We start from the raw sequence: 72,089 nt of genomic DNA, 5'->3' as shown, positions 1-72,089 counted from the left end.
AGAGTTGTTTCATGTTAGAGTGATTTCAAATCATAAGAATATTGATGCATTATTTGATAGTGGGTCACAATCAAACTTGATTTCAGAAGACTTGGTTAACAAACTAAACCTTGACACTATACCTAATCATAAGCCATATCCATTGGGTTGGATAGTAAACAATGCAAACTTACAGGTTATAAGGAAGTGTTTATTCAAGTTTGCCATTACTGAAAAGTTCATTGATGAAGTTGAGTTAGATGTAGTTCCCCTTGACATTTCAGGAATCATTTTGGGTAGTCCTTATTTGTATGATAGAATAGCAGTATTTTATCGCCATGAAAACAAATACAAATTGCTCGAGAATGGGGTGGAGTACATAGTGAGAGCCCATTGCAAAAAGCTGAACATTTCTTTGGTTAATGTAGGGCAAATGAAGAGACTAGTAAATGTAAGTAAAATTTTTGTGCTTCTCATGATCAAGAAAAAGAATGATATTGATTATGAATCTTTTGAAGGTTTTGATGATAAATTGAAATCAAATTTGTTTGATGTGGTAAGTAAGCATGGCGAGATGTTTCAGGAACCAAAGGGGTTATCTCCCAAGAGGAGAATTTAGCATGAGATTCAGTTGCAATAGGATGTTCCACTTTCGAACATTGGCATGTATCGCACGTCTATTATGGAGGGCTTGGAAATCAAAAAGAAAATTCAAGAATTTTTGAGCAAAGGTATCATATGCCCATTTACTTCGCCATGTGGTTCACCCATTGTCTTGGTGCCAAAGAAGGATGGAACTTGACACATGTGTGTATATTTTCGTGCATTGAACAAAATCACAATAAAGAATCGTTATCCACTCCCAAGAATTGATGATTTGCTTGATAAGTTGAGGTATGCAAAGCGTTTCACTAAGTCAGACTTACAAAGTGGTTATCATCAAGTTAGGATAGCTGAAGAAGACATTTGGAAAACTACATTTAAAACTAAACAAGGATTATTTGAGTGGTTTGTTATGCCTTTTAGTCTTACAAATGCTCTAGCTACTTTCATGAGGGTAATGAATGATGTATTTGAGACCATTTCTAGATGATTTTTTCATTGTCTACTTAGATGATATCCTCATATTCAGCAAGTCAAGAGATGAACATGTCATGCATGTAAACAAAGTACTTGATGTCTTGAGAAAAGAACAATTGTTTTTAAAGATGTCGAAGTGTGAATTTGGCAAGACTTGTTTAGTGTAATTGGGGCACATTGTTAGAGGAGGTGAACTGAAGATAGACCCCTCTAAGGTTGAGGTCATTCTGAATTGGCCCAAGCCCAATACAATTACAGAGGTAAGAAGCTTTTTATGGGTAGAACAATATTGGAGAAAGTTTATTGCTAACTTTTCTTCCATTGTAGTTCTGGTACATGCACTGACAAGTGTCAAGAAAGTCTTCCATTGGGGAGATGTACAACAGAAATCATTTGATGCTTTGAAGTAAAAGATAAGTTCAACACCGGTATTAGCACTTCTGAATATTAGACAACCATTAGAGATTCAAATGGATGCAAGCGGTTCTGCCATGGGAGAAGTTCTATTGCAGCATGGTAAGCCCATTTCATTTCATTCTGAAATATTTAATTAAGTTGTAACTAACTGTCCCACATATGATAAAGAACTTTATGAATTGGTACAAAGTGTTAAGAAATGGAAGCAATATTTGATGGGGAAGGAGACCATCATCCACACTAACCATCAACCATTACAGTATTTACAGTCACAGTCAAAGTTGCAACAATCACGACATTTCAGATGGATGGGTTTTCTGCAACAATTTCATTTGGTTATTAGGTATAAAAAGGTAATCTACAATATGGTAGTTGATATGCTTTCAAGGCCTATTGTAAATTCATCTGTTATACACAAGCATACTTATGTTTTGCATGAAAGTTACATAGAACAATATGCAAATCATAGTGACTTTCAGGAAGTATATGCAAACTTGAGTCAAGGAAATCAAATTGAAGAGTTGGATTATCATGTACATAACTGTTTGTTGTATCACATGGGCAAGTTGTGTATTCCACAAGGAGAAAGAAAAAGTATCATAAGGGAGGCACACATTTCATTGATTGTTGGACACTTTGGTGTAGGCAAGACAATAATGAATCTTCAAAGGTATTTTTATTGGCCACACATGTTGGATAATGTTTCTTGTTTCATAAGAGGATGTTATTTATGTGCTACAAGTAAGCCTAGCAATACGAAACTTGGTTTATACACTCCACTTCCGGTACCTTCACGTCCATGGGAGAGTATCTCAATGGATTTTGTAGGAGGTCTTCCATTGTCAAGGAAAGGTCATGATTACTTGTATCTAGTTGTAGATAGGTTCAGCAAGATGTGCATACTAACACCATGTAAAAGGAAAATTACAGCTGAACAAACAACTCATCTTTTCTTCCAAAACATTTGGGTTCATTTTGGTCTTCCTACTTCTGTTGTAAGTGATCGAGATTCTCGATTTTTGGGAATTGTTGGTCAAATTTGTGGGACATGATGGACACAAAGTTGAAGAAGAGTACAACCTTTCATCCACAAACATATAGACAAACCAAGGTGGTCAATAGAATAGTTATTCATCTTCTTTGAGGATATTGGAGTAAACATCCTAAGTTGTGGGATGAACAATTGCATTATATACAACATGCATACAATAGGGCAAAACATTCTTCCACAAACAAATCACCATTTGCGGTATGTTATGGATACTTTCCAAGATCACCATTGGACTTCATCTTTGAGAAATATGTTTCCATCGAAGGTCACAGTGACATCGATAAGGCAAGGAAGTTCATAGAGAAAATTCAGTTGATACATCATACGGTGCAAGAACAGCTTGAGAAAAGTCAAAGCAGCTACAAGGCAAGGCATGACAAACACTAGGTTGATCACAAATTTCAACTTGGCGATGAAGTTTGGTTATATATTAGCAAAGAGAGACTTCAAGGGGAAGGTAAAAAACTTAAACTAATTCGTTATGGTCCTTTTAAAATTTTGGAAAAGATTGGTAATAATGCATTTAAGCTTGATTTGCCTCCTTATATGCAAATATACTTTGTTGTTAATGTTGAAAATTTAAGATTATTTGAACCTCCTTTGATTGTGATTTATCGCCAGAATATCTAGATGAGCTACAATAGGATCTCATACTTGACAAAAGAAATAGGACTTCAAAGAGAGGGGATGTTGAATACCTTAGAGTGGGACTCAAGGGAAAAAATCCTTCCCAAGCCAATTGGTTGTAGACCGAGAAGGTGAGGGATTTGTACCCTCACTTGCTGAACAATTGATAGTATCTTTTGGGGTCCGAAAGGCTTCTAGTGGGGAGAAATGATCAGGTGCTAAGTATTTAGCTCAAAAGTCAAAGTTCTCAGAATGGATCGAAAACTGAACGATTGCGTCTGTCTCGTCAAGACGATCACAATGCAATTCAAGTAACTGAAAACTTAGTCCAGATGAGGGAGAAAGGCCTGTTTTTTGTTTTCCTAAAGAACTAAAAAAATTATAGAACATGACAAAATGATGACATGGTAGTACAGTCAGCATGATGGGAACCTTCTTCAGTTTTTGCCCAATGAGGCTGTGACAAGTGTCACTTCAGGATTTGCCAGTTTGGTTGTGTGAAGGTGAAATTGCCTAATGTCCTCCAAGGTGGAATTATGGGTTCATGATGAATAGTATGTGGAATTTTTTTTTGAAATATATATATATATATATAGATATATATATATATATAAACCTTAAATAATTCCGAACATATCCAAAGGCATTGAAATATTTAATGGCGCATAGATTATGGATGGAAAAATATATTAAGGGACGGGCGAAGGGTGGATCGAACCCGTGACCTCCCCCTCCCAAATCCACTGCATAACCGTTGAACCAAGCGGAAAACTTATTAAATAGTGGGAGCAAAAATTTATTTATATCTATAGTGAATGTCGGCGGTGGAGCGGAGGGGGCCAACCCCCTCACCATAAGACAACACAATATAAACGATGGGCTAGCGCTAAACGATAAGTGTTCTTAGAGTGATGCTAATCAAGTTTTAAATTACTTAATCCATCTTTTAAGTTGGTGGCAGTTTTGGAGGCACGCAAATTTCGGTGGAATTGCTAATTTTGGCAGTGCTAACTGGAGTCTTCTCGAGTTTTAGCGGGGTTTCCTAAGGAAACATTGAACAAGGCATATCTTGAGCAATTTTCGACCAAATTGAGCTCAAAAAGAGGTGTTCTTGGCTAACTTGGAAATTTTGAACATATTGGTACAGGTATCAGGAGCCATAGAGCTTTGTAAAGAACATTTTTTCCACATTGAGCTAATATAAAGGCCCAAGCCATGGAAGCTGGACCAAGGAGATGTAGCCCAGGAGGGGTGAACGCCTTCATCAAAACATTGTGTTAATATGTCTCTTTGGTGGCTTGTTGCACTGTACATGTTTGTTGTTGAGTATTTGTTTAAGAAGCTATTTTTTTCTTGAATGTCTTTTTAAACTTAAGGAAATTTACCTGATTGTATGCACAAATAGCTAATGAAACCACAGCACAAGAAGCAATAATCATGCACATATTTATAAATATATAATTTTTACTAGCACAACAAAACTAATCATATAAAAATAGATCAATGCACTTCTTCCAGTAGTGCCTCTGTCATTGGTCCTACAGTATTCTGCAACACTGCTCCTTCCTTTTGTCAAAGCTCCTGGAGCTTCCCATACAATTCCTGCGATAGGTGGAGAGGCTCAGCCTGCCATTGTTGAGTTCTCTCCATCAAAAATTTCTCTTCACTTTTGAGTTCTTCTATCTGTTTCTAAAGTGCCTTTCCTTCACTGATTTCAGCGAGCTTTCGCGAGACTGGAAATGTCTTCGCAGTTTCCTGAGCCTCCTCTAGTTGCTTCTACTTCTGTTGGATGTTGTCTTATATCTTTTGTATGTTTGGATCTTCTTGCAGCGAAGTCCAAATATGCAAGGTCTCATCCAATAATTTACCACACTCTGCCACTGTCTCGAAGATGCTTTTCACTGTAGTCTTTAGGTCGATCTCCCTCTGTTCACGCACTTATGGTGGCGTGGTTGGATGCAGATTCATTTGCAGCTCACTGATCTTTATTTCATATTCAAACAGAGCATCCACGATCTTCTTCTATGATTCCTTTACAACAAGGCCAAGCTTCGTGACCTTATCTTCCAATGGTTCTTCCTATGGAACTTCCCTCCAAGTGGCATCGACCACCTCTTTCAATCTTTACTCCTAAAGCTTTACCTGATCCTTATCCTTGATGGCCTCATTTAGTTGTTTCTTTAGCGCATCACGCTCTCGTTGTATGTGAATATTTAAATTTGAGGTGCACTCTTCAAACTCCTTTAGCTCATTTATAATGCCTTGGTGTAGGTAGTGTAATACCAGAATCGGTAGCACTGCCATGTTCATATTAACAAGATCCCAACCTTTTGCCTGCTGCTTGACTTTGGTGGAGTCGAACTGCAGAGCTCTAGCACGTATCTACATTATCCTCATCCCAAATGTCATCTATATTAGTTTTTTGTTGGAATGGGGTCCCTGGGGTCAATTTTTATTAGTAAAGTCATTTTCTGTAATATTTTTGTTAAAGAATGTAAATTCTCCATGAAATGTGGAAGTAGAGCAGAAAGCTAAGTAAGAGTCAAAGGGGAAATAGTCCCTTGTATGGGTAGGTGATAGGATGGTTTTGAGACCCGCACATGGTCCGCAGACCATGGTATTACAATAAAAGACTATATATAGTTTAATCATAACGAGTCTAAGGAGATAACATTTTGAAGAGAATCATTGTAAGGGCAAGGTGCTAAGGCAAGAAAGGTATGTTTCCTGTTCTTAGGCTAAAGGGGAAGGCTCCTATAGCTGAGTGCGTAGAGACCTTGGTAAGTCCGTAGCTAAGTGCGTGTGCCCCTGTAGCTGGTTGTGTAGGGATAATAAGTCTATATCTGAACATTTACATCTTAATAAAAACTATTTTGGGCTGAATCTGTGCATATGTGCCTTGTTTATTTACTTTTGTTTAAGTTTATGTATCTTCACTGTGTGATCTATTTATGTGAATTAATGTTTAATTTTTGCACGGAACGAATAGATCTGTGATAGTTATGCATAATAAGTATAAATAACCACCTTCGAGGAGCTCGGGAAGTTGTTAAATACATCTGTTGTAGTTAAATGTTTGGAAGTGGCTGACCTGAACGACGACATATCTAGGGCCTATGGGCTTCAGAATATACAGTTTATTGCACGAAAGTAGATAATCTGTATCTTTTATGGATGTTAAGTATAATCAAGTACCTTCATGAGATCTAAATGTCATTTCGATATAATTCCAGTAGTATAAAGTCAAAAGGGATAGATTTGCGCGAAGGCAGATCTAAGCTATAAGAACTTTGGGAAGACCATCACATAAGCCTCTTCATGTAGAAACCTAGTTCTAGAATCCCCTAATACTCCTTTGAGTGAGACAGTAGACATTGCTATGTAGGTTTTTTCCAAAAGGGCCAGCAGTTAGGGTTTTGTTGGTTTGCACAAATAACTCTAAACCTGGGTCAGGCCACCTTAAGCCAACAAATGGTTCTATTGCTGGGACTGGGATCAATCTAAGGAATGTGTGATGTCGAATAAGTGATTCCATACTAAGAAGGAAATTGAGAAGTGGCTCGATCGAAAGGAACATGCATTCACAGCTCAGGAGAACAAAAACCCACAGTTGTCCAAGGAGCAGTGGTTGAATAGATACTTATACTCAGACAAAACCGAGAATTTTTTTTGTTTCTTCCCTTAAAAACTGTATGAGTGGCTATCTAGATTGGCAAACAGTTAGGGTACGTGGAGACTTGATGGTCCTATTGTGTGGACTCCAGAGCTGGTGAGGTGATTGGAAGCTTTAGAAAATAACATCATGTGGGCTGTGGATCACTAGATTGATCGTATCATAAGAGGATTTTCCACTGAGCTTGCGATTGATATATCCATCAGTTATAGCAAAGCAGAGTGCAAGCTCTTCAGGGGATCACAATGTAAGTGTTTAAAATGTCTGAAAAGTTGGATTAAGATGTTGTCATGTGGAAAATGGGTTATGCATTACCTTGATGTTTGGGACTATGTGAAGCGGAAAACCCTTCAGAAGGAATGAAGAATCGAGCTTTGAATATTGGGATCCTCTTCAAGCGACGATGAAGGAAAGATTCTGAATACACCGTGAACTATGTTGTAGTTGGTAACTTAGGGTATCTCGTGGATACCTTATCCATCCACTTCGCCTCCACCTCCACCTCCACCGCATACACCTACACCTTCACCTCCGCCTTTGCCTCAACCTCCACTATTCAACATGGCGAACACAATGAAGATGTCGATCTTCAAAGGTGTAGGAAGTGAATACACCAAATAGTTCTGGTTCGTTGCAAATATTGTGTGGACAGCGCAGCAGATCACTGATGATAATCTAAAGAAAGCACAACTGGTCACAACATTGTAGGATAGAGCGCTGACCTTGTATGTCAAGTATTGTCAAGATCACCCTGTTGCAACATTGGCAGATACTTAGCAAGCATTGAACCATGTGTTTCATAAGCCTAAATCTCAGGTGCAATCTGTTACAGAGTTTAAGGAGATAAAGAAAGTGGTGAATGAATCCTCGTTGGATTTCGGTCAGAGGCTAAAATGCCTAATCTGGTAGGCTAATATGAACATCACAAATGAGCAACAAAAATATTGATACATTTCCTCATTGTTGCCCCACTTGAGATTACCATTATCACAACAGAAGATAGCAACATAAGAAAAATTCATGGAGATCATGATGAGGTTGGAAGCCTCGCCAATACAAGATACGAATATTGGAGTACAATAGTTTGACTTGCAGCTAGCGTGTCTACACCTGGAGTTGCAAAGATTGAAGAAGGGAAAGGAATCCTAGCCTGAAATTCGCGCAAAAGTTTGGTGCTTAAAATGTAAGGGCTATGGTCATGATAAGGACCATTTTCTAGTTTATCATAATTACCTTATTGGGGGGGGGGCGCGGGGCAGGTCCCCCTGAAGCCAGAAAAATACTGTTGGGCAAAGCACAAGAGCAACGCCATGGTGCGCTATTTGTCAGGTTACAGGACAACCCGCGACAAACAATTGTCATTTACTACAAAAGTTTATACAAACCCCTCTATAGTTGTTTTGCAATTTCTACAAATCTGTAGGACACGACAAGTTCCATTGTTGAATTTATGAATTAATGATGGATAGGACCCCTACCTATTGAATGCAGGTGGAAAATTGACCTCCAAATCAAGGCATGGGTGTAGCGCAAGGAGGATTCCAAGGTTGATCAGGAAGAGGAAGAGGAGGAGGGGCTGGTAGAGGTCATGGACAAATTATTTGTTATAACTGTGTTGAAGCTAGACATTTTACACGAGACTATCTGAACCCAACACATCCATCTTGTCAATATTGTAGACAATTTGACCACGTGATAGAAGATTTCCTGATACTTGTAACAAAGATGCAAGAAAAGAAGACGCATACCCAACATCCTACACAAAATATCCAAATGATGAGGGTGGAGCCTCGCGTAGAATATCACAATGTTAATATTGTAATGTGCAGTGGTATAGCCACAAATGAAGGCAAGGGAAAGCAGCCAGAGACCGAGGGATGGGTGTGAAAATCTGCTGAAAGTAAGTTGGGTTTGACCTAAACCGAGCTAAATAAAATTTTATTGAAGCTAAGAATAACTTTGTTGAGGCTTCTATGTTTGGGAGTTAGGAGAAATCTGTTGGGAACAGTCAAGTGAAAGATGTGGATCCTTTGTTGTTAGCTACTTTTCTAAAAACCTGTATGATGTTGTTGAGAGATCAGAAGGTAGTAGAAGGGTTGCACGAACTGATAGACAATTGTATAGGTAAGCTTAATATTCCTTTAGAACAACACATTGTGAGGAAGATAGGTAAGCACAAGAAGCGAATAGGGCATGAGATGAGGCTGACCGCATAGATAGGAAAGTGTGAAATGGACCAACTCATCCTAGATTTGGGTTCTAATGTGAATGTGTTGCCTAAGAATACATGGGAAAGGATGGGGAGACCTGCGCTGAAATGGTCTCCTATACAACTATGCATGGCCAATCAATAGAAGACTATTCCAATGGGGCTCCTATATGGGGTAACAGTGGACATTGAAGGAGCGAGTGCATTGGTTCACTTTGAGGTAATTGAAATAGTGGATGACAACAATCCTTACCCTGTGCTACTAGGAATTGATTGGGCCTTTGACATGGATGCGGTGATTAGTATAAAGAAGCGGAAGATGACATTTGAGAGGAAGATTCTTAGGGTTATTGTACCACTAGACCTTGCTGAAGGAGCGCGCTATACTGAGCCTATTTGCAACTATGAGAAGGACAATGATTTGGATCAAATCTACAAGATAACTGCATGAGACGAAGATTGGATCAACCCCACTATAGATGGGCAGATCACATGGGAAAGAGACAACTCATGTACCTCAGACTTAGATGAAGAGCTCAAAGACTGGCAAAACCTGTTGCATGAGGTCTCTACGCTACATTGCAATATGATGAAAAAATCATTGTGATGCATATCTACAGAGGTGAGGAAACTTCTACATTATGATGGCTTAAATGATGTTAATCTCTTTTTGGATGAATTTGAAAGGCAAGTGCCCGAGTAACATGTTGGCTTATATGGGCCTGGCACAAGTTCGGAAGAGTTATTTAGCCAAACAAATCCCACAGCTACCGGCCCTTTCGGCAACAGCTCGCGGAGCACGGATTGAGGTCTCACCCGAGTAGTAGGGGAAGGTGCTGGAACTAGGTTTCCACACCCTTGGAATGTCTTGATGTGGTCTAGAAGGTTCGCGCACTGTTATGTGGCCTTGCTCCACTCTACCTCCGCATAGATCTGGAACAAGGAAATTCCTTAAGATTTATGATTACAGGGTTTGTTACAGATCAGATCTACTATTTAGGGTCTTTAAGAAAAAAATTAATAGAGATAACCAGTTTGTGCATACAAAAACATTATAGGTTTGCATAAACTCACAACATAAGCATAAATGTGTAGGTCCAATAGTTAGATCAATCATGAATTAACCAGATCCACAATATTTCAAATTTAACACAATATTTCAGAAGCAACTTATCTTTATTCAATTCTGTGTTATTACAATCAGATCTGCCCTGCGCACTCAGCTACAGGGGTCCACGCAGACAGCTGCGAACTCTACCCGGCTTCTACGCACACAACTGTAGAGCCTCTACCTATCTACCAACACCCTAACTCAGACTTACAAACGCGGAAACCATTGTCTTTTTCCAACCATAACAACAAGATTCATCCAGAAGACTAACTAATTTTTTCTCTTAGAGCCATGCTCTATTTATACATTCCCATGGTCCGCGAACCAAGGGAAGGCCAACTTACTTCCTATTATTCTATACTATTTCTTGGGCGGACAATCCTTTGACTCGATCTGTTACATTCCGCGCTTCGCATATTTCAGAGATTTACAATATTATATCCTATTTTATAGGCTTTAAGCCCAAAAACTGTTACGTGAGACCTTCGTTACCCAACAGGCCCCCAACACAATCATCATGACTCATCCCGAGTCACTCGTTGGTGTGGTGATACGTGCTGCCTAGGCTCCATGGTTCACCTTCCTGTGAGTGATGTGGTACTCCCTCTTTGTTTGCTACAATGCTTCTTCCAGCTCCTGCTTCCGTGTCGCTACCACTTCACGCAACCGATAGTGCTCATTTTGCTCCACTTGGTTAACACAGAACATCCCCTCATAGGATTTTAGCTCTAGCTGGTGTACCGCATACGAGAATGCCTCGTACCAATGCAAGCATTTTCCAATTCTGTATCTTCTGTATGCACTTTCTGCTGCAGCTTGTGTTGGAATTTTGCAAGACCATGACTGCTGTTTGCGGGATCCCAATCTTCAAGGTGCATCAGAGATGACATATTAACTACAATTCCATCATTTTTCTCCATAGTTGCAGCCTTTCCCTTAACTTTCATGGTTCGTTGTCCAACCCATGGTTGAGGCAACGACATCTGGACCAGTTCTGCTTTGTGTCTACAAATTTCTAGGACATCCCCTATAGGCGATGCTGAACTCTGTGTGGTTCCCATACCTGTCACCATCATCCTTTACAAAACAACTGACAGCTCCAATGGCAAGATCACAACCCTCGGCCTCACTTATTGAGCGTCGATAATGAATAGTTCCATTGTGGCGGGAAGGCACAATAGCTCATAGTTTTCAGAAGCATAACTCATTCGGTGGATGGCCCCCTGTGATTTATAAGTGTCTCGACATTCAAATTCATTGTCTCCTGCCTTTTCTGCTGCCTTCATGCTCAGCCTGCAGTAGATTTTTCTGGATTTGGCTTGTACCCTATCTCTTAATTTCCTGTTGCCCACTCCCTTTTTCCATAACTCAGACATCTTGTCATGAATAGTGACAACAACGATCACCTCTCTGCTTGTTGCTGCAGCAGCGTAGCCCTTTCCGTGCATCTGCAACCCTTATGATAGATCAAATCTATGTGCACCCTGGTTGTCATGTAGCTGCTCCCTAGATTGCTTTACCATCCCGCGCTCTCTTTCAAATAGCTGGAGTGGCGAGACTGTCCTCTGGATGGTTAGTCAGGCGGTCGGCCCACCCATGTAGAGCTTCAAGCAACTGCCATTTACTCTTCCTGGGAAGGGGACTCCATTGAGCTTAGCAAGTTGGACCACGCCTCCATCTGTAACTTCTTTGACTACATAAGGTCCTAACCAGTGCACGCGAAGCTTACCAGGAAATTTTTCGAACTTACTGTCATATAGTAGTACTAGATAATTTTCTTTGAACATGCACATCTTGATATGGTGATTGTGTCAAGACTTCTCTCACTGCTTTTGTACTTGCTGATGAAATCACGCTAGAAATCGTCCTCCTCCAGTTCCTCCAGTTGCATGATCCTTTCTTCCAAAGCCGTGTGGTCTACCATACTTGTCACTGCTGCTATTCGCAAACTAGGTACAATGTACTCCATGGGCATGACGGCTTCCTTACGGTAGACTAACCGGAAAGGTGTTTGGCCTGTCAATTTTTTGCAAGTTGTTCAGTATGCCCATAATATAGCAGGTATGTGTAAATCCCAATCGTTGTGCTGTGCATTACACACCTTGGTCAACGTTGTCTCCAAAATTTTGTTAAACTCTTCAACTGTCCCATTTGCTTGCAGATGATATGGTGTACTCTGTTGATGATATATCTGAAATTCCTCAGTGAGCACGCTAATAGTTTCATTGAGAAAATGTGTTCCGCGGTTGCTCATTAGAATTCTTGGACATCCAAATCATGTTAACACATTCTCGAACAAGAATTTCACAGCTGTAGCGGCCATACAGTCTTTAACCAGTTGTGCTTCCACCCATCGGGTCAAGTAGTCTGTCATTGTGATAATATAGCATGCCCCCATCTTTCTTGGAGATGTGATTGGTCCCACAAAATCGATCATCCATTTCTCAAACGGTTGCAGTGTCATCTGTGGCTTCAGTGGCATTTCATCCTTTCGCGATGATTTCCCAGTTTGTTGACATACGTCGTAGGCCCGACAGTATGCTTTCGAATCTTGATGTGGAGTTGGCCACCATAGTCCAACATGAAGAATCGTCAGTGTTGTGGCGTGGCCCGCATAATGTCCTCTAGCAACCCCCCCATGTGCTTTGGCTAGAATCTGTCCTTGCTCAAATTTAGGTACATATCTGCATAATATTTCATCGTTGCCCATTTTCTAGAGGTGCCCTGCAATAATAATAAAATATGCTACGTGCATCGCCAATTCTTTCTTCTGCTAAACAGAATATCCCTGTGGCGTGGTTCTCGTGGTTAAGAAGTGGATTATATCCTCAAAATGGCCATCCGCGACCTGCACTGCATACAGTTGTGCATCCGATATCCCTTCCTCTAAGATTGTGGGCTCTTCAGCATTCTCAATCTGGGACAGGTGATCTAGGCCTACGTTGAGACATCTTGGCTTTACGATGACCTCAAAATCATATTCTTGAAATAATAACAACCATCTACAAATTTGCCCCCCTAACATAGGCTTGTTCGCTAGGTATTTGAGTGCAGAGTGATCAATGTACATTTTAAAGTGTCCTCCAAGTATATAGTGGCGGTATTTCTGGAGTGCGTACACCATCGCCAATCCCTCCCACTCTGTAGTGGAGTAGTTATTCTCGGCTTTGGATCATCGTCGACTTGTGAATACTATTGGGTGATTGATACCTTCTGCTTCTCCCTGTGTGAGTACTGTTCCCAACGCGATACATGACGCGTCAACATGTACATGAAACTCGATGTCCCATTTTGGAAAGACCAAGATCGGGGCTGATGCCATCTTTTCCTTGAGAATTTCCAAACTTTGGTGACATTACTCATTCCAGTAGTAAGTAGCATCCTTCTTCAACAATTGTTCCATAGGTGTTATGATCTGTGCATAACTCTTGATGAAATTCCGATAATAACCAGTGTGTCCAAGTGTGGTGCGTAGATGCTTGACACTTTGCGGTGCTTGTAGATTGAGTATAACATCAATATTTGCTGGATCCACCATGAGGCCTTGCCTACAGACCACATAGCTGAGCAAGTTCCTGAAGGGGATGAGGAAAGTACACTTCTTTAGGTTTAGTGCAATCTGGTGTCATCGACACGTATCCAGCATTAAGCGTAAGCTTGCGGTATGTTTCGTAACTAGCCCAAATACAATCCAATCATCAAGATATATCTCCAAGAACTTATGTATGAATTCCTTGAAGGTAGCTACCACAATGCGCGAGAATATCTCTATTGCGTTCTTTAATCCAAAGGGCATCACGTATACTAAAAACAGCCCCATTCAGTAGCGAACGTTATTTTACTCCTATCCTCCAGTGCAATCTTGATCTAGTGATACCCTGAGAAGCCGTCTATAAAGGAGTAGGCTTCCTGTCCTCCCATATTTTCTAGTACCTCACCTTTAAATGGCATTAGAAATGGATCATTAACACATGCATCATTGAGCTTCTAAAGGTCCACACAGATACAAATTTCACCTTTTTGTTTTTTCTCCTGCACAACCATAGGACTTACCTAGTCGAACTCCTCCACTGGTTCAATTATTCCTGCTGCAAGCATCTTGTCCAATTATTCGTGGACCTTTGCTTTGTATTTTGGATTCAACCGATAAGGTCGCTGCTTCACTAGCTTCGCGTTCGGCTTCAGGGTTCTTTTCATCATTCCTAGGTCACCGAGAATCCCTTTTAACTCTGAGATTTTAATCAGGAATAAATCTTGATATTCTCGAAGTAGTTCGACGAAGTTTTCCATCGTGGAATCATCCCAATAGTCCCCAAGCACTGCATAATTCGGCTCTTCCTTCGTTCCGATGTTTACTTGTTTCATTTTCAACAGCGCTGTGATGTCAGGATCCTCAATTTCCGGTCCACGAACCTCGTGACTCCCCTCTGTTTCCGGAATATTGATGTTCCTAGGGTTGTCCTCATCATCTTCTACCTGCACATTGTAACATTCCAGGGACTGGCTCAATTGTCGCGACCATTCTGGGTACACGACTTCTTCTGGTTCTAGTGGTATCTTGAAAATAGCGACCTTTACCAGTTGCAACGCGTCTTCCACCATATCCATCCATTGATCTTCAAAGAGGAACTTTAGAAAAAGGCCTTTGTGCAAGATATCCCACTCGTCTGTGCCATGTTAGAGCTCGATTGCAGTGTACCAGTTCCTTCGAATGATTTCCAAGGTATGATAGAATAAGTGTACCCACTCTAGTTGTGGCTCTTCCCCATAGGCTTGGACCCATCTAGTAAGGTGCTTGCGTGGGTCATCACGTACACTGTATTTCTCGGCTATTCATTGGTCCTACTTCCCAAATCTTATCTGGATCATACGCCTGAAACTATGCCAGTCATCAAAATTTCCTTCATGTGTTCCCACCAACGCGCAGGTGTCGCGCGCAATGCCCATCGCAATGCATCAAACCATGGGGACTCTGGAACCATGGTTTCAAATTTTGTCAGGAATTCCTCTATTGCTGTGAGCCCATCATACATTGGTATTTTGCAATGTTGAGCTTTGACGCAATACAATGACTTAGTCATCATATTGCAAGTGAATGTGGTTACCCTGTTCAATTGATTATGCCACCACTCGTCCTCCTCATCTAAATATTCAATGTAAGATTTTGGATGGCCCCACAATATTCTTCCTCCCACAGTTGGATTAAACCAATCTTGATTACGTGCAATAATTTTGTAGATACAGTCTAACTCATCATCACTTCCCTCATCGCGCACAGGCTCAATGTAACGCGGTCCTTTAGCCGGGTCTAGTGAAATGAATACGTGGAGCCACTTCTTCTCAAATATCATTTTCCGCTTCTTTAAATTGATCACCCCATTCATATCCGTGGCCCAGTCTATCCCTTAAAATGATATGGGCTAGTTTCATCCACGATTTCTATTACCTAAAAGTCCATTCGGGTGCTCGCGCCTTCTATATCTACTGTAATTCCTTGCAGTCTTCCCATGGGCAAAATCTTCTGTTGATTCGCCATCCGTAATTGAATAGGAGACCATTGTAGTGTAGGTTTTCCCATGCGTTCCCAAGTCTGTTTAGGTAGTACATTTGCATCCGAGCCCAAGTCCAGAATGATCTGATCCATCTCAAAGTCGCCAATCTATGCCATTAGCTGCATTTCCCGCCTAGTCTGTAACGCTTGTTTTCCCAATTTTCAGACCACGCAAGGTTCCCCCGACCCCGCGTACCTAGTTATCAATTCTTGTAACCCTTTAACTGCCCGATTGTTGCGAAGCAATTTCATACATGTCTCTAAAAAGGTAGTTACCATTGAGGGATCCCTCTCCAGCTCGGTTTGATCCTTACTACCTGGGGTAGAGACTTCCACGAAGCTCTCCCTAGCTTCCAGATATGTTTCCTTGCGAACCTCGGAATCGTCATCGGTCACTTTCCTCTTATCTTTCCTTGTAGCTATGCCACTTCTGAGCACCATGTTTATGTTGGGGTCTTCTTCGCATGGTTCAGCCCTCATCATCTGGATGTTCTACGTTGTTGTAGGTTGCGCCGCCCTCTTCTCACATATCTGTGTTATCAATATGGGGCAATCTATCATCTCATGATCGAATTGTTGGCAGTAAAGGCATGATATTCTGGTTAGGTTGGTACAGTCCCATGCGTAATGTCATGGTCCCCTGCAGTTGTACTAGATTAGCTGCCTGCGACCCCTTCCTGGCCCCATTCATCCCCGTCCTCATCCTTGTCCCTGAAATCCACAGTGCGCTATCGCCGTGGTTGGATCCTGACCTCGCGCTTCAGTCTACATTCTGTAGGCAGGTGACTGGTTCATCAATAATTGATAACTATGGTAGTGTCGCTCCTCGTGGCCCACCGATCGACAAAAGTTGTAAAACAGATGCTGGGGGGTCTTGTTAAAGGTTGGCAGCAGATGACAGTTGCCCGTGTTGTGCTTTGCTCCCACCTGGTAGATTGCGCACCAGAGCGAGGGTGTCGAGCTCGGCCCTGCTTGTGCCTCTGGTTGCAACAACGTTGGTCCCCCCGCTGCCACATAGTTCACAAAAACCAGATAGTGATCCTTATTGTTACCCTGGCCCTTCTACACTTTATACATCACACTTCCTCCCTAACCTCTGGCTGGGGCGCCTTTTCCGTTTTTAAGTTTTTCATTTCTAAACATAGGTTTTGTATTTGCGTGTGGATTTGTTGAACTCCCAACCCTGGATCCTATATTGGAGTTTCATTCAACCTCATCGCTGTCTCTAATGCTTCAACCTAGGGTGAGATATTTTGCTGTGATAGCGCCATCCTTAGATGTGGTGTTAATGACGCCACAAACCACGCGTAGTGCTGCGCATTTGACAACGTCATGTTGGCCTCGCGGATTGTACTTTTCAATCTCTCATCTAGATCCTACGGAGTTTCACTAGGAATCATCACGATCTCCTTGAGCCCTATGATCGACTGCATTTCTAATTTTGGCCAGCTAAATTCCTTTTTCATTTCAGCCCAGATATCCACTGTCCTCACATTCAGGTGATCACTTGAGTACTTTTTATACCACATTAGTGCGCAGTCTTGCAACACGCTAATGAGTGTAGACTTTCTGATGTTGTCATTCATAACTCTTTGCACTTCTCATATTGTTTTGGATCTTCGCTTCCTGCTCCTTTGAATACCGACAACTGAATCGCACTCGTCATCTTTAACTACTGGTTTGTGTGTCGGTGCACTAGGATCTTTTATGAACTCATATTTCTCCTGATTCACTCAATCCTCAGACTCTTTCTTCATAGGATTTTAGCATCTTGACATCAAATTCCCCTTAGGTAGATCCCAGTCCCGACAATGGAACCATTTTTTGGCTTATATGGGCCTGACCTAGGTTCGGAAGATTTGTTTAGCCAAACAAATCCCATAGCTACTGGCCCTTTCGGTAACAACCCACGGAGCACGGATTGAGGTCTCACCTGAGGTTGTAGGGGAGGGTGCTGGAACTAGGTTTCTACACCCTTGGGATGTCTTGATGTGGTCTGGAAGGTCTGCACGTTGTTTTGTGGGCTTGCACCACTCTGCTTCCATGTAGATCTGGAACAAGGCAATTCCTTAAGATTTATGATTACGGGGTTTGTTACAGATCAGATCTACTGTTTAGGGTCTTTAAGAAAACATTTAATAGAGATAACCAGTTTGCACATACAGAAACATTATAGGTTTGCATAAACTCACAACATAAGCATAAACGCATAGATCCAATAGTTAGATCAATCATGAATTAACCAGATCCGCAATATTTCAAATTTAACACAGTATTTTAGAAGCAACTTATATTTATTCAATTCTGTGCTATTACAACCAGATCTGCCCTGCACACTCAGCTACAGGGGTCCATGCACACAGCTGCAAACTCTACCAGGCCTCTATGCACATAGCTGCAGAGCCTATACCTATCTACGAACACCCTGACTCGCACTTACAGACGCACTAATCACTGTCTTTTTCCAACCATAACACCAAGATTCATCCAGAAGACTAACTACTTTTTTACCTTAGAGCAACACTCTATTTATACATTCCCATGGTTCGTGAACCAAGGGCAGGCCGACTTACTTCCTATCATTCTATACTATTTCTTGGGTGGAAAACCCTTTGACTCGATCTATTACATTCCGCTCTCCGCATATTTCAGATATTTACAATGTTAGTATCCTATTTTATAGGCTTTCAGCCCCAAAACTATTACGCGGGACCTCCACTACCCAACAGAACATCGATTCCAGGCACTTGAATTAGCACTACACACTACTCCTGCCCATTGGTGGGGTATGCATAAGGAAAGCTTCACTAACTGGAAGGAATATATGCAGATAATGAAGCTGAGGTTTGGATATGCTAATACAAGGAAGACTGAAAAATACAGTGGGAAGGATGATCTGCATCAACACTTAGCACGATGGGCTAAAGCATGGGGTGAAGAGCCACAACAAGAATGGGTGCACATTTTCTATCACACCTTAGTACTATTCCAATGAATTCGTATTTAGAAACAAAAGCTACACCATCATACAGCTGAATGGGATATCTTGAGGGAAAGCTTCTTATTAACGTTCAACTTTGAGGATGGGTTCGAATGCATTGATGAAGTGCTCAAGGAGATTAAGGACACAATTGTGCCATGCACTGGAATGCTACAATGTGACTGCTGAAGAAGAAGAAGATGATCCAAGAAAAATCAACATTCCCAAAACTAAAGGTCAGCGTGAGGTTGAAGGAACTTAGAGAACCCTGATGTAATAGAGCCATTGAAAACCCAACGAGTAAATATTGGATCTGATGTGGAGCCTAAGTTCGTGAAGATAGGAGACTATTGGGAGGAAGATACAGTCGATAAGGTGGCTAAAATATTGTGTGAATACCAGGATCTATTCCCAACAAAGTTCTCGGACCTAAAGGGTATTGTACGAGATTTGGCTGTAATGAAAATTACTTTTAATCCTGACGTGAATCCTATAAAGCAGAGGCCTTATCGGCTCAATCTGAAGTATAAAGAAAAGGTGCACAAAGAACTGGACAAAATGTTGGACACCAGAATTATTGAGCTAGTAGAATAATTTGATTGGGTAAGCCCAATGGTTGTCTAGGAAAAGAAACAACAAGAGAAAATTAGGATATGCATAGATTTGAGGAAGTTGAATGATGCAAGTGTGCATGACCCGTTTCCAACACCATTTACAGATGAAGTCTTGGAGAATGTTGGAGGCTAGGAAGCATATCCATTCACTGATGGGTTCTCAGGATACCATCAAAAAAAGATCACGCCATAGAATCGCAACAAGATAACCTTCATGACAGAGTGGAGATGCTTTTAGTATAGAGTAATGCCATTCAGGCTGAAGAATGTGACTGCGATCTTCTCGAGGTTAGTAATCGTGACGTTCAAGGAGTTTATTCATAAATTCTTGGAGGTGCATTTTGATGTCTGGATTTTGTTTGGATTGGTGAAGTGTCATGTTACAAGTTTGTGCCTTATGCTGGATGCATGTCGAAGATACCAGATCGCGCTGAACTTCAAGAAATGTATCTTCTATGTGCCTTTTTGAATTTTGCTAGGCCATGCAGTATGTAAGCATGGATTGATGGTGGACCCTACGAAGATAGCATTGATTGTGAATTTAGAAGCTTCCAAGAATATTAAGAAAATGAGCACAACATTGGGTCACATAGGCTACTATAGGAATTTTATCAAGTCTTATGCCCATATAACCGTGCCGATGAAGAAACTGTTAAATAAGTATGGGAATTTTTGTTGGGATGAGGAGTGTCAGCAGAGTATTGATGTGTTAAAGGACGAGATGGTGACTATGCCCATATTAATATTTCCAGATTGGAAGAAAGAGTTCCATGTGCATGTAGATGCCTCATGTATTGTGCTAGGTGCAGTATTGACCCAGCCCGATGAAGGTGATATTGATCATCCAATATCCTTTGCAAGTTGGAAGTTGTCAAAAGTCAAAAAGAACTATCTACTATAGAGCGCGAAGGGCTAATGATGGTTTACGCGTTGCAAAAGTTTTGACATTATTTGTTGGGCGCACATTTTAAGATGTATACAGATCACTCCGCTCTCAAATACTTGGTCAATAAGCCTATGTTGGGGAGGAATTTCTACAAGTAGTTATTACTATTTCAAGAGTATGACTTCGAGGTGATTGTGAAGCCTAGATTCTTGAATGCGGGACCAAATCATCTATCCAGAATTGAGACTGGAGAAGAGCCAACTAATTTAGATGAAGAATTTCCGGATGGTTCGTTGTGTGCATTGCATATGACCACTTTGCTGATATAATTCAGTTTCTAACTACTGGAATAACTACAGAAGGATATTCTACTCAACTGAAAAAGTTATTAGTGTTCCGCGTAGCTGATTTTTCTGTTATTGTAGGACATAATTTGTATAAGACGGGAACAAATGAAATATTGCGCCAATATGTCCCTGAGTTTGAGTGCATTAATATCCTCGTTGAAGCACATGGAGGAGTGGTGGGAGGACACTATGCAAGTAGAGTGACCATGCAAAATATTCGGTGCGCAAGGTTATGGTGGCCGACAATGCATAAATATTCTAAGGCATTTTGTAAAGCATGCGATGCTTGTCAAAGGATGGGAAAGCCTTTGCAAAGAGATGAATTTCCCTTAAACCCTCAGGTTTCATTACAAGTATTTGACAAGTGGGCTATTGACTTTATAGGTTTGATATAATCACTAGGGAAGAAGACAGGTGTGTGGTACATTATTACTACAATGGAGTATTTGACAAGATGGGCAGAAGCACGACCAATGAAGGTCTGTACCACTGCTACAGCTATGAAGTTCCTATTTGAATACATCTTAATGCGGCTTGGGTTCCATAATATATTGATGAGTGATAGAGGTATTCATTTCCTAAATGAAACAATTGGCGCGATGCTTGAATAATTCTAGGTTTACCATCAAAAGAGTATTCCCTATCATCCCCAAGCCAATGGTATAGTGGAAGCATTCAATAATATTTTGGAGAATGCGTTGACAAAGGTTTGTAATGTGAAGAGAAATTATTGGTATGTACACATACCAGCAGTCTTATGGGCCTATAGGAAGACATGTAAGAAGCCAACAGGACAAACCCCAGTTAGATTGGTCTATGGGATAGAAGCAGTCATGTTGATGGAGTATATTGTGCCAAGTCTGCGGATTGTAGCATTAACTGAGATGGCTAATCGCAAGACCATGGAGGCGCACCTCGCGCAGTTACTAGAGTTTGAAGAAGATCGATTTCTAGCTGGGTTTCACCAATAGGTGTAGAAGGAACATGAGAAGGCCTAGCATGATAGGCATATTAAGTCATGCACCTTCAAGGTGAATGATCTCGTGCTGCTATATGATAGGAATTTCACAAAGTTTCCGAGAAAATTTCAAATGCACTGGTTGGGACCCTATGTCGTTAAGGAAAACATGGATGGTTGATCCAAGAGGATATTGGTGGCCACCGTCCAAGTCCACTTGGATCCCCGCCATTGTTTCTTTCAGGGTTTTAGTTTCCTTAATTGTAGCACAGTTTACTATTTTTAGCATTTTTTTGGGTCCTGAACTTCCAAAGCTATTTTGAGGCCCTAAACAACGGTTTTTAGGAAAACTGGGAGCAACATGGGTCCATGGACCGATGTTGCTCTTCCCAAAGTTGTAGTTCTCAGGTAGATCTATCTATTGAGATATTGTGCATGTCAAATGGAGATCGTATGCCAAAGATATGACCCTGGGAAGTTGATGTACCAATTTACTCAAACGGGGCCCACAATTTGGCGTTTCATCTTCTATGGTTAGTTTTTTAGATGTTTAGGGTTTTTCATTATTTCTCAACAATAAATAGGACTTCGAGCCTCATTGTAACACAGTTCAGAGGCATGTAGCCACCACATCTCTTCTCAGAGATAAGCTACCATCGCCTTAGCTGGTTTATTTCCATTTCTGTTTTTAAGCATATTTTAGTATTTTACATTAATGAAATGAAGTATTATTTCCACTGCATCTCTATGTTTATGGTTATCTCTGTAATTTGTTGCATTCCTGTTTAAATCTGGATCAATGGTATCAGAGTGGTCTGCTTTTTCTCTGTTTTTCTTTGCATGTCCCCAACGAGGTCAGGATATAAGGAGTTAGGGCTTGAACTGGTCGAACCTTTGCAAGACCAGCCTCACAAATCCCGACGACCTCCCATGGTGGATGAAAAGAAAGACGAGGGGGCAGGATATCCTATCAAAATCTTGCTCGAAGAAGCCCTCGAGTGACAAAGGAACGTGATGATGGACAACTTTTCCCAGATCCTTTAACAGCTACCCAAGGGTGACGCAACGGCTTCCAATAGCTACTCTGGAAATGCCACATCGTTTAACATAAAAGTTAATTTTGAAATCCCCATATTCGAGGGTTATATAGACACAGATGTCGTCGATAAATGGTTAAATATTCTAGAGGGTTATTTTTCTATTCATGATTTTTTCAGTCGGGAAAATATTATTTTCACTTTTCTCAAAGCATACCCCACACGTCAAGGACTAGTGGGAAACCTATTGCAAGCAGAAGGATGAAAGTACAGGGTCACTATTTTTAGTCACACCCACTTGTAATTCATTCGGGATGCCATTAATGAGTAGTACTACATTGTCAAAAGCTATGAGGATCAATACATAAAGTGGACCACGCCATGGCAGGGAAGGGATGAAGATGTGTCGGAGTTTACTAATATTTTCCATACCCTTCACACAAAGTTGGGTATCAAGGATTTGGAGTAGCATTTGGTACTCAAATACCCCAGTTGCCTGCAAAATTACATCCAGGAAGAAATAGAATTCCTGAACATCTTCTTGCTTGGCACGACACACTGATATGCCGTCAAGGTCAAGTAAAAGTTTAAACAGAAGAAGCGAGACTTTGGATCTGCGAATCCAAAGCAAGGGAAAGGTGCCCCCAAACTGCAAAACAAAGGATAGAGCCAAGGTGGGGCGGCTCAAGACAACCCACCAAAGCTGCAATCAAAGAACATCGCCGCAAAGCCGAAAAAGGACATGGGAAAGTGGTGTGAGTTTCATAAGAGCTCCACTCACAACAGAAGTGAGTGTCGGGCCAAGTAGTCACTAGTGGCCAAGCTAAAGGTTTTAGAATCAGATGCATGCTCTGACTGAGAGTTAGAACCCGACAAGGGGAATGACAAAGGGAAGTAGATTATCGATGCGGAGCCCAACGCCACCATTGCCACCATGAATATCCAGAAGGAGAAACCCGAAGATCCATAGGAGGAGGAGAATCTCTTCCATTCCCATATGTGGGTAAAGGGATCCCCGATACAGTTCATTATGGACAGTGGGAGCCAAAAGAACCTCATTTCGGTAGAGGATGTGAAGCGGCTGGGCTTACCGACCACAACACATCCACAATCGTACACCATCGGGTGGCTTCACCAAGGACGGGATCTTCGCGTGAGCCAACAGTGTCACCTTCCATACAACATCAAGCCCTTCACGGATGAGGTATTGTGTGACATTACTTCCCTTGAAGTTTGTGATGTATTATTAGGAAAACCATACTTGTGGAAGTGACATGCTATGTATGAATCAAGGTCCTGTGCTGTTATTGTTACTTTGGGAAATAAGTTGTATAGGATACCAGAGGTAGCATCGCCTACTGCCATCTCATTGGTTACTACAAAACAATGCAGTAAGATCATTTCCAAAACTGGGAAATTTGTTTTCCTAATGATATGCCCTCAAGGAAAGAAGAAGACGGTGGCCACAACCTCCAGACAGGGCCCCTTCACATGACAACTACAGATGGACAAGGTCATGGAGGAGTACAAGGACTTCTTCACCTCCCCCGCAAGGGTTCCTCTACACTGTCAGGTCAAGCACTCCATCGATCTGACCCCAGGTGCGCCGCTGCCCAATGGACCAATATATTGGTGCTCTGTTCTGGAGAACGATGAAATCAAGAGGTAGATTCAGGAGCTACTACAGAAAGGTCACATCTGTCCAAGTTCATCGCCATGTGGGAGCCCAATCATGTTGGTACGGAAGAAGGATGGGACTTGGAGACTCTGTATTGACTATTGAGTGATGAACAAGATCACTGTCCATAATAGGTACCCAATCCTATAGATTAATGACCTCCTAGACCAATTGAAGGGGGAAAAATATTTCAACAATATCAATTTGAAGTCAGGATATCACCAGGTACCAATCAAACCCTCTGATGTGTGGAAGGCTTCCTTCAAAGCCAGGGAGGGCCTCTTCAAATGGTTGGTTATGCCTTTCAAATTGACAAATGCTCCTACAACCTTCATGAGGCTAATGGATGATTCACCAACTCATTTGTAGTGGTATACTTGGATGACATCCTAATCTTTAGCAAGAGTTGGGAAGAGCACCTCCACCACATCCGACAGGTTCTCCAAAAACTGCGGCAACACAAGTTATGTGCTAATTTGGAGAAATACACTTTTGGCATGACCTAGGTTCAGTATCTGGGATACATTATTAATGAACAGGGGGTGCATGTGGATCCAGCCACGATCGAAGTCATTTGGGATTGGCCATCTCCAACCACTCTGATAGAGCTCCGCAGCTTTCTAGGTCTTGCCAACTTCTACCGCAGGTTGTGTTGGGATTTTCTCATATCACTCAGCCCTTGAGTCAAGTCAACAAGGGAGGAGCGAAAGAAAAATTATTTTTGTCTGAATCTCAACAGAAGGCATTCACAGAGTTGAAAGATTGCCTCTTCTCAGCACCCATGCTCTCATTACCAGACTTGCAACAACCATTTGAGGTCGAGACAGATGCCTCTGACTATGTTATTGGGGTAGTCCTTACTCAACATAGGCATCTAGTGGCATATCATAGTGAGACACTTTTAGACACAGTCCAGAAGTATCCTACTTATGACAAAGAGATGTATTTCATTGTGCAGGCCTACTGACAATGGAAGCATTACATTTTGGGGAAGGAAACGGTCATCCACATAGACCACTGACCCCTGCAATTCATACAGACCCAAGGGAAATTGTAGAATGATCACCATCAGAAGTGGTCCACATACCTACAACAGTTCCATTTGAATATCAAGTATAAGAATGGTAGCACCAATAATGTTTCATATTGCCTCAGTCGACCACTGATGATGGCGTTAACCACTGTGCTCAACTCTTGTGGGCACAAGACTTCTAATTGAACACTTCTCTACAAAAGCGACCCAGAATTTAGCCACACATACCAGACACTCTTGGAGGGTCAACAAGTTCTAGATTTTCACCTCCAAGATGCCCTGTTATGCCACTTGGGTCACCTTTGTGTTCCTTCAAGCAAGCGTGCCAAGATTTGGGAAGCACACTATGGTCGGGTTGTTGGGTATTTCAGGATCAATAAAATGGTGGCAGTATTGCAAAAGTATTTCTATTGGTTGAATCTTTGACAATATGTCAGGAAGTACATCAGATCATGCACTGCCTATGCCATTGCCAAACCGACCATCAAGAAGCAAGGACTTTATGCCCCGCTTCTTACCCCTACTCGACCTTGGGAATCCATCTCCATGGATTACATGTTAGACCTTCCCTCCACTAAGCATGGAAATGACTGTGTTTTTGTGGTCATCAACAAGTTCTCAAAGATGGCCGTTATGGTGGCCTGCAAGAAGAATATCACAGCAGAAGCCACTGCTAAACTCTTCTTTGAACGAGCATGGGTACACTTTGGGATCCCACAGTCTATCACCTCAGATCGGGACAGCAGGCTCCTTAGTACATTTTGGTCCAGTCTCTAGTCAATGCTAGACACCAAACTCACTAAGTCCACAACCTTCCATTATCAAACTGATGGTTAGACAAAGGTTGTCAATAGGATGATCGTACACATTCTACGCATGTACAACTCAAAGAATCCATACACATGGGACACGAGCCTCCCCTGTGTTCAACACAGCTACAACTAGGCTCTCCACAGCTCGATTGGCCACAACCCTTTTCAAGTGGGCTTGGGATTCTAGCCACTATGGCACATTGATGTGGCCATGCCATTTGCAGCTACTCAAGTAGATTCAGCTCATGTCCAGTCTAAAACAGTAAGGCGAACAACTTCATTGTGCACATCCAACATATTTGCTAGCAAGTCCATGACATTCTGGAGAAATCAAATGCCAAGTACAAGTAGCGACATGATCAACATCGGGTGCCACACAAGTTTTAGGTGGGTGACAAAGTCTAGTTGCATTTGCAAAAAGAACACCTTGTCGGGGCGTATTGGAAACTCAGACCACTCCGATATGGTCCTTACACCATTACCAAGGTTGTGGGAGACAATAAATTTGAGCTCAACATTTCCCCATTCCTTGTCTTGCACCCAGTGTTCAATGTGAACCACTTTCAGTCATACTTTCCACCATTACTAGACACATCCGACATTACAGACCAGCTCACACCCACAGAGTTAAATCTAGATTGCATGGAACAAGTTGCAACTGATCAGATCATGGACACAAAAATCAAGCACACTCACCAGTAGAATATCCAACTATATCGGGTTGTCAAAGTAGGCCAACTCCTTCACCAAGGCAAGTGGCTCGCCAGGGACCAAGTTCAGCAGAAGTTTCCTCATCTCATGGAGGAACTCAACGCAATGGGGGCCACTGCTTCCTGGGGGGGGGAATGATCCAGTTGGATATTGGTGGTAACCCACCAAGTCCACTTGGACCTCCACCATTGTTTCTTTTAGCTTTTTAGTTTCCTTAATTGTAGCACAGTTTACTATTTTTAGCAGTTTTTTAGGGTCCTGAACTTCTAGAGCCGTTTTGAGGCCCTAAACGATGTTTTTTGGGAAACCTAGGAGCGACATGGGTCTATGGAATGGGTTTCTCTTCCCGAAGTTGTATTTCTCAGATAGATATATCTAACAAGATATTGTGTGTGTCAAATAGAGATCATATGCCAAAGTTATGACCCCGGGAAGTTGATGTACCAATTTACCCAAACTGGGCCCACAGTTTGGCGTTTCATCTTCTAGGGTTAGGTTTTTGGATGTTCAGGGTTTTCCATTATTTCTCAACAATAAATAGGCCTTTGAGCCTCATTGTAGCATAGTTCATAGGCAAGTAGCCACCACTTCTCTTCTCAAAGATAAGCTACCATTGCCCTAACTGGTTTATTTCCATTTCTGTTTGTAAGCATATTTCAGTATTTTACATTAATGAAATGAATTATTATTTCCACTACATATCTATGCTTATGGTTATCTCTATAATTTGTTGCATTCTTGTTTAAATCTAGATCAATGGTGGCACAGTTCAGCTCGCAAAGCTGAATGACGAATTATTCCCTGAACAGTGAATGGAAGTTGGTTGAAGTTATATACAGGGGATCATGCCCCTAAGTAATGACTACATGGTAGCATGATAGTCTTAGCACTCCATGCAGCTGCAAGGGAGAGCGGGATTATAAAATACACTGCATGAAGAAGAGGAAAACTTAGTAAAGAGGTTACACAATAGACACAAGAGGTACGATAGAAGAAGATGTGATAGAAGAAGTTGCGACAAAAGAAGCTGCGCTGTGGGGGTTAATGTCGCACAACTGGGTCCAAAACTAGCCATTGAAGTCACTGTTCATGAGTAGATAGAGAAAATCTCATTAGAAGGAGTGGGTATGCGACATTTATGGAAAAAATCTTTGGAGATCTACCACCAAAGATGCATTTATGATAAAAAAAATGGAGGGAACAATTAGATTTGAATTCGAAATTGCCTCTAAATTTGGCATGTTGGTCTACTATAGAACACTTTTCCTTCTGAAAATCATGTATGAGCCCTCTTGTTTTCACTCTATGAATCGATAGACTTGGGAGAATTTAGTTGCAAGCCCAGAATTTGCAAGACTACCTTAGTGGAACCAAAAGATTATCCTAGAACAGATGTCTGCAGAGCCTGTAAGTTTTGAAGCTGCTGCCTCTCAAGCAAAAGCCCTTGAAGTTGCATCAATGGAAGCTACACCATCTATGCCTACGGCACTATGGTTGCCTAGGCTGAAGTAATTTGTTGCTAAGGAGAAACAGAAGAAGCCACAACCTGTACTAGTGAGGCAGTCATCAAGGAAGAACCCCATGGAGGTTCTGCAGAAAGGGAGGATGGACAAGGCAAAGTAGCTATATGAACCCATGGATTTGGACGTAGAATAACTCCTCAATAGAGTTGAGGAATTGGATGCTAAGGAGGGAAAGCCTATTACTAGTCTCTTGGAATATATCCTTCCGTAAAAAGGGAAAGCAAAGGTACCCAAGGACTCGGATTTGGACAAGTTCACGATCTCTACGCTGTTATTACCAAAAGAAGTGGTATTTGAGGGAGCACTCTTAATGCGTATCCCTGTGTTAAAATTTGAATATTGGGATCTATTCAATCACGAGAAATTTCCACACTTGGCCACCAATAAATACATGACCAAAATTTACTATGAAGAGACTGGGGTTACAAAGCTGGAACCAATGAAATGGGTAAAAGGGGTCGAGCAAGCCAGATTGTTACATATGGTGTGCGTGCCACACTTTCCCAGGTCAATTATCAATAATGTCTATGTGCACCAATTTCTTACACTGGTGCAGGATGGGTGTTTTTGGTTAGGCAAACACATCACCATAACAGACATGTTGATCCACAAAATTACGAAATTTCCCTATAAAGGGGCGGATCCAGCCAAGGAGTTTGGAGGCAAAAGCAAGGAGAAGGAACTTGCAGATAAAATGAAAACTAAGTTTGGGTTGGTCAAGAAGTCTTGTAGATACTATACCTGCTCTATTCCAGACCAAGCGATGTAGTTTTCCACTCATATTTTGGCTAGGAAGGTCATGAGAAAATGTCGTGTGGATTAGGTTCTAGTGTTAGTAATTTCATTGGCTGCATAGTGCGCAAAGGGGGTGTAGTACAACTGGGCGCAGTATCTCTATAAGGAATTCTTAGCGAATTATCGTGAAGCACATGATGAAAGCAAGGCTTTTCACTATGCCTGGTGATCTAGGTGGATATTGGTGGCCACCCTCCAATTCCACTTGGACCCCCACCATTGTTTCTTTCAGTTTTTCAGTTTCCTTAATTGTAGCACAGTTTACTATTTTTAGAAATTTTTCGGGCCCTAAACTTCCGGAGCTATTTTGAGGCCCTAAACAACATTTTTTGGCAATCTACCACTTGCATTTTCCTACTTAATATTGTCCTTTAAGTTGTAGTCCTTGGAGAGATCTTTCCAACAGGTTATCATAACTGTCAAATAGAGATAATACTACCAAGTCGCGACCCCGAGAAGTTGGTTGCCCAACTCACCCGAACGGGGCTCATAAACTCTTGGTGTTACATCTCCTCGGGTTAGGGTTTTGGTTGTTTAGGGTTTGCTCTTATTTTTCAATAATAAAAAGGCCCTTTATCCTCATTGTAACATAGTTTAGAGGCAGGTAGTTGTCACATCTCTTCTCAGAGATAAGCTACCATCGCCCGAGATATTCTTATTTCCATTCTGTTTGTAAGCATATTTCATTGTTTGATATTAATAAAAATGAAGTGTTATTTCTATTGCATCTTTGTATTTATGGTTATATCTATAATTTGTTGCGTTCATGTTTAAATCCAATTCACTTGGCTCCTACTGTTGATTGTACTCATTGCATGCCGACTTCTGGAGGATAGTCAGTTCCCTTCGTAGGATGAGGATTTACCAGAGGCAACAAAGTTCGTTTCGATGTGGGTGACGAAGGATTCAGAGAGGATCACGGAGTCAAAAGTCTTCTGGACACTGGTCGAGATGGACCTCCACATGGTGATCAGTCAGAGGCCAAGGTTGTCTCCAACCTTGTTTGAGTAGTTGCAGGCCTATGCAGAATTTAAGGCCAACTTTCATAATGTATCCATTCACGCGAGGTGAGACCCCAAGAAGATATGGTACAAGTTGCCATACCTAGTTACGGAGGCCATTGTATAGGAGATTGTGGGTATTTGGTCAGTGGAGTGGCGACAATCCACAGATCTTGGCACACGTACCAGCAAAGGTGGAGAAATCTCTTTCGTGTAGACGATAGTTACACATAAATAGAAAGAAGTAGCATAAGTAGTAGCGTGGGAGTTGGTTGATTAGAAGAAGAAAGAAGCTACTGCTAAAGTAGCTATTGCTAAGGTAGCTACCGATAAAAAGTGCGTTGCAAAAGAGGCCACAGTAGAAGTCAAAGCATCAACTTCCCAACATAGTGAAGAGAAGGAATAATCTGAGATGGAAGGGGGCAGGGTGATGAGTAGAGAACTCCCTTCAAATGGTAGAAGCAGACCAACGAGATGACTTCTAGACCCCAGAAGAAGAAAAAATCAGATAAGCACGCACATGTGGATCCAATGGTCCTCACTGAGGGGGACTTGGATGAGATCGAGGATAAGCTCCACGACACAATGACAGAGATGTGAACTCAATGTGAGGAGCAATACATGCAGATGATGGGGAGCATCCAGAAGGATCTAGGTGAGTTGCATATTCAAGAGGGCGGAATTCAGGGGATCGTGGGATAAGTGAGCGAGGTTCAAGAAAGCCTATAGCAAGCGAGCTCAAGCATAATGGAACTAAAACAGACTCTGTGTTGAGCCTGATTATCTTCTTTATTCAGAGGCATCACCACATTGGACCCTAGTTCGTAATGTGGTGGCAATGTTGTCCATAAAATGTATGCCACCAGGGGGGCAATGACGATTATTTGGAGCCCCCCCTTAATGGGGGATTGGGGGTAGTGCCCTCGAAGCTAAAAATAGATGTAAATTTGCCCTGTAAAATGTTGTAATTTCGTAGTCAATCCGGGTCATTCATTAGGTTGAGATTTGATGGTAGAAGTTATGTTTAATTTAGGTTTTTTATCCCTAGGAGGAAACCACTCGCTATATATGAGGGAATTGTATTACGTCTAAGTAGATCGATATTCTGAGTGAGAAAGAGAGAGGATATTGTGTGAGAGTGAAGAGGAAATTACAGTGGATCTGTTGTAGGTTGTATCTCTTTAGTTGGTTGGATAATATAAAAGGAAGGACTAGCTATTTCTCCATGGATGTAGCACAAATTGGGTGAACCATGTATATCTGTGTCTCTCTTGTTTTATGTGTTTTCTGTGTTCCATTGCTCTGTAGTATATAATTTTCTAACAACTGGTATCTGGCTGATAAACTCGTAGGAGAGAAGGGTTCTTGGTTCAAGTGGGAGAAATGGCAGAAGATGGTAGGTTAAGGGTCGAAAAATTTAACAGCAAAAACTACCAGCTATGGAAGATGCCGATGGAAGATTATCTGTATCAGAAATATCTCTACCTACCATTGAGCGAAAAGCCAAAGAAGCCAATGAGTATGCCAGACATAGAATGGTATATTCTTGACAAAAAGTGTTATTGGGAAATCTAGTGTCTATGCAGAGCTGCTAGTCCCACTAAGGCTGGTAGCTACATTAGAAACAAACAAATTAAAACCACTTTCGTTTTCCTTTATAAAAACTAGATAAGAGGGGAACAAAGGAGACCAACCTCTGTCTTGCGCTTGGTTCCTTGCTTGATTCCTCTCCCTTCTGATAGATCTTTGCCACTCGCTTCCTCGTCTACCCAACTTCAAAGAGCACCTATAGAATCAAAGAATCATAACACTATCGAAGAACAGAGATCTACTATCATAAACAATATAGGACCGGATATATATTGACCACACAAATGCATATATCATCAATCGTACAAGAATGTGGAGGAAAAATTGAATAGCTTTATTAATAATCAAGAATAGCAAAGAGGAATACAACCAATTGTTCTGACCCAGCGTCATCCTCTCAGCAAGAAATCCCTTCTTCACCTCATGAAAAGCTTAGATCACACAACACTATGATGTTACACCAAGAAACCAGCAGCACTTCCTTACAAGATACAAAATTCCAGCCCCCTGGATCTCTAGGATGAGGGATCCATATATAGATGTTTGCAAGGGGGGTGAGTCAACCTTTGGGATTTGATTATTGTCCTCTCTCTGATAGTTCTTGATTCCAATTGGATATTGATGATCTCTTACTCATCCCCGGGCGAATGCAGAGAGGCAAGTGTCACAGGAGAAGTTTCTGGAAGATTCCATGATCTTCCACCTCGCAAATTGACTCTGCCATTTGTCCACTCTCGCCCATCGCACCCCATAGAAGGGATTTTCAGTATGCATCGCACCTCCTGTGTGCATTTAGGTGGGATGAAACACACTTTGACCATGGAGCAGGTGAGATGGTCCAGTTTTGACCAGTTCTGAGTAGTTTTTCATGGAGAACTTCTAGGAGATGATGTAATCAACTAAACTTGTTCTTTTAGGGGTTGGAAAAACACTTTTAGGGACTTAGGAGCCCTTGGTTTATGGAAATTTATGATTGGGGTTGAAGTGCCCAAAAATGTCTATAACAGTTGCCCCCTAAAGCATGAGGTCGTTAATTTTTTGATGTCGGGTGAAATGCTTTATCATGAGGATCTGAAGTTTTTTCAAGCTGGAAGGCGACCTGTAATAAGATACAATACAATACATTATCTTCATAATATTTTCATGATCTAGCTGAGGCGGGCATTCCCATGCTTAGCTTTATAAATTCATTTTCATGTACATAAGACAGACAATCGTCTGTGTGCAGACTAATGATTTTAGTAGAGCCATCATCCCTTTGATTGGATGATTATCTGTGCAGTAATGATGTACATTTGATGTCTTTATTTTCCTGAATATATATCACAGCTCGGGTGGATGAAACTAGATCCGGGGTCTTCAATCTCGTTCGATCTTCACTCAAAGTACAAGTCAATCCATGTGAGAGATGTTCTGGAGTCAAACATGGAAAGACATTGCCTGATTACCAGCCAATGATGTAAGCTGTTAACAGGCACGAGAGGAATCATTGATAATGATGATGACCCTCAAGGTACTACAGTACAATTCACATGGTGTGAATAAGGGACTTGGTGTCGAACACCATGCAAAATATTTCGGTCGAAGGCCATTGATGTAAACCTGTCGCTGGAAGTGAGAAACTTGCCATTGAGGCATGCAAGCTTCAAAGTACTGAAACAGTTGTTTCTAGATCGACTTCCTGGATAATGAACTGATGTCGACAAGAAGCGATCCATCATAGGAGGGCCTTAGTGAATCCCACATCAATGACACGGAACATAGAAAATGATTTTAATGGAGGTGAAAACGATCTGATGACATAAGGTTCAGGGTGGCGATCATGAAAGAATGGAGCGTAAATGTATTGCAGTGGATGAGACACAGGTGAATTCTCTGAGTGACTTCTTTTGAACATATCGGCAACACTGACATGATGGATTGGTAGCGTTAACCCAAAATATGGATGGTGCGACGAACCAATGGTGATATGACCAGTGAACGGAACAACCCAACCCGACTCGGATGCGGAGCGAAAGTGTCATGTTCAAGAGCGACTTGCTACTAATAAAGTTTCTTCAAGTTTTCTTCCCAATTTTTCCCCAGTCATTGCTGACCAGTACCTCTTTATTTTTTTCAAGCTTGAGGAGGATAACATATGCTTGTTCTATAATTTTCCCTTCAGGCAAACCCATTCCTATGTTTTAATGAGCCTAGCGATAGTGAAACTTGTTCTTGTCTGTACGGACAACTTTGTCACTATTCGGTTTTAACGAGTTTAACGACAAAGATAACTTGGTCCTTTTCAATTTTAGAGAGTCAGAAAAGGGACGTAAAGAAAACTTCAATAATCCTTTTTCGTCATATAATCCCTTGAGTCCGAAAAAGTATAAAATAATACAAAAGGGATGAATTTTCGGTAATTTTAATGAGCCGAACAAAACAAGCGCTCGATCTTTTTGTGTAATAATCCCTCAGGAGATTAAAATATAAAGGAGGGATAACACTTCCGGTCACTTTAACGAGCTTGAGAGGCCAATTGCTCGGCAATCTTTTCATATTTTACGAGTCAGATGAAAAGAGATTAAAGGAGACTCATTTTTCGAGGAACGAGTGATAAATTTGGGTAGCAACTAATTCCAGGTAAGGTTTGGAATTTTCCAATCACGGCAGTGTCACAAGGATGGCTAACAGGATCACTCTTCGCAGCTGTTCCTCAAAAAGGGTAAACAATCAAATGGAGGTGAATGATCAACCAATATAGAGTGGTGGTGATGATGAGAACACGACCAAGGCTTAAAAGGCTGATGATAATACATTCACGATGGTTATTTACCGGAAAATTGGTTCATTTTTTAATGAGCTTAAACTCTAGGGGAACGTTTGCTCATTGCTTATGTTTATTTTTTAACGAGCTTGAATTCCGCGTTAAAACTGCTCGATCCAGTCGTATAATAAGGATGTATCATTTAAAATGGAATTTTTCAAAGCTTTGCCCCGCATCCTTTCTTTATGCAAGCTAGGAAATGACCAATCCTACGAGTTTAAAGGGTTAGAGGACCTACAAATTTAAAAAATAAATGGTCGCTCTTCACTTGCACGCCAAAAGGTTTGCATGCCCCCGGGTATAGCGAAAAATTTCCAAGTTACCAAAGATTGTTCTATCCGCATTGTGGACAAAACACTTCCTCGGCGATGTCTACCGAAATAAACAAAGGTGAGTGGCGCAACTGGCTCCACTCACATAACTTTGATGAAGGAATCTTATTCCAGTCTAATCTCATAAACCAATCATATATCCTTCGCGGAAACCTACCCTATACCCAAGGTTTTCCTGTCGAAACAGACCAGGGTGCATGCCCCCTGGGTTTCAGTCATGTCCTCCGAATCACTCGCGCTCATCAGGTGGACAGACTGGGGATTGATGAGACATTCCTTGTGTGAAAAGACCATTTAGGGATGGTATTTGACTATTTGCTATGTGTGAACCAGGGAATGAAAGCTGGCCTACGAGCTTGACCGCTCTTCCTTCATGCGGAAAACACATTACTCTAAAGAGTGAGGAGACAATGGCTCCCATGCAATAAATATAGTCGCATCCAAGGAGTAGATTATAATCTAGGGGTCCTTGGACTACCATCACGTTCATGTGAACGGTTTTCCTTCTCAATGTTATCGGCACATTGGAAAGGATCCCTAAAGGTCGACTGGTTCCTTTGTCAAAGCCTGTTAGATTTCTCATTTCAGGCAAAAGCGATGGCGAACCAAGCACTTTCTAAGCAGTTGAGGAAAGGATACTCACAGAAGCCCCTTCATCTATGATGGTACCGGTCATGACCATTCTATATATTTGAGCAATGATTTGAAATGGTACACTAGCCAGTAAATGGGGTCTTCCTAGTAGATTCCAATCGAAGGAAACAACTAGGTTGCTTGGAGATGGGACCGAATAGATGGCCGGATATGACTCTCACAAACTTCCTTCCTGCGGTAAAGGAACGGGTAGACTGCCCCCATGTTCATCGGAGTCTGTGCTTACGAAGAGAATTTGAACAGTGTCATTCTTGTTCTCACCGGTGACTGTATCATCTAAAGATGGACCTTCTGAAGGAAAGACCGGGTCAACTGCCTCCTCGACCTTTTGACTTTCATCTGGTGTGGATTCAGAGGGTTCATCTTCAATGATAGACACTTTAGCCGACCATAATGGCATGTCAGCCGGATTTTCAACTAGTGACGAACTCGGCAAGAGTTTCTTATATCCAGGAGGAAGTCGTAACAGTGAAACCGGACGGTCGTCCAAAACTATTTTAGCCTCGTCTAAAAAGGGACAACGGTGGACGGCGTGATCGCCTTCACACAGTTTGCAAGGAAATTTACATTTTCCTTTTTGTCCAAGGGCTTCAATTTCACTAGTTGACGGTGTATTTTCAACATGATCGTTAGAGGTTGATGACACTGGATTGTCCAAATGAGGAGACCAGTCCCTTAAGATCTGAGGGATGCAAGGACAATCTCGATGATAGTGGTCTCCTTTGCAAATGACACATGGAGATTTAGGCCTGGATGGTGCAGTGTGTGGATTTTCGCTAGATGATGCCTGGTTGCCCCTTTTTGCTTTTGGCTCCTTCTTCTCTTTTTTCTTCTTCTCCTTCTTCTTCTTAGTTACTTGATTTTTGGCTTTACCAGCTTCATCAAGTGAAGAGGAAGGAGGAGAGGGAGAATTGGACGAAGTAGAAGGTTGGGGGGGTAACTCTGGTATCATTTAGTTGTTGACTTGATTGTTCAGGAATCACGGTGTTCTGAACGACAGAGGTCGAGAAGATCCATACGGGCAAGCTAATTGTCAACCCTGGAAGTGACAATGTGGCCATATGGGGTGCACCAACATCTCCCCAAGAGGAGAAGGGAATATGATTTCCTCCAAGAGGAAATCCTTGGTTGGTGGACTCCATTTTTCTCAACCTAAGACCAACGTAAGAAAGGTGATGTTTATTCTGATTAAAATAAATTTTAGATGCTTTGACACAACTTGTTTTTTCAATTTTTAAGAGTTGAGAAAAAACAAAAGATGACTCTAGTCGCCTTCTATTTTTAATGAGCTTGAAGTGACAAGTGCTCAGATGGACCTTTTCCTTTAAGGAGTCTGAAAAGGATTGAAAGAGATACTCTAGAAATCTAGACAGAGGGATTACCAAACCAATGGCAAAACTATAGAATACTTTTTACGGTATGGCAGTCAATCTTCCTGAATGTTGTGTTCAGTGCATTGCGATCGATAGGGCGGCAGACACGACTTCCTATGGATAAAGGATAAATCCTATTGTGGTCTCCCAATATATACTCGATGGTACGTGGGAGCACAAGTCCGTACTGGCACTTATCGTCTCAAAGTGGAGGAATCACCCAACCAGCAATGAAAACAACAGTTACCAGGCTTTACGACGCTAGAATACATCTCTAGCCTAGACTTCTAAATGTTGTGCGTTAGGTTCCAAAGCATTTTCAGATTCATTAAATTTATTTTACAGTTGATCTTGCTTAAGAAATTTGCCTTTCAGGTCCACCGTGTGATGTAGATATACAATTCCTAGAATGCAATCTAAGATGATAAACAATCGTTTAATCTTCTTTTTGCAACGAAAATCCTAGCTACTAAGGAAAGAGAGACGATATTCTTTCAACATAGAGCAAAGAGCACACTATATGCACTGTCCTAAATCAAACCAACAAACAGTCTAAATGCAAATGCACACGCATGTATTTGTTTACAGCCTTCTAATGTGTGAATGATAAAAATAAAGCTAAGCACAAATCTGAATTATTTTTCAAAGCGACATTACTAACAAGTTTCTTTTCAAGACAAAATGAAGACAATGATGACACTTTGCGATTTGGAATTGAAAACTTGCTTTCGACACTTGAAAAACTACTAATTCAAATCAAATACAAGAGTAACAGTGTAATCGACTATCAAGAACAATCAGATTCTCTTCTATGACTGAAAACGACACTTGCGACACTTCCAAATCAAGAAACGACAGTTCAATTACGCTACTTCTTTGTAAAAGAGAACTGAAAATGGCTCACAATACATAAAAAAATTTACAGTTCTTTGCACAATGGAGGCGGAATAATGGCAAGAAAGGGGGTTTCCAACAGAGGTATACTGACTACAGACAATAGAACTCCTGAATAGAGTTGAAAAGAGTGAAAAAACCAAAGTCTAGAGGAAAAATTAGCCCTTTCTGATCAGCGCACCTGTTACACAGGGATTCCAGTATGCATCCCACCTACAGCACACGGGAAGTGTGATGCATACTAATATCCCTGAAGAGAGGGTGCGATGGTACAGTGCGAGACTTTTGGTCCAGGTCTTGATCACAGTTTGCAGCACAGTTCAGGGATTTAGGCCGAGCAAGTGATAATCAGTAAATAAATCACAGGGGTAGATCTAAGGAGGTTACTAGAGCCACCAAAAGGGCAATTAGAGAGTTTGTAAATCGATTGTTCAGTTCATAAACAAAACCCAGAGATAAACTGAAGCAACATTGATCTACTTTTCACTTGCATAGCAAATGCAGTTTGAAGGCTAGCTAGCTTGACTTCAGGCCCCGTCTGTAAGTTTATAAAGAAAACAAATATAGAAAAACAAACAGTCTATTCGCTCCCCAGCGGAGTCGCCATTTTATTATCGGGAAATCTAGTGTCTATGCAGAGCTGCTAGTCCCACTAAGGCTGGTAGCTACCTTAGAAACAAACAAATTAAAACCACTTTCGTTTTCCTTTATAAAAAGTAGATAAGAGGGGAACAAAGGAGACCAACCTCTATCTTGCGCTTGGTTCCTTTCTTGGTTCCTCTCCCTTCTGATAGATCTTTGGCACTCGCTTCCTCGTCTACCCAGCTTCAAAGAGCACCTGTAGAATCAAAGCAGCATAACATTATCCAAGAACAGATATCTACTATCATAAACAATATAGGACCAGATATATATTGACCACACAAATGCATATATCATCAATCATACAAGAATGTGGAGGAAAACTTGAATAGCTTTATTAATAATCAAGAATAGCAAAGAGGATTACAACCAATTGTTCTGACCCAGCGTCATCCTCTCAGCAAGAAATCCCTTCTTCACCTCATGAAAAGCTTAGATCACCCAACACTATGATGTTACACCAAGAAACCAGCAGCACTTCCTTACAAGATACAAAATTCCAGCCCCCTGGATCTCTGGGATGAGGGATCCATATATAGATATTTGCAAGGAGGGTGAGTCAGCCTCTGAGATTTGATTAGTGTCCTCTCTCTGATAGTTCTTGATTCCACTTGGAGATTGATGATCTCTTACTCATCCCTGGGCGAATGCAGAGAGGCAAGTGTCACAGGAGAAGTTTCTGGAAGATTCCATGATCTTCCACCTCACAAATTGACTCTGCCATTTGTCCACTCTCGCCCACCGCACCCCATAGAAGGGCTTTTCAGTATGCATCGCACCTCCCATGTGCATTTAGGTGGGATGCAACGCACTTTGACCATGGAGCAGGTGAGATGGTCCAGTTTTGACCAGTTCTGAGTAGTTTTTCATGGCGAACTTCTGGGAGATGATGTAATCAGATGAACTTGTTCTTTTAGGGGTCAGAAAAAAACTTTTAGGGACTTAGGAGCCCTTGGTTTATGGACATTTATGATTGGGGTTGCAGTGCCCAAAAATGTCTATAACAAAAAGGCACTTGGAACAATACGGCTGTGCCTAGCGGTGTTGGTAGCCTTTAATATTTCAAAGGAAACGACAACAGAGGGTTTAATGTTTGCATTGGCCAAACTATATGAATAACCCTCAGCCTCATTTAAATGAATTTAATACAGTTACCAATCAGTTAAGTTCTATAGGGGTAGCTTTTGATGATGAAATTAGGGCTCTATTATTTCTATGCTCATTGCCAGAAAGCTAGAATGGTTTAGTTATGGCCATTAGTAACTTTGCCTCTAGATCTAGTACTTGAAAGTTTGATGATGTTGTTGGTGCAATCCTTAGCGAGGAAATGCGACGAAAAAGCTCCGGTGAGACATCAGGTAATGCTTTGACTGCAAAGACTAGGGGAAGAAAGATGGAAAGAGGAAAGAGCCCAGGATATCGCAGTAAGTCAAGGAAAGGTAGATCCAAATCCAGATCAGGAATAGTGTGATGGAAATGCGAGAAGAAAGGAAACCTAAAGAAAGACTGCAAGTCTCAGAAGGGAAAAGAAGGAGATGCACAACAAGAAAAAAATCATGAAGTGAATGTGACAGGTGATGTGTTACAAGATGCTTTGAATATTTCATTAGAAAATAGTATTGATTCCTGGGTGGTAGATTCAGGGGCCTCATTCCTTGCCACACCTGATAGGAAACATTTTCATGATTATGTTCAAGGAGATTTTGGATATGTTCGATTGGGTTATGATAAACCCTATAAAATCATTGGAATGCGTACAATTTTCATAAAAAAATAGAATTGAAATCCATGGCTATTGAAGGAGGTATGGCATGTTACAGATCTGAAGAAAAATCTAATTTCAACAGGGTAGTTGGGAGGTGAAGGTTGTTTAACTACTTTTACAGATAAAACCTGGAAGGTCACTAAAGGAGCCCTGGTAATAGCAAAAGGAGAAAAGGTTGGTACTTTGTATTTATGCAATGGTATTTATAATTCTGATAATTCTTTAACCTCTACAAGAGAAGATATGACATTGTGGCATTGTAGGATTGGGCACATGAGTGAAAAGGGGATGCAGATTCTTCACTCAAGAAATTTGTTGCCAGGTTTGAAGCATGTTGATTTAAAATTCTGTGAGAATTGTGTTTATGGAAAATAGAAGAGTCATATTCCTCAGAGTTTGGAAAGAAAATAAGAGCAAAAAATTAGAGCTTGTGCATACAGAAGTATGGGGACCTGCTCAGGTATCATCTCTCAGTGGCTGTCATTATTATGTTACTTTTATTGATGATGCAACCAAAAAAACTTGGATTTATTGTATTTGAAATAAATCTGATGTATTTGATACTTTCAAGAAATGGAAAGCTTTGGTTGAAAATGAGATAGGAAAAATATTGAAGTGTCTCAGATCAGACAATGGAGGTGAATATTGTAGCAAAGATCTTGATAGGTATTGTTCAGAGAATGGAATTTGTAGAGAGAAGACAGTCCCCAGAACACCACAAGAAAATGGTGTGTTAGAAAGTATGAACAGGAGAATCATGGAGAGTACAAGGTGCATGAGATTGCATGCAGGATTTCCTTTACAATTTTGGGAAGATGCTGTAGATACTACTGTTTATCTAATAAATAGAGGGCCTTCAAGTTCCTTGGATGGTGGTATTCCAGAGGAGGCATGGACAGGTAAAAAGGTAAACTACTCATTTTTAAAGACTTTTGGTTGTGAAGCCTTTGTCCACATTAATAAAGAAAGTAGAACAAATCTTGAGGCAAAATCAAAGAAATGTACCTTTATTGGATATGGTGTTAATGATTTTGGTTATCGCTTTTATGATTATGAAAAACACAAAATCATTAGGAGAAGAGATGTCATATTCAATGAAAAGGTTTTGTATAAGGATCAGATGTAGGAAAAGAAATAGGAAAAGGAAAATAGAGAATACACAGTGCTTGATGAGATCACAGAAAAAGTGAAGGTGCCTGAAAATCATAATGATCAATATCTAGAACATCAACAACAACCACAATAGAAGAAAGCACCTCAAACACCTAAAAGTGATGTTAGAAGACCTACCAGGATAAGTAGACCCCCTGAATGATACTCTCCTTCATTATATTATGTATTGTTGACTAATTCTAGTGAACCATAATGTTATGAAGAAGCAGTGTAGGTAGAAACAAGGAAGAAGTGGGAGGAATCCATGAAAGAAGAGATGGACTCCTTAGCACATAACCAGACTTGGGACTTAGTTAGGTTTTCTGCAGGTAAAACAACATTGCGGAATAAATGGGTTTACAGGTTGAAGGAAGAATATGGAGGTAGAAAAAGGTATAAAGATAGACTTTTCGTGAAGGGGTTTGCACAGAAAAAGGTTATAGACTCTGATGAGATATTTTCTCCTATTGTTAAAATGACTTCAATTAGAACTATTTTAAGTTTAGTAGCAACTGAAGATTTGCATCTTGAGCAGTTAGATGTAAAGAAATCCTTTCTCCATGGGGATTTAGATATATATGCAACAACCACAAGGATATGAGGTAAAAGGGAAGGAGAAACTAGTGTGTAGGTTGAAGAAGAGCTTGTACAACTTAAAACAAGCTCCAAAGCAGTGGCATCTAAAATTTGACAGGTTTACGTCTGAACAAGGTTATACTAGATGTCACTCTGATCATTGTGTTTATCTCAAAAGGAAAAATGATGCCATCTATATTATATTGTTATTGTATGTAGATGACATGCTTGTTGAAGGTTCTAACATGCAAGAAATAAATGTGCTCAAAAGAAAATTGGCAAACTCATTTGCAATGAAGGATTTGGGTGTTGCAAAACAAATCCTTGGTATGACAATAACTAGAAATAGGTAGAATAAAAAATTAACGTTGTCCCAGAGTGAGTACATAGAAAAGGTGTTGAAAATATTTAATATGCAGAATGCAAAACCAGTTAGTTTACCTTTTTCTAGCCATTTTAAACTAAGTAAGGAGGTGTGTCCCAAGGCTTAGGAAGAAATGGCTTATATGTCTAAAGTTCCATATGCATCAGCAGTTGAAAGCTTAACGTATGCAATGGTCTGCACAAGGCCTGATATTGCACATGCAGTGAAGTGGATTCTCAAGTATTTGAGAGGTACCACAAATCAAGCATTATGCTTTGGTGGTTCAAACATTTCTCTACAAGGATATGTTGATGTAGATATAGCGGGTGATAGAGATATCAGGAGGAGCACAATAGGGTATGTGTTTACTATAGGTGGAACAGTTGTCAGTTGGGTTTCAAAATAGTAAAGTGTTGTTGCACTCTCAAAAATGGAAGCTGAGTATGTTGTTGTTACAGAGGCTAGTAAAGAAATGATTTGGTTACAAAGGTTTCTAGATGAATTGGGTAAGAAGCAGGAGTTGGGCAGGTTATACAGTGACAGCCAAAGTTCCATACATCTTGCAAATAATTCTGCATTTCATTCCAAGACTAAACATATACCTCTTAAGTACCATTTCATATGATCAGTGTTGGAAGATGGACAGTTGAAGTTGGAAAAGATACACACTAGCTAGAATCCTACAAATATGTTAACAAAAGTTGTAATCAGGGAGAAAATGAGATTCTGCTCAGTTTTAGTTAGTCTTCAAGTATGACGATGAAGATGAGAGATAGCTCGGTCCAAAGTGAAGTCATTGTCCAGCAAATGAAGCAGTGGTGGAGTTGCTATAATCAGTCTCCCAGTGGGAGATTGTTGGGTGTGGAGCCTAATTATATTCTTTATTCAGAGGTATCACTGCATTGGACCCCAGTTTGTAATGTAGTAGCAACACTGCCCATAAAATGTACACTACCAGGGGGTGTGATGACGATTATTTGGAGCCCCCCCCTGATGGGGGATCAGGGGTAGCACCCCCAAAGATAAAAATATATGTAAAATTGCCTTGTAAAATGTTGTAATTTCATAGTCAATCTGGGCTATTCATTAGGCAAAGATCTGATGATAGAAGTAAAGTTTAATTTAGGATTTTTTGTCTTAGAAGGAAACCCCTCACTATACATGAGGGATTTTTATTGTGTCTATGTAGATTGGTATTCTGAGTGAGAAAGAGAGAGGATATTGTGTCAGAGCGAAGAGGGAATAACATTTGATCTGATGTGGCTTGTATCTCTTTATTTTGGTAGATAATATAAAAGGAAGGACTGGCTGTTTCTCCATGGACGTAGCCCAAATTGGGTGAACCATGTATATCTGTGTCTCTCTTGTTTTATGTGTTTTATGTGTTTATATTTATGCAATATATCTTATGTATTCTATTGCTTTGTAATATATAATTTTTTAACACTCTGGACCTCAGAGTCATTCCTTTTCCAGAAGGAACATTGTGCACAGAGTCAGAGGAAGATAATGCCTAGCTTGAAAGGATCAAAGGCATGGGTATGAATTTAGTCACGTTGCCACTTCATACCCTCCACGTGCTTCATCAAGGGGTGTCAGATGAGCTTCGGATCAGAGAGCAGCGAGCAGTATCAGTGATTAGTGAAGTAAAAATGAACAATGAGAAGATCTTCACTGAAAAGGCTCAGGATCTTAAGGAAAAATAAGAGCTAGTAGCGCGAACCTAGAGCCTCGACGTAGTAATTACACAAGCATGTAATTCAATACTAGAACTACAAATTCTAAAGGAGGCGGTAGCTTCAGCAAAGATTCGTAAATTGGTCACTGCAATGCGAGAGTCTAACGATGAGGTAGGAGGCATTACTTTTGATTTCCAAATGAAGATCTCAGAACTGCAATTGAAACTTCAGCAGACTACTCTGCTAGAGGTCAGGGAGAAATGCGACGCAACCATCAAAGAACACATGTATACTTTGGCAAATGCAGTATCAGGTTGCAATGGTCTTTTTGAAACCGCAATGGAACTATGGACTACGTTGCAGGAGGAATCAAACATGCAGCGATTGTGTACAGAGATTAGAGAGGCACAACAACGAGTTGATGAGATCAGGGCAACTATGCACCCTTTGGCGTTAGTCGAGTGCTTCACACACTTGCAAGAAATGAAGCTGCTACAAGCACACGTTGAGGAGATATAGCACAAAGAAATAGTTTTGAAGGCACAGATTCAACCATGGACAAAGGTGTTGAGTATGAAGCATGATTGTTTAGAGGTCTTTGTTTCATCCGGATTTATACCCCAGGAAGTTTGTACACCCCTCCATGCGGGGGGGAGGGGGGGGGGTGCGGGGGGGACTTGTCCCCCCCATGGGGATTTGGGGGGCCGATCCCCCCCGGCTGGGGGGTCCGGGGGCCAGGGGTCCCCCTGCGGGGGTTTTGGGGGCAACGCCCCTAAAGCTAAAAACAGATGTAAAATTGCCTTGTAAAAGTATAGTAATTTCTAGTCAATCTGGGCCGTTCATTAGGCAAATGATCTAATGGTAGAACTTATGTTTAGTTTATAGTTTTTGACCTAGAAGGCAACCCCTCTCTTTGTATGACGGCATTTTATTTGACGCTGTGTAATAGATGTGTATTCTCTGAGCGAGAAGCAGAGAGGTGAGACTGTGAGAGAAAACAAAGGATACTATAGTGGATCTGTTGTAGGTTGTGTCTCTTCATTTTGCTGGATAATAGAAAGGAAGGACTGGCTGTTCGTGGTGGACGTAGCCCAAACTGGGTGAAACACATATATGTGTGTCTCTCTTGTTTTATGCATTTTCTATGTTTATATTTCTGCAATATTTTATGTGTTCCATTGCTATGCAATATATAATTTTCTAACAACTAATATCAGAGCCGAAGGTCTATTTGGCTGATAAACTCGTAGGAAAGAAGGGTTCCTCGTTCGAGTGGGAGCAATGGAAAAATATGGTAAGTTTAGGGTCGAGAAATTTAACAGCCAAAACTTCTCGTTGTGGAAGATGCAGATGGAAGACTATTTGTATCAGAAAGATCTATACCTACCATTGGGTGGAAAAACAAAGATGCCGACAGGTATGACAGATGAAGAATGGAACCTTCTCGATAGAAAGGCACTCGGAATAGTATGGTTGTGCCTCGTAGTGTCAGTCACCTTCAACATTTCGAAGGAAACAAAAACAGAGGGTTTGATTAAGGTGTTGGAGAAACAATATGAAAAACCCTCGGCCTCAAACAAGGTATTTCTTATGAAACTGTTATTTAATATGAAGATGTCGAAAGGTGGATCTGTTGCAAACTGTTTAAATGATTTTAATACTGTTACAAGTCAGTTATGTTCTGTAGGGGTAAACTTTGATGATGAAGTTAGAGCTCTGTTATTCTTGTGCTCATTACTACAAAGTTGGAATGGTTTCGTAATGGCCATTAGTAACTCTATTTCTAGATCTAGTACTTTAAAGTTTGATGATGTTGTCAGTGCTATGCTTAGCAAGGAAATGTGACGAAAAAGCTCCAGTGAGACATCGGGTAATGCTTTGAGTGCAGAGTCTAGGGGAAGAAAAATGGAAAGAGGTAAGAGCTCAGGATATCGCAGTAAATCAAGGAAAGGCAGATCCAAGTCCATATCGGGGATAGTGTGCTAGAAATGCGGAAAAAAAGGACACCTAAAAAGGACTATAGATCTCGGAAGGGAAAAGAAGGAGATGCACAGTAAGAAAACAATCATGAAGCAAATGTGACAGGTGAGGTGTTACAAGATGATTTGATTCTTTCTTTGGAAAATATTACTGATTCCTGGGTGGTAGATTCCGGGGCCTCATTCCATGCCACACCTGATAAGAAATATTTTCATGACTATGTTCAAGGAGATTTTGGACAAGTTCGTTTGGGGTGATGATAAACCCTGTAAAATTGTTGGAATAGGTAAGCTTCTTGTAAAACAGCAGAATGGAAAGCAATGGCTACTAAAGGAGGTAAGGCATGTTCCAGATCTAAAGAAAAATCTGATTTCAACAGGGCAGTTAGGCGGTGAAAGTTGTGTGACAACTTTCACAGATAAAGCTTGCAAGGTCACCAAAGAAGCCCTGGTAATAGCAAAAGGCGAAAATGTTGGTACATTGTATTTATGCAATGGTATTTCTAACTCTGTTAATGCTTTAACTTCCAAAGGAGCAAATGCAACATTATGGCATCATATGCTCGGACACAAGTGAAAAGGAGATGAAGATTATTCACTCAAGGAATTTGTTGCCAGGTTTGAAGAATGTTGATTTGGACCTCTGTGAGAATTTCATTTATGGAAAACAGAAGAGAGTCAGATTTCTCAGAGTTGGGAAAGAAAATAAGAGTGAAAAATTAGAGCTTGTGCATACAGATGTATGGGGACCTGCTCAGGTATCATCTCTCGGTGGCTCTCATTATTATGTTACTTTTATTGATGATGCAACTAGAAAAACTTGGATTTATTGTATTAAGAATAAATCTGATGTATTTGATACTTTCAAGAAATGGAAAGCTTTGGTTGAGATTGAGACAGGAAAGAAATTGAAGTGTCTCAGATCAGAAATTGGAGGTGAATATTGTAGCAAAGATTTTGATAGGTACTGTTCAGAGCATGGAATTCGCAGAGAGAAGACAGTTCCAAGAACACCACAAGAAAATGGTGTGTCAGAAAGGATGAACAGAACAATCATGGAGCGTGCAAGGTGAATGAGATTGCATGCAGTATTGCCTTTACAATTTTGGGCAGATGCTATAGATACTGCTTTTTATATAATAAATAGAGGGCCTTCAAGTTCCTTGGATGGTGGTGTTCCAGAGGAAGCATGGACAGGTAAAAAGGCAAACTACTCTTTTTTAAAGCCTTTTGGTTGTGAGGCCTTTGTCCATATTGATAAAGAAAATAGAACAAAGCTTGAGGCAAAGTCAAAGAAATTTACCTTTATTAGATATGGTGTTAATGATTTTGGTTATCGCTTATATGATTACGAAAATCACAAAATCATTAGGAGCAGAGATGTAATATTCAATGAAAAGGTCTTGTATAAGAATCAGTTGCAGGAAAAGAAACAGGAAAAAGAAAACAAGGAATACACAGTTCTTGATGAAATCACTGAAAAAGTAAAGGTGCCTGAAAATATTAATAATCAACAACCACAACAAAAATAACCACCACAACAGCAACAGGCACCCCAAACACCTGAAAGTGGTGTTAGAAGATCTACCAGGATAAGTAGACCCCCTGAATGATACTCTCCTTCATAATATTATTTATTGTTGACTGATTCTGGTGAACCCAAATGTTATGAAGAAGCAATGTAGGTTGAAAGCCGGAAGAAGTGGGAGGTAGCCATGGAAGAAGAGATGGACTCCTTAGTGCATAACCAGACTTGGGACTTATTCAGGCTGCCTGCAGGAAAAGCTACATTGAAGACTAAATGGGTTTACAGGCTGAAGGAAGAAGATGGAGGAAAATAGAGGTACAAAGCTATACTTGTGGTGAAGGGGTTTGCATAGAAGAAAGGTATTGATTTTGATGAAATATTTTCTCCTCTTGTTAAAATGACTTCAATCATAACTATTTTAAGTCTAGTACCAGTTGAAGATTTGCATCTTGAGCAGTTAGATGTAAAGACAACTTTTCTCCATGGGGATTTGGAGGAAGAGATATATATGCAGTAGCCACAAGGATATGAAGTGAAAGGGAAGGAGAAACTAGTGTGCAAGTTGAAGAAGAGCTTGCATGGCTTAAAACAGGCTCCAAGGCAGTGGTATCTAAAATATGACAAGTTTATGTCTGAACAAGGTTATACTAGATGTCACTTTGATCATTGTGTTTATCTGAAAAAGCAAAATGATGGCAACTATATTTTATTGTTATTGTATGTAGATGACATGCTTGTTGAAGGGTCTAACATGTAGGAAATAAATGTGCTCAAAAGAAAACTGGCAAATTCAGTTGCAATGAAGGATTTGGGAGCTGCAAAACAAATTATTGGCATGAGAATAACTAGAGACAGAAAAAATCATAAATTAACATTGTCTCAGAATGAGTACATACAAAAGGTGTTAAAAATACTTAATATGCACAATGCAAAACTAGTTAGTACACCTTTTTCTAGCCATTTCAAACTTAGTAAGGAAATGTGCCCAAAGACCCAAGAAGACATGGATTATATGTCTAAAGTTCCATATGCATTAGCAGCTGGAAGCTTAATGTATGCAATGGTCTGCACAAGGCCTGATATTGCACATGCAGTGGGAGTTGTAAGTATGTACATGAACAATCTAGGAAAGGAACATTGGATGGCAGTGAAATGGATTCTCAGATATTTGAAAGGTACCACAAATAAAGCATTATGATTTGGTGGTTCAAACATTTCTCTACAGGGATATGTTGATGCAGATATGGCAGGTGACAGAGATAACAAGAGGAGCACTACATGATATGTATTTACTGTTGGTGGAATAGTTGTTATTTGGGTTTCAAAAATCCAAAGTGTTGTTTCACTTTCAACAATAGAAGCAGAGTATGTTGCTGCTACAGAGGCCGGTAAAGAAATGATTTGGTTACAAAGGTTTATGGGTGAATTGGGTAAGAAGCATGATATGGGCACATTATACAGTGATAGCCAAAGTGCCATTCATCTTGCAAAGAACTCAACATTTCATTCCAGGACTAAACACATACATCTCAAGTACCATTTCATATGATCAGTGTTGGAAGATGGAGAGTTGAAGCTGGAAAAGATACACACTAGCCAGAATCGTACAGATATGCTAACAAAATTTATAACCAGGGAGAAACTGAGATTATGCTCAGTTTCAATTGGTCTTCAAGGATGACGATGAATATGAGAAACAACCAGGTCCAAAGAGGAGTCATTGTCCAGAAGATGAAGCAGCGGTGGAGTTGCTACAATCATTCTCCAAGTGGGAGATTGTTGAGTATGGAGCATGATTGTTTAGAGGTCTTTGTTTCAGTTGGATGTATACCCAAGGAAGTTTGTACACCCCTCCACGCGGGGGGTACAGGGGGGACCTGTCCCCCCCCCGTGGGGGTTTGGGGGGGCCGACCCCGATCTAGGGGCCAGCGGTTCCCCGCCAGGGATTTCGGGGGCAACGTCCCTGAAGCTAAAAATAGATGTAAAATTGCCTGGTAAAAGTATAGTAATTTCTAGTCAATTTGGGCCGTTCATTAGGCGGGTGATCTGATGGGAGAACTTATGTTTAGTTTAGTGTTTTTTTCCCTAGAAGGAAACCCCTCTCTTTGTATGCGGGCATTGTATTTGAGGCTGTGTAATAGATGTGTATTCTCCGAGCGAGAAGCAGAAAGGTGAGATTGTGAGAGAAAACAGAGGATATTATAGCAGATCTGTTGTAGGTTGTGTCTCTTCATTTTGCTAGATAATAGAAAGGAAGGACTGGTTGTTTGGGGTGGATGTAGCCCAAAATGGGTGAACCACGTATATCTGTGTCTCTCTTGTTTTATGCGTTTTCTGTGTTTATATTTCTGCAATATTTTATGTGTTCCATTTCTCTGTAATATATAATTTTCTAACAAAAGGAAGCAAGCTAGATTACTTTGGCAATCTAGGAAAAGTTGAAGACTTTCTAACAGAAAAAAAGGACCATTCGCCTTGCGATGGATGGGCCAACTATAGAGAAGTTGGTCGAAGAAATGTAGTAGGCCGTAGTACAGATCACATCGGACCTTGAAGTATTGAAGCTAGAGTTCAGTGACCTCCATAATAAAGTAGATAAGCTAGCTGAGTGACTCGAGAGCGAGTCACCAAATTTGTGTTGGGGAACTTCTGGGATAGGGTCCTTGGGGTCAATTTTTGTCAGTAAAGTCATTTTCTGTAATATTTTTCTTTTAAAGAATCTAAAGTATCCTTGAAATGTGGAAGCAGAGCACGAAGATAAGTAAGAGCCAAAGGGGCATTAGTCCCTTGTATGGGTAGGTGATAGGATGGTTTTGAGACCTGCCCATTGTCTGCGGACCATGGTATTGTAATGAAAAGACTATATATAGTTGAGTCGTAGTGAGTCTAATGAGATAAATTTTTGAAGAGAATCACTCTAAGCGCAAGGTGCTAAGTCATGAAAGGTATGTTTCCTATACTTAGGTGAAAGGGGAAGGCTCCTGTGACTGAGTGTGCACAAACCTTGGTAAGTCTGCAGCTGAGTGCACAGGCCCCTGTAGTTAGGTGCACAAGGATAAGAAGTCTGTATCTGAACACTTACATCTTAATAAATACTGTTTTGGGCCAAATTGTGCATATTTTCCTTGTTTATTTACTTTTGTTTAAGTTTATGTATCTTCACTCTGTGATCTGTTTATATGAATTAATGTTTAATTTCTGCGCGGAATGGATAGATATGTAATAGTTATACATAATAAGTATAAATAACCACCTTCATGGAACTTGGGAAGTTGTTAAATAGATTTGTTGTAGTTAACTATTCGGAATGGGTATATCTGTGCAACGACAAATCTAGGGCCTAAGGGCTTCGAAATATACAGTTTATTGTGCGAAAGTAGTGAATCTATATCTTTTAGGCATGTTAAATACAATCAAGTACCTTCGCGAAGATCAATAGATCATTTCTATAGAATTGCGGTAGTAGACAGTCAGAAGGGATAGATATGCGTGAAGGCAGATATAAGCTATAAGAACTTTGGGAAGACCATCACACAGGCCCCTGGATGCAGAAACCTGGTTCTAGCATCCCCCAATACTGCTTCGGGTGAGACTGCAGCTTGCGCTACGTAGGTTCTTGCTAAAAGGGCCAACAGTTGGGGTTTTGTTAGTTGGCATGAATAACTCTGAACCTAGGTCAAGCCCCCTTAAGCCAACATCTTTCTTGATGGATTTTTTGGCCTATCTACATTGGTTGTCTCGATGTTTGGGTCAATATTTTCAATTATGCAATACTCTACTCAACACCTGTCAGGAGCGTGCCATAGCGGTTCTCTATTTTGCTCCATGAATCCACTGTGACTTGTTGAATTTTCTCCCCAATTTCATCTAGGTCGCCATCAGTAAGGACCTATGGCATTGCACCCTTGGATATATTTGTTTTCTTCTTCTTTCTTCTCCTCAATGGCATTCTACTTCGCATCTTCCTCTTTCCTTTTTCTATATTTGTCTTCTCCCTGGTCTACTCTTCGTCATGCTCTTGCTCCTGTTCTTGTTCCTATTCATCCTTGTCTTTATATTTTCCACTTGGTTCCCCATCCTTCGAATTTTCCCTCTATGTTTCACTATCTCCTGCATCTTTTTCCATCGTAGTCATCCATTTTTCCGGCTAGTGCTATATTAATGTCACTGTTGGGAGCAAGCCAACTTGGCCAGATTTTGGGCAAGGAAGCTAAATTTTTGGGATAGAGCGCGCAGTACAAAGTGCAAAGTGGACCATGTAGTAGTGAAGTAAAGCATACAAGGACCGCGCAACAAACTTACCCCTCCGTATGAGGGCTTCATGGTGAAGCCCCTTCCTTTTTGTTAAAACATTTAATATTGTATAAGTTGAAGGGTTTTGGACCATAGTACCTTTGTTAGGTCCCTATAATACTAGTGATTCCCCTATTACTATTTTCATTATAGCCCTTATTGTTATTATTGTGCCCTTTTTGTCCCCATATTGTTATTATTGTGCCCCATAGAAGCCCACTATTGTTATTGTTGTGCCCTTATATTATTATTGTTATGTTGGCTTTGATTATATTGTGACCCCTTACACTCCTATATATAGAAAGGAGGTTTTGTCATTTGCATCATCCAAGAATTGTTCATTTGTGTAATGTAAAGGCAGCTTCCCCCTCAAAGAGGTTGATTTTGGAGTCATTGATCTATCCTTTCTATCTTTTGGTGAGTTGGTTTCATAACATTTGGTATTAGAGCTTTCTTGTTACTTACTAGGTGTTTCCATTTTCTTTCTTCAAGGCATCAATGTTGTCATTCTTTGATTCATTATTAACATTTATTTTGTTCTCATTCTGAGTTTTATCGCCTTTGGGAAACTGATTCATTGGAGAAGGCATTCAGGTTGGCAAGAAAAATGGAAAGCAAAATTATGTCAACAAGGAAGCCTACCACTCACAACTATAAAGATGGAAGTGTTATTGCCCCTAGCCTTCCACAACCCACAAGGTTTACACCATAAAAATTGGAAGAAAAAAGAGAAAAAGGGCTTTGTTATAGTTGTGATAACAAATACACTAAAGTTCATAAGTGTGCTGAGAAGAAATTATTCTACATAGATTGTGAAGAGGAGGAAGAAAAGGAACAAGAAACGTCAAAAGAAGAGGATATACACCAGGAACAAACTTTAGAGAAAGAAGAAATGAATTCGACCATATCTTGTAATGCATTGGTCGGAAGTACCACTCCTCAAACTATCAAGATAGAAGGACATATCAAGAAGACAAAGGTAATAGTGTTGATTGATTCAAGAAGTACCCATAATTTTATTCATTGTAAGATAGCCAAGGAATTTAATTGCTTCCTATATCCAGCACCAGAGTGTCAAGTAATGGCTGCAAGTGGAGAAACCATAAATTGTTATGGAAAGTGCCATAATAACAAGCTATCCATGGGAGAATATGTATTGAATAACCCAATGCTTTCCATTCCAATGGGTGGTGTTGATGTTGTACTAGGAGTCTAATGGCTATAACCCTTGGGTACAATAGCTTTTAATTTCAAGAACTTTTCATGAAATTTTTTTCGGAAGGAAAGGAAATTGAATTAAGAGGTATCAAAGGGAAACCAGGAAAGATAATCAACTCTAATGGAATAAAAAAGCTTTTAAATAAATAACAACGAGGCGTAATTACACAATTATGTTTGCTATAGGTTCCCACATCGAAATCATCTATTTCTCCAGATGTCCAAAAAGTCTTGGACAATCATTCCAAGGTGTTTGAGACTCCCAAAGGTCTCCCACCTATTCATTATCATTATCATGCTATTCATTTGGTTCTAGGAAGTGTTCCTCCAAACATCAAGCCTTATAGATATCCCTATAACCAAGAGAGAAATTGAAAGTATGGTTTTAGAATGGTTAGAGGCTAGTATAATTCAACCTAGTCAAAAAAATTTCTTTGCTCCAGTAGTATTGGTGCACAAGAAGGATGGTTCATGGCACATGTGTCCGGATTATAGGGAGCTCAACAAGCTCACTATTAAAGATAAATTTCCCATTCTTGTCATTGATGAATTATTGGATGAATTGCATGGATCAATTTACTTCAGCAAGTTGGATTTTCGTTCAGGATATCATCAAATCAGAATGAAGACAGATGACATTATGATAACAACATTTAGAACTCATGAGGGTCATTATGAATTTTTGGTCATGCCTTTTGGCCTTACCAATGCACCTTCTACATTTCAAGGTTTGATGAATTCCATTTTCAAACCCTTCCTTATAACATTTTTGTTGGTATTTTTTGATGATATACTAATATACAACAATTCTTGGAAGGATCATGCTCAACATGTTAACATGGTGCTCAAACTATTGGAGGAGAAACAATTATAAGAGCTCCAAGTTTTTCTTTTGAGTATAAGAGGTGGAATATTTGGGTCATACTGTATCTCATGAAGGTGTAAAGGTAGACCCTAGAAAAATTAAATCCATTAAGTAATGGAAAATCCCCACATCCATAAAGCATCTGCGAGGATTTCTTGGGTTGACGGGGTATTATTGAAAGTTTGTTAAGAATTATGGGAGAATAAAAGCATCACTCACAACATTATTGAAGAAAGATGCATTTTCATGGACTCTAGAAGCAACGAATACCTTTGAACATATTAAAGAGGCAATGTGCCAAGCACCGGTCTCAACTATGCTGGACTTCACAAAAACCTTTATTGTGGATTGTGATGCCTTAGGAGATGGAATTTGGTGTTTCTTTAATGTAAGAAGAAAGAACCATTGCTTTCAAAAGTCATCCAATCAAAGGAAAGTATTTACACAAAGCTATTTACGAGAAGGAAATGTTGGAAATACTACATGCACTTAAGAAATGTTGACCCTACCTAATGGGAAGACACTCAAGGTAAAAATAGATCATGATAGTTTTAAATACTTTTTAGAACAAAGATTATCTTCAGAAGAGCAATAAAAATGGGTCACAAAGATGTTGGGTTATGACCTTGAAACCATCTACAAAAAATGGAAGCAAAATGTTGTGGCAGATGCACTCTCAAGAAAGGATGAGGATGTGGAAGCATTGTACTCCAGAAGCAACGAACGCCTTTGAACATCTTAAAGAGGCAATGTGCCAAGCATTGGTCTTAGCTATGCCAGACTTCACAAAAACATTTATTGCGGATTGTGATGCCTTAGGAAATGGATTTTGTGTTTTTTTAATGCAAGAAGAAAGACCCATTACTTTCGAAAGTCATCCAATCAAAGGAAATTATTTACACAAAGCTATTTATGAGAAGGAAATGTTGGCAATACTACATTCACTTAAGAAATGGTGACCCTACCTAATGGGAATACACTTTAAGGTAAAAACAGATAATGATAGTCTTAAATACTTTTTAGAAAAAAGATTATCTTCAGAAGAGCAGTAAAAATGGGTCACAAATATGTTGGGTTATGACTTTGAAACCATCTACAAAAGAGGGAAGCAAAATGTTGTGGCAGATGCACTCTCAAGAAAGGATGAGGATGTGGAAGCATTGTTCTCCAGAAGCAATGAACGCCTTTGAACATCTTAAAGAGGCAATGTGCCAAGCACCAGTCTTAGCTACGATGGACTTCACAAAAACCTTTATTGTGGATTGTGATGCCTCAGGAAATGGAATTGGTGTTGTTTTAATGCAAGAAGAAAGACCCATTACTTTCGAAAGTCATACAATCAAAGAAAAGTATTTACACAAAGCTATTTATGAGAAGAAAATTTTGGGAATACTACATGCACTTAAGAAATGGCAACCCTACCTAATGGGAAAACACTTCAAGGTAAAAACAGATCATGATAGTCTTAAAAACTTTTTAGAACAAATATTTTCTTCAGAGGAGCAGTAAAAATGGGTCACAAAGATGTTGGGTTATGACTTTGAAATCATCTACAAAAAAGGGAAGAAAAATGTTGTGGCAGATGCACTCTCAAGAAAGGACGAGGATGTGGAAGCATTGCTTTGTGCCATTTCTATTATCCAACCAGATTGGATAAACAAAGAAAGCGATGAATGGAAGAATGACAAAGAAGTGTGGGAACTCATTCAAAAGTTACAAAAATATCCCATTATATCTGATACATTTAGCTGGAAAAATGATTTGTTATGGTACAAATATTGCTTATACCTATGTCAGAATTCCCAAATAAAGCAAAAGATTCTTATGGAATTGCACACTACTCCCTTAGGAGGGCACTCAGGATTTTTAAAAACCTACCATAGGGTTAATAAGGATTTTTTTTTTGGGATGGCCTAAATCAGATATTCAAAATCTTGTGGCAGAATGTTTGGTTTTCCAAAAAAATAAAGTTGAAACAATTAAGACCCCAGGTCTATTACAAACTTTATCCATTCCAAGCCAACATTGGGAGGAGGTTTCAATGGATTTTATCATAGGTTTACCCAAGTCCGAAGGAAAAAGTGTCATCATGGTGGTAGTTGATAGACTTACCAAGTATGCGCACTTTTGTGCATTATCTCATCCATTTAAAGCCAGTACAGTTTCTACTACATTTATGGAAACAATTCAAAAGCTACATGGAAACCCAAAGATTATTGTAAGTGATAGAGATCCCATTTTCACTGGAAATTTTTTGACATAATTATTTTCCTTTCTTAGTACTCAGTTAGCTCATAGCTCATCCTATCATCCTCAATCTGATGGGAAAACTAAGATAGTAAACAAATGTTTAGAAGGATATCTTTGTTGCTTTGTCTCTGATAGACAAACACAATGGGTGAAATGGTTGCTTCTGGCTGAATGGTGGTATAACACTTCCTTCCGTACTGCAACAAAATCACCCCATTTATGGACCTTTATAGATATCATCCACCATCCATCACATCATATTTAAGAGAAAATTCTAAGGTTCAAGCAGTGGAAGATCACATCGGGCATCAACAACAAGTTATCCAACTCTTAAAGGATAACCTCACTTTGGTGCAGAATAGAATGAAACAACAGGAAGATCAACATCACAGTGAAATAAGTTTTGATGTAGGTGACTGGGTATTCCTATGGCTACAACCATATAAACAAATGTCCCTCAAGCAAGCTAAGAAGGATAATAAATTATCACCAAATTATTATGGTCCATACAATGTGTTGCAAAAGATTGGTACTATGGCATACAAATTGGAGCTTCCTGTAACTTCCCGAGTGCACCCAGTTTTCCATGTTTCATGCTTAAAGAAGATTATAGGTGACAAGATCCCAGTTCAAACAATATTTCCAGAACTTGACGACGAAGGAAAAATCATATTGGAACCTGAATCAGTCACAGAAACAAGAACTCAACAGCTACAAAATCAATCAATTTCGGAGTATCTCATCAAGTGGAATAACTTACCTACTGAAGATTCCACATGGGAGGATGAGAATTTTATACAGAAGCATCCATAACTACTCAAGAATTAAGGACAACACTTTTTTGATGGAGAGGGGCATGTTAGGTCCCTATAATACTAGTGATTTCCCTATTACTATTGTCATTGTAGCCCTTATTGTTATTATTGTACCCCTATTGTCCCCATATTGTTATTATTGTGCCCCATAGAAGCCCACTATTGTTATTGTTGTGACCTTATATTATTATTGTTATGTTAGCTTTGGTTATATTGTGACCCCTTAGACTCCTATATATAGAAATGAGGTTTTTCATTTATATAATCCAAGAATTGTTCATTTGTGTAATGTAAAGGAGGTCTCCCCCTCGAAGAGGCTGATTTTGAAGTCGTTGATATATCTTTTCTATCTTTTTGTGAGTTGGTTTCATAACACCCTTGTATTTTGGAAACCATGGTATGTGTTCCATGTTAATGTAGCAATGTAATCCCTCATGTAATAGTATATATAGGGATGAGTAATAAAGAAGGAGAAGAAGTATTAATCGAAATCTATGTTTATGGTTGTATTCTATTGATCTGTACTTTGGAGAAAGGGGAAAGGCTCCACAACTGATTGTGCAGAGGCCTTTGTCTACAGTTGAGTGCAAAGACCGTTTGCAACTTAGTGCATAGACACCCTACAGATGTGTGCACAGGGATGAACTATTTGTTGTAGAAATTCTATATTATAAGCAATAGGTCTTGTGGACGTAGTCCCACATTTGGATGAACCACAATAAAATGTGTGTGTTCATGTGTTTTTCTTATTATCTGCACTTTATTTTAGTACTATGAATTTTATGGATGTTTATGTTATGTTTAAGTGATTAATGTAATTATGTGAAGTGATATACAAGTGTGAAGTAATTAATATATTTCAAGTAGGTTATTAGTATTAAAGCATAAAGAAAACACAAAAGTGCCACATCGCAGCACCCCTCAGGATGCAAAAACATGGTTTTTCAACCTCCCATAATCACTTCAAGTGAGATTGTGATCTACTTGCAGGTCATTGCCAAGAGGACCAGTGGTTGAGAGTTTTGTTGTTTTGCAGTAAAATTTGAACCTAGGTCAGCCCAACCTAAGCCCAACAAATGGTTGTGTTTCTAGGACTAGGATCTGTTTGAGGGATGTTTGTGTGGCATCTGTCGAAGAAATAAATTCAAGATTGGGTAGAACAGAAGGAACGATAATTTGCAGAACAAGAAAATAGAATCCCTCATCTATCAACTAGGAGGTGGTTAGAGAAGTATATTTTAAAACGTAAATATGAAATCTTCTTAGGCTCATTACATGTGGAGCTCTATGATTGGATATCAAGGTTGACTGAGAGAAAAGGTTGTTTTAAAGAAGACGAACCTAAGGAGTGGAATCCTGAATTAATACATTGACTCAAGAAAATTGACAATAGGATCTCAAGAGTTGTTAATTTCTGGATTGATAGCATATTAGGAGGATTCATTAGTGAGTTTATGGTAGACTTTGTTGTGTCCTATTGCGAAGCAGAATGAAAATTTTTCAAAGGACCGCAAGGTAAGTTCTTAAAATATTTCAACCTTTGGATTAAGATTCTTTTGTGTTAAAAGGGGATTTTATGAATGTAATCAGATTATTAGTTACTTATGTGTAGAAGATCCGAAGAAGAGACTGGGACAACCCGAAGTGGAAAAAGAAATAGAATATACACTAGAAAGAGATCTCATAGCCAAGATCCAAAGACTTTTATTGAAGATGACTATATCCCTCTGTTAAGTGAGTCTGAAAGTGAAAAAAACAGTACTAAGAACCCTGAAGTAACCTCGCAATATTCACCCTTCCAACCTGAAAGTTTGTCAAAGCCAAAATCAAGTAATAATCAGGGTATTTCTTGTTTTCCCTATCCCTTTACCCCTCATCATTCTCCCCTTACGAATCCCCCTCCCCCTCCCCCTCGCCCACCACAATGAAATATGGCCGATGATATTAAGTTTCCTATTATTAAAGGGACCGGATCAGAGGATCTAGAACAATTTTGGTTCTTATGCGGAGCAATATGGATAGAGAAGCAGGTCCATGATGAAAATATAAAGAAAGTGTAGCTTGTTACAACATTTCGGGATAGATCGCTGACATGGTATATGAAGTATTCGAGCAATCAGAACCGATCATTTGCAGACATTAAAACAACCCTGGTAAAAGAATTCAAGAAGCTGAAGTCTGAGTTGTAGTGCATGACAAAGCTAAGAGAAATCAAACAAAATCCTATTGAGTCTGTTTTGGAATTTGATCAAAGATTAAAGATACTATTGGATCAAGTGAGCTTCGAGATATCTCTGCAGCAACATAAAGAGTGGTTTATAGTTGTGCTACTTCCACATATAAGATTGGATTTATCACAACAGAAGATACTCAAGTTGAAGCCTTAGAACCTATGATGAAGTTATAAGCTTCACCGATAGGGGATACCAATGTAGGTATGCAGAAGATCCAGAGTCAGCTGGAAAATTTGACTCTACAGATACAAGATATGAAGAAAATTAAATAAGTTTGAAAAGAAGTATGGTGTACAAAGTGTAAAGGAGAAGGCCATTCTAAGGAATAATGTCCTATCTTCAGAAATTACATGGCTAGTGGAGCACATAATCCTTTGAATCTCGGATCTAGCTTACGATGTGAGATATGTAAAACTAGGGGTGGACATCACATTGAAGACTATTATCTATTGCAAAAGTATGTGCAAACTCCAAGGAACCTGTATTACAAGTTCTGCAAATTAGTGGGACATGACGAAAACAATTGTTGAGCTTATGAACTAATGATGAATCAAAGTCCTGATGCATATAGGATACAAGTCAAAGAACATGGACACGAGGAATATGGATAGCACAGTGGTCGAGGTGGTGGAGTTGGTCGAGGAAGAGAACAAATTATCTACTATAACTACGACCAGGTAGGACACTTCACTAGAGACTATCATAATCCTACCATGATATGTAAGTATTGCAAATTTTTTGATCATGTAATTGAAGAGTGTCTATTGCTTATGGAAAAAATATAAGAAAAGAGGAACCAACAACTAACAAACATCCAAATGATGACTATGGAACCAAGGATTGATGAACCTCACATAAATATTGTAACAAGAAGTGGAGTTGCAACTAGGGATGATAAAGCAGATGGGAAGAAGGAAGTCAAAGCTAAATGGGTAAGAAATACTACTAAAAAAATCCTTGTGTTTGATATTCAAAGGGAAAAAGAAGTCTTTATGGAAGCGAAGCAAAGCTTTATGGATGTAGGAGCTTCGACATCTAGCACGAAGCAAAATCAAAAGAATAGTTGTGATCTATCATCTTCAACACAAGGCCAATCTCAAACAGTACAAGAATAAGATGCAAGATATTAGGTAGATACTCTAAAATATTTTCTTCAAACTTGTATGAAATTGTTGCAAGATAAAAGAGTTATAGAAGGATTCAGGAATTGATAAATTCATGCACAACTAAAGAAGTACAGCAAAGTGAGATGCAAGAAGTTAACAATTTACATAGACAATAGAGAATTGGAAAAGAAATGAGACTTAGTGCAAAAATAGGAGAATATGACATGGACCAAGTTATTTTAGATATGGTATCTAAAGCTAATGTCCTGACAAAGCAAACATGGGAATTAATGGGTAAAATGAAGTTGCAATGGTGATCAGGTGCTTAAACAATAGCTCAAAATTCAAATTTGTCCGATTGGTGTAGAACCTGGATGATCGCATAGTGCTCATCATCCTAAATCTGGCGCAAGTCATTTCGTGCGAAACAGGCTCTGTATGACTCTAGAAACAAGTTCAATTCACTTTCCCAAATAGCTAAATTTTAAAAAAAATGGACAGGCTAGTCAATAGTCCATACTCTTGATGTAGTGCTAACTAGGCAAGGTATGTGGATGTTGGATTGGTCAATAGGATCCTTAGTGAATCACCATGTGACAAGTGGCATTCATCAATTGTTTAAAATTATGCAGTTTTGATTGGTTGGTGGGGTGGCCAACCACAGGCTGACACATGGCCCAGCCGGAGGCCACCAAGTGGCAACTCAAGAGGCCACCAAAAACTTGTTTATAGTCTGGGCGGAGGTAGTAAAGGTCGAACTCGTGACCTCCCAACATCAACATAGTCATTAAAAACACACCAACAAGGTGTTTCTTAACCCCTAAGCTCATGCGGTGTATTTAAAGTTTATGACCACATAGTTTTGGAAATGAGCTAGCCTACATGGGGCCAACCACAATTATATAACTGGTCATGTGATCGCCACAGAGGTGGAGTGGGGGCCCGGCCGACGAGGGCAGCTCGTTAGCCTTAGCCCCGAGTACATGGCCGCCCATGTGGCCACAAGTTTTAGAACTTGAGCGTTAGTAGGCATTTTAACTGTCCAACAATTTCACCTGGTTTTCGATGAAATTGTCACACCCTTAGTGCGCTTTGCAGGTGAAATTGTAGGATGATGCTAGATTTTGGGGAATTTGCGGTGCGATTAGCAGAAGATTGGGAAATGGCATAACTTCTTCAGTTTTTGACCAAATCACGAGCAGAAAGAGGCTACACAGGAATTTTTGGGCATTTTGGAGCCATTGGAATAGGTTTCAAAGCATTTTGAGCATTGAAAACTAATGTATTCACATTTTTTAGCATAATAGAGAGGGCCAAACCATTGGAAGTTGCACCAAGGAGACATATCCCAAGAGGGGTGAACTCCTTCATCATGTGTTTTTGTGATATTGTTTATGGTTATGTTTATGTCTGTCATTTTTTGTTGTTCAGTTATTTATTTATGTTAATTTTCATATAAAAATTACATAAAAACTCTCAAAAACCCATGTTTAAACTTGAAAACATTCACACGATTCCTTAAGCATATTTAATATATTCTTAATCATATGAAGCTTGGTATCAGAGATCTTGGTTTTATTTGTGCAAGAAGGATTTAACTATTTGCTAATTTATGTCATTCTTACAAGGTTAAAACTCAAAAGAGGAGAAGAGAAACTGGTTGAAAGCCCTGAAGTTGGGTCAATGCGAAGGAGGGCAAGGTTGCTACAATCTCCACCACCAGTTCTTCCTCAAGTTGTAGTTGAGACTCCAGTGAGCATGTCTCATGAAGGAGAACCTATAAACATGACAGAGGATGAAAAGGTCTTCAAGAAGGCTTTCTTTGATATGATATAGATGGTGAAGGTCATTTATGAAGAGAGGAATACCAAACTACACGGTGAAAGCTCCAAACCTCCAAAAGGATAAGGTTCTTCAGGAGGAGGAGGTAATGGAAATGGAAGTAAACCTCCACCCTCTTCTTCATATTCGTCTTCATAAGCATATTCACCCTCTTCCACTAACACAACCCTTACTCATACTCATCAACATACCTAAAAAGGAAATGGTAAATCATCCTTATTAAAAGTTGATGTTAAATTTGAACTACCCATGTATAATTGTGAAGTGAATGTGGAAAATCTTGATAATTGGATTCATCAGTTGGAGATATATTGCAAAATTCAAAACCTCCAAGAGGATGACATAAAGATTCAATTAGCTTCCTTGAGGATGGATGGTGCAACACTAGTATGGTGGGAATCAAAGACACAAGAGGAGATTAAAAAACATGGTAAGATCTCAATTTATTGGTTTGATTTCATTGCTGCAATTAAAAGACAATTCTACCCTCTAGCTTATATGCACAAATCCATCATGAATTGGCAGAACTTTAGACAACTTAAAGGTCAAAATGTGCAATATTACACCAAATAATTTAGAAGAAGATCTCTAATGTTAGGTGTAGATTTGCAATCACAAGACACTCTTTTGAAGTACATAGGGGGTTTACAAAGTTATCTTAGGCATACTATCCTTATGTTTAATCCCAATAATCTAGATGACGTGTGTGTGCAAGCTGCTCATATTGAGGCAAGAGGGAAAAACACTCCAGAAGAGGGTAGTAAAAACCAATTTAAGAGTAAAGGAAAAGAAAAGGGTTTCAAAGGGAAGGGAAAGAAAAATGAATCTATCAAGGAGGGAGGAGAGAAATTAACATGAAAACGTTGTTCCAAAGAGGGTCACGATGAAACTCATTGTTGGAAGCTTCATCCCGAAATGAAACCAAATAAATTCAACAACAAGGGAAAACAAAAGACAACTAAAACCACTTAACAAGATTTGGGATCCGATTTGGGTGATGAAACCAAAATTATAGCCATGGGTATGAAAGGAAAAGAATCCGTTTCTAGCACTAGTACTTCGGATTCACACAATGAAGTTCCAAATGAAAAGAAGAAGATAGAACGTTTTCACATAAGGGTGATATCAAAATATAGAAAAATTGATACACTTTTGGACAGTGGCTCTCAAGCCAATCTTATCTCTAAAAACATTGTCAAAAGTTTAAACTTGGAAACCATTCCACATCATAAACCATATCCACTTTTATGGGTGTGTGACAATGCACAATAGCAGGTAACTAGAAAGTGTAAATTGAAATTCACCATTACTGCAAATTTCATAGATGAAGTGGAGCTTGATGTTGCACCATTAGACATATGTGGTATAGTTTTGGGAAGCCTGTATCTCTATGACAGAAAAGCTATCTTCCATAGACATGAAAACAAATACCATTTGTTCAAAAATGGAGTAGAATATATTGTGAGAACTCATAGCTATAAACTAAATCTTTCACTTCTTAATGTGGAGTAGATGAAAAGACTAGTGAATTCAAGTAAGAATTTTGTGCTTCTAATGATCAAACCCAAGAATGATGTTGATAATGAAGCTTTTAAAGGTTTTGATTCAAGATTGAAATCTGAATTGGTTGATGTTGTTAACCAATATGATGAGATGTTTCAGGAACCAAAAGGATTGCCTCCTAAGAGAGGAATCCAACATGAGATACAGTTGCAACAAGATAATCCTCTTGCTAACATTGGCATGTATAGGATTTCAGTGATGAAAAGTGTAGAAATTAAAAAACAAATTCAAGAGTTGTTGGATAAACGGATCATCAAGCCATCTTCTTCACCATGTGGTTCACCTATTATTTTGGTGCCAAAGAAGGATGGAACATGGCGCATGTGTGTGGACTTCTGTGCATTGAACAGGATTACGGTAAAGAACCATTACCCACTACCTAGAATGCATGACTTACTTGATCAATTAAAAGATGAAAAGTATTTTACTAAGTTGGACTTAAGGAGTGGCTACCATCAAATTAGAATTCCTAAAGGAGACATTTGGAAGACAAAATAAAAAAAAAAACCTGTGTTTGTTTGAATGGCTAGTTATGCCATTTGGTTTATGTAATGCTCTTGCTACCTTCATGCGTGTGATGAATGATGTGTTGATGCCATTTCTTGATGAGTTTGTTATAATCTACTTAGATGACATCTCAATTTTCAGTAAATCTCGTGATGAACATGTCATGCATGTGAGAAAATTACTTGATGTCTTAAACAAAGAACAATTGTATCTAGAGATGTCAAAGTGTGAGTTTGGAAAAACTTCTTTAGTTTACTTAGGTCATATTGTTGGAGGAGGTGAGTTGAAAATAAATACCTCCAAGGTTGATGCCATTTTAAATTGGCCAAGGCCTAAGATAGTTATTGAGGTAAGAATTTTTTTGGGAGTAGCCCAATATTCGAGGAAATTCATTTCTAACTTTTCTTCTATAGAAACTCCTTTGCATGCATTTAAAAGTGTGAAAAAGATTTCTTTTTTTAGTGGGGAGGAAAAAAACAAAAAGGCCTTTGATGCATTGAAGGAAAAGATCAATTTAGCTCTAGTACTTGCACTTCTAAACTTGAGACATTCATTTGAGATTTAGAAAGATGCTAGTGACTATGCCATGGGTGCAGTCCTCATGCAACATGGTAAGTCTATCTATTTTCATTCGGAAACTTTCAATGGTGCAGTGATTAATTATCCTACATATGACAAGGAATTGTATGCATTGGTGCAAAGTGTGAAAAAATGGAAACACTACTTGTTGGGTAAAGAAACAATCATTCAAACTGATCATCAACCATTGAAATACTTGCAATCTCAATCAAAGTTGTAGCAATCAAGGCAGTTCCGATGTATGAGTTTTCTTCAAAAATTCCACTTGGTAATAAGGTATAAGAAATGTATCTACAATAAAGTTGTTGATATGCTTTCTAGGCCTGTTGTTAGTGCAACTGCATTACTCAAGCATAATTTTGTTTTGCATGAAAGTTATATTGAGTAATATGCATTAGACAATGATTTTTAGGATGTTTATGCAAGCTTGAGTCAAGCTAACCAAGTAGAGGAATTGGATTATCATTTGCATGATAACTTTTTGTACCATCTTGGCAAGCTTTGTGTCACACGAAATAAGTCAATCTTGCGGACAAGATAGACCTTCCTAGAATCTAAAGAAGACATAATGACAAGCAAACCAACCAGACACTATCTTTCTCTAAATATGCTTTAATAAAAAATGGCAAACAAGTGTTTTTAGGGCCTACCTTAGCTCCAATGCAAGTTTGTGGATGCCCTTGCTCCTTTGATCCAAATGAGCTCCTTTGTTGTGGATCTGCAAACACAAACAAGGCAAACAAATTAAATAGCACCTAAAAAGCCAAAATCATAAAACATATTTAACATGAAAGTCAAGGAGTCCATGAAACAAATAACATAAGATACTTGTTGAGAAAAATGAGTTTGATTGTATTAATTCAAAAGAAGAAGAACTTTACAACCTTTCCTTGACGCTGTACAAGCTCCTCCCAGGGTCCAGCAAGAAGTCTCCTCTACTTTGACAAGTTTCACTCACTCCCCAATGAAGCCAAAAAGGTATGTGATCTCTCCTCTTAAGTTCAACTAGGAAGTCTTGATTTCACCAGCATTTACCCTAAAAAATGTTCAGCTTCTAATGTCCCTAGCAACTAGCCCAATTCCTGTATTTATAGTGCAATGGATGGAGGTTACTAAGTCCTCCTTCAAAGGGATAAAGCCCTCCTTCAAAGGGATAGCTCCTCTCATCAAGGGATTAGCTCCTTCTCTTTTGGGATGCATGAACCACCTCAGAGCGAACAATCCATGTCAACATTCCTTCTAGAATCCTCTAGAATTAACCCAAAGTGAGTTTTTTTAAGATAAAACTTGCGCCTTTTGACTTTCACAGGGGTCCGCACCTACACCGTTAGGGACAGAGCGGGCAGGTCCGCAGTTTTTGTACACAGAAGGTGCGGGACCGCAGGTGACAATGAGAGAAAGTGTGGAACCAGAGTTACATTGATTTTTAATGTCTTTCTCCCATTTCCAAAGCTTGAATTGAAGAGCTGAGGTCTAAGACTTGCTTAGGAGGATAGTACAAGTGATGATGGACCCATACTGACTGCAAATAATCATGGTGATGATATTTTTGTGTGACACTTTGTATTCCACAGGGAGAAAGATTCAATACCATAACAGAGACACATACTTCTCTTATTGCTGGTCATTTCAGTGTAAGTAAGATGATGGCATATCTACAGAGGTATTGTTATTAGCCTCATATGCTAGAAAGTGTGTCACGTTTTATTAAAGGATGTTCATTATGTGTAATCAGTAAGGCTATCAATAAGAAGTCAGGAATATAAACACCACTTCTGGTTCCTTCACGACCGTGGGAGAGTGTTTCTATGGATTTTGTAGGAGGTCTTTCATTGTCAAAAAGAGGTCATGATTATTTGTATGTAGTTGTGGATAGGTTCAGAAAAATGTGTATTTTGATGCCATGTAAAAAGAAAGTTACAACTGAAAAAACTGCTTAGTTATTCTTTTAGAATGTATGGGTGCATTTTGGATTGCCCACATCCATTGTTAGTGATCAATATTCTCGCTTTGTTGGGAATTTTTTGTCAAGCTTGTGGGGATTCATGGACACCAAATTGAAAAAGAGTACAACATTTCATCCACAAACAGATGGTCAAACAAAGGTGGTGAATAGGATAGTGATACATCTTCTTCGTGGGTATTGCAGCAAGCATCTTAAGTTGTGGGATGAACATTTGCACTATATTCAACATGCTTACAACTAGGCCAAGCACTCTTCATCTCAAACATCTCCATTTGAGGAATGTTTGAGATACTTGCCTAAGTATCCTTTGGATTTAATTTTTGGGAAAGATGTTTCTATTGATGGTCATAGTGACATAGACAAAGCAAGAAGGTTCATTGATTAAATCCAATTGGTACACCAAAGATTTCAAGAATAACTTGAAAAGAGCCTTGGCAAGTACAAAGCAAGGCACGACAAGAATCATGTAGATCACAAGTTCCAAGTCAGTGATTAAGTTTGGCTTTACATTAGCAAAGAAAGGCTCCAAGGAGAAGGTAAAAAGATGAAACCAATTAGATATGGTCCATTTAGAATTTTGGAAAAGATTGGTAATAATGCCTTTAGGTTGGTTTTTCCTTCATATATGCAAATTTATGTTGTTTTTAATGTTGAGAACTTAAGGTTGAATGAGCCTCCGTTATTTAAGATCAAGGAGAAAATTTCCAAAGTCCTTCCATAGAGGATTTTTCTTCTAAATGCCTTGGTGAACTACAACAAGACACCATACTTGACAAAAGAACAAGATCTTCAAAATGAGGGAATGTGGATTACCTTCGAGTGGGACTCAAGGGAAAAAATCCTTCAAAATCTAAATGGATCGAGATTGGAAAGGTGAGGGAACTGTACCCTCACCTGCTGGACAACTAAAAGTGATCTTTTGGGGTCCAAAAAGCTTCGAGTGGGGAGAATGATCAGGTGCTCAAAAAACACCTCAAAATTCAAAGTTGTCGGATTGGTGTGGAACCTAGATTACCACATAGTGCTCATCATCCTAAATCCATCATAACTCATTTCATGCAAAAAAGACTCCATATGACTCCAGAAACGTGTTTTGTTCACTTTCCCAAATAGGGGAATTTAAAAAAAAAATGGACAGCCCAATTAACAGTCCATACTGTTGACATGGCGCTAACTGGGCAGGGCATGTGGACGTTGACTTGGTCAATGGGTTCCTCAGAAAATCACCATGTGACAAGTGGAATTCATCAATTGGTTGAAATTATGTGGTTTTGATTGGTTGTTGGGGTGGCCAACCATAGGCTAACACATGGCCCGCCACGTGGCAACCCAGGAGGCCACCAAAAACTTATTTATAGTCTAGGAAGAGGTAGCAGGGGTTGAACCTGTGATCTTTCAATGTAAATACATAGTCATTACCAATACACCAACAGGGTGTTTCTTAACCCCTAAGCTCGCGCAGTGTATTTAAGGTTTATGACCGCGTAGTTTGGGAAACAAGCAAGCCTGCACGGGGCTAGCCACGGTTGTATAACTACCCATGTGATCATAACAGAGGTGGAGTGGGGGCACATTTGGTGGGTGCAAACCATTGGCCTTAGCCCCAGGCACGTGGCCATAGTTTTTAGAACTTAAGAATTAGTGGGCATTTTAACTGTCTGACAATTTCACCCAGTTTTTGGCTAAATTGTCGCTCCATTAGCATGCTTTGTGGGCAAAATTGTAGGGTGATGCTAAATTTTGGGGAATTTGTAGTGTGATTAGCAGAAGATTGGGAAAGGCCATAACTTCTTTAGGTTTTGACCAAATCAAGAGAGGAAAGAGGCTACACAGGCATTTTTAGCCATTGTGGAGCCATTGGAACATGTTTCAGGGCATTCTAAGCATTGTAAACTGATGTATTCATATTTTTAGAATAATAGAGAGGGTCAAGCCATTGAAAGCTGGACCAAGGAGATGTAGCCCAAGAGGGGTGAACTCCTTCATCATGTGCTACTATGATATTGTTTATGGTGATGTTTATGTTTGTCATTTGTTGTTTTTCAATCATTTGTTTATGTTAATTTGCACATAAAAATTACATAAAAACACTCAAAAACACATATTTAAATTTGCAAACAATCACATAACTCCTCAAGCATATTTAATATAATATGAAAGGGAATATTAGCACAAAAAAACTAATTTTCTTAATCAAATCAAATGGTCACCCATTCAGCTAAGAATGGAAAACCAACAAAATATTGTTCCTCTAGGAAGATTATCAGACATTACAATAGACATTGAAGGGGTGCGCACTACTATTAATTTTGAAGTGATGGAAATTATGGACTAGATTGCTTATTTTCTAACATGACTATAATCAACTTAAAGAAGAGACAAATTATATTTGAAAGCAACAATATGAGATTCATTGTTCCATTAGATCCATAAGAATGAGAAAGGTATACTAAACCAGTTAAAGAAGAGTACATCGCAGCAGACATAGACAACATTTATCAGATAACAACCAAAGAAGAAGAATGGATTAATCCCAATGCAGATGGAAAATTGTGCCGGGAACAAGACAATTCCTGCACTTTAGATTTAGAAGAAGAATTGAAAAATTGGGAAAAACTAGTTACATGAAGTGTCTAGAGGGCGATGTGAAAAAATTACTAAAGAATCTCATTGTATGATAGCTAAGGTATGTGACTTACCTTTTTATGATGGTTTGGGGAAGAATGTGTACCAGAGTGTCAAAGATTGTTAGCTCTAGATCTAGCATTAAGAGCTACTCTTGCCAGATGGTGGGGTAGACATAAGAAGAATATAGGAACTTGGCAGGAATGTTGAAGGTTGATATGGATAAGGTTTTTTCAAGTAGAAATAGAATTGGCAGATAAATATGATGGTCAAACTGACCCTAGAGAGCACATCCATCTTTGTATGACAACATGGAAGGAGATTCCACAAGAAGAATGGGTGCATGGGTTCATCCATACATTGGAGACAATTCCTCAAAACTGGTATTTGGAAACAAAGCTTTGACATGGTACAATGAGCTAGGAAGAGATGGTTGATGGGTTTATATTGACATTTAGCTTCAAAGATGATTATCCATATATAAATTCAACCTTTCATATAGTTAAAAATAAGATTTTTGAGAATGAAATTCCACTCGCTTCGCAACGTGATTGGGTTGCGCAACTACATATTGTACTGGAATGCTACAACATCACTGTAGAAGAATATGAAGACCCTCACAATATTGACAAACAGGAGAATATGAAGGCTATCGCGAAGTGAATTGACCTAAATTAGAAATGTGTAATATAAAAAATCCGTTAAAGACAAGGAAGGTGAATATAGGGTCGAAAGATGAGTCGAAATCTGCAACGATAGGAGATTACTGGGATGAAGAAACAATCAGCAAAGTGACTATTCTTTTACATGAATAATAGGATTTATTCCCCACTAAGTTCTCAGATATGAAGGGCATAGTAGGAGACTTGTGAGTTATGAAGATTCCTTTAAAGCCTGATGTGAAGCCTATCAGGCAAAGACCCTAGAGACTGAATCCAAAATATAAGGAGAAATTAAAAGAAGAGTTAGCCTAAAATGTAGCAGCAGGAATAATTGAACCAATGGAGGAATCAGAGTGGGTAAGTCCCATGGTTGTCTAGGAAAAGAAGGCTAAAGTAGAAATCAGGATTTGTGTGGATCTAAAGAAATTAAATGATGCATGTGTGCATGATCCCTTCCCTACACCCTTTACAGATGAAGTGTTGGATAATATAGGTGGACAGGAGGCCTACTCATTCACATATGGATTTTCAGGATACCATCATATTAGAATTGCACCAAAAGATCGACATAATACTACCTTCGCTACAGAATGGGGATCATATCAAGATACGGTGATGCCTTTTGGACTGAAAAATGTCCCTGCCATGTTTTCAAGAGTGGTGGTTGCAACTTTCAAAGAATATATGCACAATTTCTTAGAATTATACTTCAATGATTGGACAATATTTGGGTTATTGAAGAAACATGTTGCAAGCTTAAGATTGATGCTCAACACATGTAGACAATATCAGATTTCTTTGAATATTAAGAAGTGCATATTCTGTGTACCTTTTGGTATATTGTTGGGACATATTGTTTGCAAGCAAGGATTGATGGTGGATCCTACAAAGGTTGCTATTATTGTGAATTTACCTCCACAAAAAATAGTGAGACAACTCCACACCACTTTGGGACATACAAGATATTACAGAAAAATTATCAAAGTATATGCACATATTATTGTGCCTATGGAAAAACTGCTGAAGAAAGATGTTACATTCCTATGGAATGAAGAATGTTAAAAGAGCATTAACACACTAAAATAAAATATGATAACTACACCTATATTGGTATTTCTAGATTGGAATAAGGAATTTCATGTTCATGTGGATGCTTCATGCATAAATTTAGGAGTGGTGTTGGCACAACCTGGTGCAGGAGAAATCAATCACCCTATAGCTTTTGCAAGTAGGAAACTGTCTAAAGAAGAAAATAACTATACAACTACAGAAAGATATATGCTTTGCAGAAATTCAAACATTATTTGATGGGATAACATTTTAAGATGTTCACAGACCACTTTGCACTAAATTACCTGGTCAATAAGCCTATTTTAGGAGGAAAAAATTACAGATGCCTATTATTATTTTAGGAGTATGATTTTGAAGTTGTTGTTAACCCAAGAAGACTAAATGTTGGACCTGATCATTTGTCAAGGTTAGAGACAGGAGGAGAACCAACGAATATAGAGGATAATATTCCTCATGAAAAATTATTTGAAATCAGGATAACAGATGATCACTTCATTTATATTATTAAGTTATTAACCACAGGGATGGCTCCTTCAGAATACACTACACAACAGAAGAAACAATTGGTGGTTAAGGAAACATATTTTTCACTGATAACAGGACATTTGTATAAAATGGGGCTAGATGAAATACTACGCATGTATGTTTTTGAGCACAAAATAGATAATTTTAATAGAAGCTCATAGTGGTGCAGCTTTTGGACATTATGTAGGGAAAGATACTGCATAGAAAAATTTAAGAGTAGGACTACACAAAGATGCAAAGGAGTACTTTCGAGCTTGTGATAACTGCGAAAGAACAGGAAAACCTTCAAGGAGAGATGAGATGCAACTAGTGCCACAAGTAACTTTTCAAGCTTTTGAAAAATGGGCTATTGATTTTTTCGGACCTATCAATTGATCAGGGAAAAGGACAAGTGTGAGGTATATAATCACTACAACTGATTATTTGATAAGGTGGGATGAAGCACAGCCAATGAAGGATTACAACATAGAAATTGCTGTGAAGTTCATCTTTGCATACATATTGTCCAGATTTGGGTGCCCAAGGATGTTGATGAGTGACCAAGGGTCAAATTTCTTGAAT

Source organism: Pinus tabuliformis, chromosome 9, assembly GCF_031772625.1.
Source record: "Pinus tabuliformis cultivar Carrire ecotype Pingquan chromosome 9, CPIR1, whole genome shotgun sequence".
Taxonomy (NCBI): domain Eukaryota; kingdom Viridiplantae; phylum Streptophyta; class Pinopsida; order Pinales; family Pinaceae; genus Pinus; species Pinus tabuliformis.
The sequence above is the reverse complement of the archived record's forward strand: the minus strand, read 5'-3'. Positions refer to the sequence as shown.